This window comes from Coregonus lavaretus, assembly GCF_964263955.1.
Source record: "Coregonus lavaretus genome assembly, chromosome: 13".
Lineage (NCBI taxonomy): Eukaryota > Metazoa > Chordata > Actinopteri > Salmoniformes > Salmonidae > Coregonus > Coregonus lavaretus.
In genome coordinates, this window is record NC_140000.1 from 17,490,798 (window position 1) to 17,562,886 (window position 72,089).

The 72,089-nt window shown below is 42.4% G+C and overlaps 3 protein-coding genes across 3 annotated transcripts; all 3 read right to left on the bottom strand.

Annotated features, from left to right (window-relative positions):
- Window positions 1–16,679: 16,679 nt before the first annotated feature.
- Window positions 16,680–26,590, bottom strand: LOC311139432 (G-protein coupled receptor family C group 6 member A-like). Its single transcript, XM_084174309.1, has 8 exons — window positions 25,916–26,590; window positions 21,712–21,877; window positions 21,435–21,569; window positions 20,199–20,987; window positions 19,846–20,058; window positions 18,946–19,069; window positions 18,448–18,752; window positions 16,680–18,219 (listed from the first exon to the last, which is right to left on the bottom strand). The coding sequence occupies exons 1-8, from the start codon at window positions 26,110–26,112 to the stop codon at window positions 17,353–17,355; spliced, it is 2,796 nt and encodes a 931-aa protein (XP_084030435.1). The 5' UTR covers window positions 26,113–26,590; the 3' UTR covers window positions 16,680–17,352.
- A 371-nt stretch (window positions 26,591–26,961) lies between these two features.
- Window positions 26,962–31,451, bottom strand: LOC311139092 (beta-Ala-His dipeptidase-like). The gene is made up of 11 exons (XM_084173975.1): window positions 31,117–31,451; window positions 30,568–30,711; window positions 30,257–30,419; window positions 29,811–29,899; window positions 29,317–29,514; window positions 29,137–29,221; window positions 28,733–28,893; window positions 28,282–28,446; window positions 27,775–27,916; window positions 27,534–27,681; window positions 26,962–27,371 (listed from the first exon to the last, which is right to left on the bottom strand). Exons 1-11 carry the CDS (start codon window positions 31,255–31,257, stop codon window positions 27,305–27,307), a joined length of 1,503 nt encoding a protein of 500 aa, XP_084030101.1. The 5' UTR covers window positions 31,258–31,451; the 3' UTR covers window positions 26,962–27,304.
- A 726-nt stretch (window positions 31,452–32,177) lies between these two features.
- On the bottom strand, window positions 32,178–36,601 carry LOC311139190 (cytosolic non-specific dipeptidase-like; the record flags this gene model as incomplete). The annotated part of the gene is made up of 11 exons (XM_084174085.1): window positions 32,178–32,604; window positions 32,779–32,926; window positions 33,461–33,602; window positions 33,900–34,064; window positions 34,329–34,489; window positions 34,716–34,800; window positions 34,909–35,106; window positions 35,287–35,375; window positions 35,844–36,006; window positions 36,219–36,362; window positions 36,473–36,601. 11 exons carry the CDS (start codon window positions 36,599–36,601, stop codon window positions 32,532–32,534), a joined length of 1,497 nt encoding a protein of 498 aa, XP_084030211.1. The 3' UTR covers window positions 32,178–32,531.
- Window positions 36,602–72,089: the final 35,488 nt, after the last annotated feature.

Sequence of the window (72,089 nt, forward strand, 5' to 3'; positions counted from 1 at the left end):
GCTGAGTCAACTTCCTCTAACACACCATTTACAAACGTCAGCAAAGTCATAAACTGTTTAGATACTACATACAGTGGGGAAGAAAAGTATTTAGTCAGCCACCAATTGTGCAAGTTCTCCCACTTAAAAAGATGAGAGAGGCCTGTAATTTTCATCATAGGTACACGTCAACTATGACAGACAAAATGAGGAAAAACAATCCAGAAAATCACATTGTAGGATTTTTTATGAATTTATTTGCAAATTATGTTGGAAAATAAGTATTTGGTCAATAACAAAAGTTTCTCAATACTTTGTTATATACCCTTTGTTGGCAATGACACAGGTCAAACGTTTTCTGTAAGTCTTCACAAGGTTTTCACACACTGTTGCTGGTATTTTGGCCCATTCCTCCATGCAGATATCCTCTAGAGCAGTGATGTTTTGGGGCTGTCGCTGGGCAACACGAACTTTCAACTCCCTCCAAAGATTTTCTATGGGGTTGAGATCTGGAGACTGGCTAGGCCACTCCAGGACCTTGAAATGCTTCTTACGAAGCCACTCCTTCGTTGCCCGGGCGGTGTGTTTGGGATCATTGTCATGCAGAAAGACCCAGCCACGTTTCATCTTCAATGCCCTTGCTGATGGAAGGAGGTTTTCACTCAAAATCTCACGATACATGGCCCCATTCATTCTTTCCTTTACACGGATCAGTCGTCCTGGTCCCTTTGCAGAAAAACAGCCCCAAAGCATGATGTTTCCACCCCCATGCTTCACAGTAGGTATGGTGTTCTTTGGATGCAACTCAGCATTCTTTGTCCTCCAAACACGACGAGTTGAGTTTTTACCAAAAAGTTCTATTTTGGTTTCATCTGACCATATGACATTCTCCCAATCCTCTTCTGGATCATCCAAATGCACTCTAGCAAACTTCAGACGGGCCTGGACATGTACTGGCTTAAGCAGGGGGACACGTCTGGCACTGCAGGATTTGAGTCCCTGGCGGCGTAGTGTGTTACTGATGGTAGGCTTTGTTACTTTGGTCCCAGCTCTCTGCAGGTCATTCACTAGGTCCCCCCGTGTGGTTCTGGGATTTTTGCTCACCGTTCTTGTGATCATTTTGACCCCACGGGGTGAGATCTTGCGTGGAGCCCCAGATCGAGGGAGATTATCAGTGGTCTTGTATGTCTTCCATTTCCTAATAATTGCTCCCACAGTTGATTTCTTCAAACCAAGCTGCTTACCTATTGCAGATTCAGTCTTCCCAGCCTGGTGCAGGTCTACAATTTTGTTTCTGGTGTCCTTTGACAGCTCTTTGGTCTTGGCCATAGTGGAGTTTGGAGTGTGACTGTTTGAGGTTGTGGACAGGTGTCTTTTATACTGATAACAAGTTCAAACAGGTGCCATTAATACAGGTAACGAGTGGAGGACAGAGGAGCCTCTTAAAGAAGAAGTTACAGGTCTGTGAGAGCCAGAAATCTTGCTTGTTTGTAGGTGACCAAATACTTATTTTCCACCATAATTTGCAAATAAATTCATAAAAAATCCTACAATGTGATTTTCTGGAGAAAAAAAAATCTCAATTTGTCTGTCATAGTTGACGTGTACCTATGATGAAAATTACAGGCCTCTCTCATCTTTTTAAGTGGGAGAACTTGCACAATTGGTGGCTGACTAAATACTTTTTTCCCCCACTGTATTTCCCCCCTTCGAGACTAATTAAGTCTCAAAAACAAAAAGAATAGGATTATTACAAATCTTGTGTAACTTTATCAATAAACCAAAAACAAATGTTTCTATGGAGTGTAAATACATTTCTATGAAATATGAACAAATCTTTATGGAGTGTGAGAGCGAAAAACCTGTCTGGCAGCTTTCTTTCCAAATATCCATCAATCAATCAAGACAGTAAAATTCTCTCACTGCCCCTCTGCCCCAGGCGACCACCTAAGTACTCCAGAACAATTTATAAATCTTTATCAATGCATTTTAAACTATGATGCAATTGAATACACTTGAAAGCCTCAGAAAACAAAATACAATCAAAAATGTCCACATTCAGGCTGGTCGACCCATCGGACCCTCCTGTGGATTCTCTCTGTCCCTGCCTAGACCCAATATCCCTAAGCATCCACGAAATAAACAAAAACATCTGAGGTCCCCACATGTACCCAACAACATAATTCTTCAAAAATTAATACCGAAAGAATATGACACAAATTATGTATTACACATACAAATATGTCTATATATATATATCATTGCAGACACTGGAATGTAGTCCACTACACTGCAGCTCCTCAGCAGTGTCGACTTTCAATGCAACGTCGATGATGGAATCTGAACATTTCCACACCTTCCTTGATCCACTTCCTCCAGTCCATTCATATTGTCCATGTTTGAGTATTTGAATCCCCTCTACACATTCCCCCATATGCTTCTGGAAGAAAAGAAAACACCAACCAGTATCTTTTGCAAAACAACATATGCAAATTAAAACATCAATATCAACAATAATATAAAAATGATATATAAAATGAATCACATTCCATTTCCCCCCTTTGATTCATAACAAAATACTAAATATCACAATAATATGTAAAGATGTGAAAAATGATCGGATATTCAAAATGGATATATATCCATCAATACTCCATCCAGTCCCACTTGTTTATCTCCATCTAGATCAGTAACAGTTAACAATGGCATCTGAGTGTTGTCTCCAGGCATCACAACTCCAACCCATCTCAATATCATAGCCTTCGCAAAAGTCAATAACAAAGTACAAAAGCAAAACATCACACACAGCACTACAAGAGCGGCCACTAAAATCTGAACTATCACTTCTCCCACTGGGCCTAACTGATCTTGCAACCAAGCCTTCGCTGACCATCCAGCTCCTTCAGATCTACCAAACGCATCCCTTATATTCTTCAATGCATCTATAACACTAGTGATATTATCGGAACTATCGGGGATCAAAGTATAACAATCATCCCCCGTCAAGGTCATAGTCAAACATAAGCCACCTTGTTTGACTAAAATATAGTCAAGAGCCATGTCATGTTTCAACAGCGTCAGTCTGTGACTTCTTTGAGTATTTGACAGAAGGTTAAACCCTCATATCGTTTCATTTGCAAAACACTGCAAAGTATAGGTAATATTATCAATGTGATCTGCCAAAAATGTTACACCATACCATGGAAAAAGTCCAAGTCCCCACTTCTCTCCTAGACTTATCCTCCAATGGTAGGATTCCAGACTATGAAATTGCGCCATTTCCCTTTTCACCCTATTTCCAGACCTAGAATCAGATTTATCTGTGTCCGGTGCTTCCCCTCTTTGAATGGTAAAAACCTCATATGGAAGCTTCAACGTCAACATGTAACAACATCCTGTCCATCCATAGGGTAAGAATATATATGCTTTATCACCACAAACCCACCAAATATCTCGAAAATTCCCAATAGTCACATTGCCAGGCAAAAGCTGATCTTTCACCATCAAAGTCCTGCTCTTCTTACTAAATGGAACATAAAAAGTTACTTTATATTTCTCATTACTAACCTTACATTCATGCTTACCCAAAGTCATCATATAATCATCACAATCTGATATTCCCATAAACATACCCGGTCCATCATATGTTTTATTTGAACAAAAACAGCTTTTAGCCCTCACGGGTTTCACCTCCAATGCTTCAGGAATCGCGGTTAACTGATTTTCCTTCCGATCTAACAAATTCACATAGGGTAATTCATTTAACCCAGAACAATTAAACCTAGGCCTAAACAAATGCTTCGACAACGACATCATTATATCTGCTAATGATTGTTGCTGATACAACAGCCATGATAAAGCATAAGATTGACACGTAGTTTATAGACGTTGAGCCACCGTCTCTAAGATTGAACCCCATGTGCCTGGTGCTGGAATTCTCAACAGACATGGACCCTCAAGATTCCTCACTGATCTTACAGAATGAGTTAACTGCTGGAACCATAGATTCCTACCTGCCCATCCATCTTTAATTTGCAAAACAGAAGAATCAAATCCATATGCCTTCCATTTAATTTCTCTCTTCCCTAACGAGCGGTATTGATCAGATATATCTTCTGGTGTTCCATTAAAATTAAAGAACTCATCCTTTACCTCCGGGATAGTATTCTGCACTATTTCAGATGAATCTACATCATTCTCTACTACCATCTGCTCTCCTATTTCAACACTATCCTTACTACCATTCACAGCACTCTCCATCTGTATCATAAACTTCTGCGTCACTCTTACTAAATCCTTTAGTTTCAGAAAAGTTGTTGTTGGTGTCTGTGTCACATTTCCGAAATTTGTTATCGCCGTCGTAACATTAATCTCTTTCAAAGTTACTGTTAAAATAGTGGCTTTAGTTGATGTATTAACACTCTTAATTATTTCCAGTGGCAAAGTGACAGATATCCTCTGTGTATTATTTACTGTTGGAGTGGCTACTGTAATATACTGCTCCTGAACTCCTTTGGTGACTGTGGAAACTTCAGCAGACTTTAAATCTTCCATCATAAGCGTCACCTTACAAATTACATAGCCTTCTAACCAATCATTCTTAACCGGAATAAATTTTAACGCTGGCTCTAAATAAGTACACATATATTCTCCCTGATCTTCCCATGTAACATTACGCAAAATAAGTGAGCAATCACTCATAACCCTCTTCCACTTCATATCGTTGTACAAAATATACTTCCTTTGACTAGATGGCACAGCCTCTACTTCTGGTCCTGATAACAACACTTCTTCTCCATAATTATCTCTCCACGTGGGAGGAATGTCACCACCCCCACTCCGTCTCTCACATCTACAAGGAAGATGAGCTGTACCACCCATCCTAACCCTAATTACAGTCTTTTCTTCTAAAATTGGTGTTGGAGCGATTTTCTGAGGCGCCATTGTAATCAAATGTGATACATTTATAGCTTTAATATCTGTCAATGTTGAAAGAGTTGAATTGCTTCTCACTGTTGTTGTATTAGGCTGAAGTGTTGATGTCATTGTTGTTGATTCATCTATTTTCCCTACAGCTTGGAGCTCTTTACTTGTATTTCCATCTATCACCACTAGTCTCACTACATTAACTCTCAGTCCCAACTCTAATCCCACACTTTCAAACTGTGGATTATAAAAAATACATGTATGATCACCTTGATCCTCCTGCTGGGAATTGTACACATAGAGACTGCAATCACCCTCAATCTTCAGTCTTCTCTTATCATTCAGCAACGCATACTTTCTCAATGCAACTGCTCCTAACAGATCTAAACTCCTGCCATAGCTATCTTCCCACTGAACTCTACATTTCCCTTCACCACTGTTCTCTCTCTTGCACTGACATGGAAGCTGAGCTGACTTTCCTAGTGTTACTTCAACCCTAGTTTTCGTAACGTTTTGGTCTGACTTTTCTCCTAACTGGTCTAGGCCTACTTTGTCTAACTGAATCACCAGCTTCTCCTGTAACAGAGTTGCCCTTGGCGATCTCCGCTGTTTCACATTCCACTGAAATATTCCCTGTTGTTTCTGGGACGTATTGAAAATCAATGTCCCCAAATCTCCTTTCCTTTCCATCCATTGCAGAGTCATCTCTGGCATCATCAGAAGTGTAAACATTATCATCAACGTTGTCCACAACATGGACAATCTCTCCTTCTGGGTTTTTTCTCTGGATATTGTCATGCATCCCTCCTTCTGCCTGTTCTCCCCTATCTTCATCCTGCTCTCTTGAGCCTTCAACATCCTGTCTCTCTGCGCATGGCACCTCTTCTCCAGGCTCTTTAACACAATGTGATAAATGATACCACATTGGATAGCCTTTAACCTAGACAGCTGTTCCAGTACTATGAACAACTTCAAATGGTCCTTCACGACGTTCGTTATACCACTTCCTTCTAAATACCTTCACGAACACCTTGTCCCCAGGTTGCACTGTACTCCTTTTTTGCACATCAAGCTTCTCCTGCACCTCTTCTTTTCTTTGCCTGTCAGAAACATATGTGGACAATTTTTTATGAAAATTGGCCATATATGTAACATACGCTCTCATTTCATCTTCCAAAAGAGCCAAGCTTGGACCCTTTCCACTTGTTCGCAAACAAGGCGTAGGCATCCTTCTTCCTGTTACCAGTTCATGGGGTGTCATACGTAGATCACACAACTCACTTGAGCGACACACCATTAATGCTAAAGGAAGCGCCGCTATCCAGTTTAGACCCGTATGCTGACAAATTTTGACAATGCGATTTTTCAAGACACCGTTAATTTTTTCACAAATGCCTTGACTTTGTGGGTGATAAACTGCTCCAAGACGTTGCTTAATTCCCAATTTTTGCAACATCAATTTCACTGATTTATCCACAAATTCCTTCCCATTGTCTGAGGATATTCGATCGGGTAGTCCCCACCTGCTTATGACTTCTTTACACAAGATCTTGGCAACCGATTGAGCATATTTTAGCTTAGTTGGACATCTTATGCACCTCTTGGTGTAGGAATGTAACCAAGAATAACAGTCACACCCCTGCGAACATTATTTTTCAGACAGATTGTGCACCTGCCTATGACATAGTCAACCTGTTCAAGCAAATATGGTGCCCAAAAACCATACTCCTTTGTGATCTTTCTCCTAACCTCCCCCCTTGCAACATTAGCTAACCCATAGCTTCCTAAATCATCAGACCTAATAGGTCTAGAGGCGCTACTATCAACCCCTCATGGTTTCTCCAAAGACAACCAAGTTGTGTTACTCTGAGGATTTTTTATTGTCTTCAAAACACCTGCTTTCGAAAGTCCTTCAATTTGTGGTTCAATCCCTTGGATTGCTTCATCTTTCAATGGATACTGATTCTTCCAAGGAGGTCTGGCTCCTGGTCGAAGTTCAACTTTCACCTCAATTGGGCTGATTTCACAAGTCCAATATCGGTACTGTGTTGAGACCACAAACATTCTTGAACTTGTTGCAACATCTCCTCTTTCATAGGGTCTGAATCCATCTTCGCACTGCAAATAGATTCATGTGTCATCCGTACAGCTTATGGCTCTCCTTGTCCTTGAGCCGAAATCATTATTTTGAGAAATCGCTGATCTTCACTCCTCCAAATCCCCAAATTCTCTTTCATCGGTACGAAAACAGCTTTCTCTGCTTCTGTCATCATTTCTCCTATTTGCTTCTGCTCATAGCCTTCAGAAACCAACAAGGTCACATGTGGCACACTCTTCTCAATCTCAAATTCTTTATCAAGATAATCATCTGTGTTTATCTTCATAGCTGCTCCTTTTGGTCCTAAAATTACGCAACATGAGCTGAGTTGAACTTTCTTTGGTTGATGACTCAACCATTCCTCTGAGTTCGATTGGGCAGCATTCTTGAAATACTTGAGCGTACAATGAAATGGATATTCCCGAAGCCTCGTATCTGGCATATTTGCCACAATGAATTTCTCCCATATCTTAGCCTGCTTCAAAAAATCTTCACTGAGATTTCCAATCCAGAATACTGAAGAAGAATCCATCTCTGTCGTCATCAACAATTGGTAAACCTTTTCCTTTGACACTTCTACCAGACAGCCGTCTGGTGTACATTTTATTGTACAATTCAATCTACACAATGCATCTCTTCCCAACAATGCAATAGGTGTATGTTCTGATACTAGTATGGGTATTGTAATTTTCTGATTTTCATAGCAGAGATCAATTGGTTCCGTAAGAGGAATCAGCTGTTTCACTCCCTCAAATCCAATTGTCCTAATTAGTTGATAGGGAGATGTGTAGCATCTTCAGGCCGAACACAGATAAAAGCAGCTCCGCTATCCGCCATCACTTCCAATGGTCGGTTGTTTACTTTCACCTCAATTGTTGGATCTTTTTCCGGTCCTGATGCTACCAGCTGACACCCCCCTTTCGGATCTTCTTGGCACCCCTAGAATCCTTGCTCCGGGCCCCTATAAGGGTTCACCTGTCCTCCAGATGATCTTGACTGGCCAGTGTATCTTCCTCTGAAATTCCCTCTGGTGTTTCCTCCTGGCCCATTACACTCACAGCAAAGTCACCAACCTGTCCACAATCATAACACACTTCTGAAGATTGCTGAAAGTATGGCTTAAATCTTCCTCCTCTTCCTCTTCCTAAGCCTTCTCGTCCTCTTCCTCTCCAATTCTGTGTCTGTCCAGAAACTGGCTATGGATATGAAACAACTTGTACCACTAGTTGTGGCTGGTACAATTGCATTTGATCTGGTTCAGTTGAAGCTGTGGCAGTGATTGTTGATTTGGTGCACACTGATTCTGCATAACCAAAGCTTGTTTCTTCTCCTTCTTATTCTCCACCAGTTGTATTTGATTGAGTTTTTGAGAGTTTCTTGGTCCTGTTCTTTCTGGTTGTGTTCCTTTTTCCTATGTAGATCCACTCGATGGGCTATTGATCTGTATAGACACCTTTTGTCATGCTTCCAAGTCCAACCACCTCTGCCAGTTTGCTCCTTACTGGTGAGGGCAGTCCCATCTGCAGTTTAGCTCTCAAAATTGACTGCTCAACTTGACTCACATCTGGATCATTTCCGGTAATATTTCTCCACACTTGATGAACTCTTGACACATAGGCTCTCGGATTTTCTTGTTGTCCTAGTGGGTCAATCAGAATGTTGTCAGGATGCACATTTGTTGGAAACATATCTTTCAGTGCTCTCCACAGCCGATTTCTACTTGCAGCCAACAATTCAGGATCATTCACCGCAGTCTCCACATATCTATTAAGTCCAGCTCTCTGAAAAATATCTCCCATATCTGGAATCCCAAGGAGATTAGCCAAAAGTCTCTTAATGTCTCCTATGGCAGACTGTGTTCCCACCGTAATTTCTTCCAATTTTGAAATCCAAGGATATGCTCCATCTTGAAGAGTAGGGAGCTTCTCAAGTACATCTGACATATCTGTATTCTTCAAAGGCTTATACTCCAGGTTCTGTCCTCAAATTATCACTGGCATCATCTTCTTACTTGTGCTCCCTTCATTGTAGGATAAAATCCTCTTGAACATGAAGCACCTTTAATCTCCAAATCTTCATCGCTGTCTCCATCTTCACTTTCATCAGAGATCGAATCTCTTGTATCCTTCCTCTTCCAACTTCCATCACCCCTTCTTTCCTCTCAGGCCAACCTCCATCTGATCACAGGGTCATATCCACCCATGATCTCTTCTGAATCACTCTGATCATCATCATCATCATCTTCAAGTTCCATCCTCCTGAACCTCACTCCACCCTTAGTTTCCAGACATCTTGTTTTCTTCTTACTTTTGGAGTTTTGGATTCATCTTTATGCTCGTTTCTGCTTGTCCTCTCTCCATTATACAAGCACTTTCATCATGTTGATGACGTCTGGGTTAAGAGTCCCTTCCACTGGCCATGGTTGTTCAATGTCAGGCCAACATGTATTCCATTTTCCAGATAACCTTGCAATACCATTAACTAGAGGATTACTATTTTGTACTACATCAACAGGAGTAATTACTTTAATAGTTTTGATGTCCTTTTTCCCCATTGTAACAACTCTTTTATATTCCTTTATTGTGAATTATTTTATTATTATTATTATTTTAAAACAATTAATTTGTAAACCCAAAAATACTTTAGACTGTGTAGCTTATGTTTCCCTCCTTTTTTAAATTTAAATTAATTAAATAATTTATTTATTAATCAATTAATTAATTAATTAATCAATATATCTATTTATTTGTATTAATTTATTAATTTATTAATTTTTATTTTATTTTATTTTACCAAATTATTGATTAGTGACAATCTTACCACAGCCGATCAGGAAAAGTAAATGAAAGTAGTCAACTTCAGAGCAATCCAAAAAAAGAAAGACCTGTAATCCAGCAACACTACAGCACTCACAAAACAATTGCTTAATAAGCACCCAATTACCTTAATTTTACAGAATAATGTCAGTGCTGGATTTCCAACACAACTCTAATCAAACCAACCCATGCACAAAAAACTCCAATGTGCAATTCTTAATTACATCAATTGATCAGTCTGTTGCCAAGTCCCTGTCAAATTGTCACAACATGAAATATGCTAGGCACACACAATATCCTCTATGGGAAAGTAAGTTTTGTGAACAGAGCAGTACTGGCCTTGATTGGACTGGATCCGGAGCAGCACACACTGCCACGTGACGCACTCGTCAGCACCTCCTCTCTCTCTCTGTCTCCTCCTTCTCGTCTCTCACATCACAGGAGAACAAAGAACACAGACAATAATTTAGTATTTTATGCATACCTATGTTCATATTCGCGCTAAGAAATAAGCAAACAGCTTAACACAGGAATATTATAAATAGCTTATTTAATTATTTTAATTTTTAATCCGTTAACATATCTCTCATTTATAAATTCAATAGATCTCAATCAAATAGTTTAATAATTAAGCAACAGCCGATTTAACAAACAGGGTGGCAGGTAGCTTAGTGGGTAAGAGCGTTGTGCCAGTAACCGAAAGGTCGCTGGTTCTAATCCCCGGGCCGACTAGGTGAAAAATCTGTCGATGTGCCCTTAAGCAAGGCACTTAACCCTAAATGCTCCTGTAAGTCGCTCTGGATAAGAGCGTCTGCTAAATGACTAAAATGTAAATAATACTTTATTAGTGTGTAAGTCTCCCGCTCCTTCTCTGTCTGCATGTCACAGCAGCTCAGTGCAGGCAGGGGAGTGGCATATTTGCTCTACGTAACTCTAAACTCATAAAATCCCACACATGCGCAGTTCATTCACCAGTGCGATTTCAGAGTGAGAAGAGCTCCCAAGCTAAACAACAGAAAGCAGACAGACCAGCTGTCCCTCCGTTATTCCCCAACACAGACAAACAGTAACACTTAACAGAACTCACAAACCAACACAGAACATAGAACACAAATCCTACTTTGAAGTTTGTTAACTTCACTTATCCTAATCTGCAGACTTATAGTTATTTTCTTATCCATTACAAATAATCGTCCTCCCAGGGGCTCATCGTTTTTTAACAATTATTAAACGTTTTCTTTTTATAGAGACTCATAAGATTTTAACCTTAACTAACATATTTCCTTACAAAAAACTAAAACCCCTGTTATCTTATCCTTAGTCGACACACAGCAGAGACCTCCCCTTTGTTTTCACACATGCACAGGCTCTCTTTCACACACACTCACACAATTCAAGAGGAATGCATCCGTTCCTACGGTCCTCTAAAGCATGCTACCGTCGCTCCTTATTTGTCATCGTTCCTTCCTAAATTTCTGCTACCTCGAGTTGCAGATATTCAATGAGAGGTTACTTCGAACATATACCTCGTCAACTATATGTCGAGGGGTAACATGCAACTGAATGTATCTTCCACAAACTCCAGTTCCCAGAACTGACCTTAAAAATCAACCTAGTGAGTTTTCAGGATTTTCGGCCCATCCTAATGATCGCCTCTTTTGAGGGCTTCCGTAGATCAGCGACGTCCTAATTAGTATACATTTTCCTTATTTCCTGGCCTTATTCCTTCATGCTATTCCTTTTCCCTTTAATTTTATTCAAGCCAAATATCCCTGTGCCCAGTGTTATCAATTCCTATAGACACTCCCCCCTGTTTGCGTTGTTTTCAACGCAAACAAATTTAGAAATTTAGAATGGAACCTTATCACACAGCAAATAACAGCAAAGTGCACACGCAAGTTTTTAACGGTACATTCATTCAACGCACACACACACAAGCACACGAACTGACCAGCGCCCAAAGTTTGTGAGAAAGCTCACCGTATCTGCATGCCTCTTGAGCGGGAGTCAGCTCGGCGCCCATGAATGGAACGCTGAGAAAAGACGCAACACATCCCAACTTCCTCATCGCCATTAATGTAGTGTCGAGATAACGATGCTGAGATGCTGTGATGACAAGAAATCCGCTGACACTGTCCTCGATTATAATGGTTTATTACATCAAAGATTTCAGCGTCAATTTACAGATTTCTGCAGAAAATCCGGAGAACAACTGACCCAATCTCTAATATGTTGTTCCTCCCCGTCCTTTGTTCCAACCATGGTATTTATAATATGTAACATAATATGGCGTGATTTGAATAGACCAATCCCTGGCCTTCACATAACAGACTTCCTCTGTTTTAGGGGGCCCCTATAGTAATGCTTTCCAGATGCTTCCGCAAGCTGAGTCAACTTCCTCTAACACACCATTTGCAAACGTCAGCAAAGTCATAAACTGTTTAGATACTACAAGGGCGTTTGACATTTCAGCCATCTTTGAAGGCGTCGAGACTGACTGATCTACAAATCACGTTGCATCATAAATAACTACTCATTATTATTGTTATTAGTGTATCAGTTAGTCAGTCACAATTTACCCATGATACACGGTGTTGATGCTCTGAACATGGCCAAAGTCAACATCAGCCTGAAATGATTGATAAGTCTGGTGACAATAGCAGGGACAGGAGTTGATGTTTACTGGAGTTACTGATGAGGAGGAGACAACAGAGATGAGATGAATCTTCTAACTTCAGATGTGTGCACTTAACTCAAACTTTCTTGTTAATAATGCATTGAGTTACAAGCATGGATTTGGGCCTATCCGTTTGCATAGAAATGTGCTCTCTGTTCTACAAACTGCTCTTTTACCACAAAGACATAGCGACATAGAGCAGAGATGCTGTTCATCTAGTCTCGAAAACCCGACCCTAGGCAACAGCAGTGACTAGGGTCTAGTTTCAGTAACGGAATCTTTTGACATAGAGGACCTACGTCACTACCTTATCCGCTTGAATAAATTCCAAAATAGTAGCTAGCAAGATGGAGATCACAGAGGTTGTTTTTGACATGTGCATTTTGCAAGTTTGGACCAACTACTTTCACTAAAACCACTGCAAAGGTTTTGCCTGCAAGCTTTGGTTTCGAATCGCCGCGTTCTGGCATGTCTTCCTCGTGATTTGTTAAGAGAGTTCTCTGTCTGAATTTTTTTCACCTTATCGAAGTTGCCAAAAGAGTTTGTCATTGAAACCAGACCCTAGTCTCTGCTTTTGCCTAGGGTCAGGTTTCTGAGACTACTGTTTAGCAACATAGCAGTAGCCCAGAGTTCATTCATGATATATTCTACTACTGTAGAGCCCAGGATATTTGAGCTTTGAAGGACAGGGCTCCAGACTATGGAGGGAAGAGCTCAGTGTTCATACAGTTATTAAAAGCACATGTGTTTGGGCACTAGGAAAATGCCAGCAGAACTTTCACTCTCTCTTTCTTCCCATGTCACTGTGGCATTAGGCCTGCAGCCTAAATAAACAGCATAGAAGAAGAATGGCGCCGGCTCCAAAACAATTGTGCTATTGTGTGTGTTTTTTTGCGTTATTTGTAACTTATTTTGTACATAATGTGTCTGCCACCATCTCTGATGACCGAAAAGAGCTTCTGGATATCAGGACAGCGATTACTCACCTCGAGTCGGATGCGAAGGATTTACTTCAGACACCCGACAAGGCCCAAATTCCCGTCATTCGCATGAAGTAGAGATGGGGATATCGGGGACGTAGGTCGGGGATCCGATGGCGAGTGAGTAATCTGCCTCTACCGTCAGTCCTATTAGCCAAGGTATAATCATTGGACAACAAAATGGACGAGCTACGATCAAGAATATCCTACCAACGGGACATTAAAAACTGTAATATCTTATGTTTCACCGAGTCGTGGCTGAATGACGACATGGATAACATACAGCTGGCGGGGTTTTCGGTGCATCGGCAAGATAGAACAGCTGCCTCCGGTAAGACAAGGGGTGGCGGTCTGTGTATATTTGTAAACAGCTGGTGCACGAAATCTAATATTAACGAAGTCTCAAGGTTTTGCTCGCCTGAGGTAGAGTCTCTCATGATAAACTGTAGACAACACTATTTACCAAGAGAGTTTTCATCTATATTTTTCGTAGCTGTTTATTTCCCACCACAAACCGATGCTGCCACTAAGACTGCATTAAATGTGCTGTATAAGGCCATAAGCAATCAAGAAAACGCTCATCCAGAGGCGGCGCTCCTAGTAGCCGTGGACTTTAATGCAAGGAAACTTAAATCCATTTTACCTAATTTCTTAAATGTGCAACCAGAGGAAAGAAACCTCTAGACCACCTTTACTCCACACACAGTGATGCGAACAAAGCTCTCCCTCACCCTCCATTTGGCAAATGTGACCATAATTCTATCCTTCTGATTCCTGCTTACAAGCAAAATCTAAAGCAGGAAGCACCAGTGACTCGGTCAATAAAGAAGTGGTCAGATGATGCAGATGCTAAGCTACAGGACTGTTTTGTTAGCACAGACTGGAATATGTTCCGGGATTCTTCCGATGGCATTGATGAGTACACCACATCAGTCACTGGCATCATCAATAAGTGCATTGATGACGTTGTCCCCACAGTGACCGTACGTACATTCCCCAACCAGAAGCCATGGATTACAGGCAACATCCGCACTGAGCTAAAGGGTAGAGCTGCCACTTTCAAGGAGCGGAACTCTAACCCAGACACTTATAAGAAATCCCGCTATGCCATCCGACGAACCATCAAACAGGCAAAGATTGAATAATACTACACCGGCTCCGACGCTCGTCAGATGTGGCAGGGCTTGCATACTCTTACAGACTACAAAGGGAAGCACAGCCGCGAGCTGCCCAGTGACACGAGCCTGCCCCTGCACATTGACTCTGTACCGGTACCCCCTGTATGTAGCCTTGCTAATGTTATTTTACTGCTGCTCTTTAATTATTATTATTTTTTTAAAGTTTTTTTTTAGTTTTTTTTTTACTTATCTATTTTTTACTTAACACTTATTTTTCTTAACTGCATTGTTGGTTAAGAGCTTGTAAGTAAGCGTTTCACTGTAAGGTCTACACATTTACATTACATTTCCGTCATTTAGCAGACGCTCTTATCCAGCGCGACTTACAAACTGGTGCATTCACCTTATGATAGCCAGTGGGACAACCACTTTACACATTTTTATTATTGTTATTTGAATTTTTTATTTGTAGAGTATATTTTTTATGTTCATTGTATTATATATGTTGTTGTTTTTTTTGTGGGGTGGGGTGGGGGGGGGTAGAAGGATTACTTTTATACTATCCCAGGTATTCCTTAAAGTGGTAGGGTTTCAAGTGTCTCCGGAAGGTGGTCAGTGACTCCGCTGTCCTGGCGTCATGAGGGAACTTGTTCCACCATTGGGGTGCCAGAGCAGCGAACAGTTTTGACTGGGCTGAGCGGGAACTGTGCTTCCGCAGAGGTAGGGGGCCCAGCTGTTTTTTTTTTACTTATCTATTTTTTACTTAACACTTATTTTTCTTAACTGCATTGTTGGTTAAGAGCTTGTAAGTAAGCGTTTCACTGTAAGGTCTACAGATTTACATTACATTTCCGTCATTTAGCAGACGCTCTTATCCAGCGCGACTTACGAAATTGGTGCATTCACCTTATGATAGCCAGTGGGACAACCACTTTACACATTTTTATTAATTTTATTTGGAATTTTTATTTGTAGAGTATATTTTTAATGTTCATTGTATTATATGTGTGTTGTTTTTTTTTGGGGGGGGGGGGGGTAGAAGGATTACTTTTATACTATCCCAGGTATTCCTTAAAGAGGTAGGGTTTCAAGTGTCTCCGGAAGGTGGTCAGTGACTCCGCTGTCCTGGCGTCATGAGGGAACTTGTTCCACCATTGGGGTGCCAGAGCAGCGAACAGTTTTGACTGGGCTGAGCGGGAACTGTGCTTCCGCAGAGGTAGGGGGACCAGCAGGCCAGAGGTGGAAGAACACAATGCCCTCGTTTGGGTGTAGGGACTGATCAGAGCCTGAAGGTAAGGAGGTGCCGTTCCCCTCACAGCTCCGTAGGCAAGCACCATGGTCTTGTAGCAGATGCGAGCTTCAACTGGAAGCCAGTGGAGTGTGCGGAGGAGCGGGGTGACGTGAGAGAACTTGGGAAGGTTGAACACCAGACGGGCTGCAGCGTTCTGGATGAGTTGTAGGGGTTTAATGGCACAGGCAGGGAGCCCAGCCAACAGCGAGTTGCAGTAATCCAGACGGGAGATGACAAGTGCCTGGATTAGGACCTGTGCCACTTCCTGTGTAAGGTAGGGTCGTACTCTGCGAATGTTGTAGAGCATGAACCTACAGGATCGGGTCACCGCTTTGATGTTAGCGGAGAATGACAGGGTGTTGTCCAGGGTCACGCCAAGGTTCTTTGCACTCTGGGAGGAGGACACAACGGAGTTGTCAACCGTGATGGCAAGATCATGGAGCGGGCAGTCCTTCCCCGGGAGGAAGAGCAGCTCCGCCTTGCCGAGGTTCAGCTTGAGGTGGTGATCCGACATCCACACTGATATGTCTGCCAGACGTGCAGAGATGCAATTCGCCACCTGGTTATCAGAAGGGGGAAAGACTACAACTGTTGTAGTCTGCGCATGTGACAAATAAATTGTAATTTGATTTGATTTATGTGTGCTCATCAGGTGGGATCTGCAAACAGAGCAGACAGTGAGAAGAAGCAGATACGCTGTCAAGATGTCAACAGAGAGAGAAGTTACACCTGTTTAAATTGGTAAATATTTGAATGGGTGTGTATGTAGAGAATGGAAAAAGCAACTGAAAGTCAACTGCACATTCAAACTTTTAATATACTGTACATTAAGTAATGTGGATATATACAGTTCATAATATACATGAATAATGTGGAAATAGATTTCAAAGTATTTAGAAATATGTAAGAACTTCAAGAACGTCCACTGACAAACCAAGCATGCATTAAGAAACAGTGACACAAATTCCCATATAGTGTTCATCGTATACATGTTTTCAAAATGAAATGTAATATCTCATATGTATCCTGCTGCATCAGCTCCCATAATAGAGAGAAATGCTGGTTACTGTACACATTACACATAGAAACGGCCTATTCAGGGATCCAACACACAACATGACAGTTTGTCCATAGCAAATACCAACATCCCCCATGATGTTTAGTTAGAATGTTTCACACAGTATCGACACCATATGCAGTTCACAAATAATGCTTAACCAGTACAAATATTGATAGATGAACATAACACCATATGACTGAGTTTTTTCTTGTTTATGACACTGTCCATATCAGTGTCAAATAAAGTGTTACCCAAATTGCCTTGAATGTTCAAATCAACAACCCACTTGGGCAAAAAACATACCAGCAGACTAAGCAAAATGGAACAGTCAAACCAATGAGAGAACCATAGACACACTGTGTGATGTACCGTGAGAAGTTAAAGTTCCAGACTGTGGTCCACTCCACTCATAGGCTCATGCTTCTCCTCAGACGGTATGGTCGGGTCAGCTGACCTGTGACAAACACTCCATGGTCAAATATGGTGCAATAGGTTGCAGTGTCAATGCTCTGAATGTTTTGGCCAACGGACCAGAAATTCTGAGGTGCTGTGGGTTCTATTGGTGGAGGAGACATGCAGAAAGAAGGTGAACTGATGGAATAAGTGTGACTGGTACACTTCCCTTCTGTCTGAGAGACTGAAGTCTCAGAGACAGAGCTAGAGTCAGTAATGCTCTTAAAGGAGAAGTCCTGCACGTTCTTCATGAAGGCACTCTTGGTGTTGTGCTCCTTCTTGAAGAGGATGATGTAGCACTTGGGGAAGAAATGACAGCTGAGGACGCCGTAGTTGGAAATGAGGATGACCACCATCTCCACCGCTGGCAGGTACTTCCCTGAGGTGGTCACATAGACGGGCACGAACATTACCCAGGACATGAGGTAGAGGAGCATGCTGAAGGTGATGAACCTGGCCTCATTGTAATTCTGTGGCAGCTTGCGGCCTTTAAATGCACAGGCGAAACAGACGAGCACCAGGACAGCGATGTAGCCCAGCATTACGCCAAACGCCACGTAGGAGCCCTCGTCACACTCGGCCAGCACGGTGGTGGCGAAGACGGTGGCCTTCTCCCGGGGGCTCTGCAGGACCAGCCACAGGGTGCAGGTGAGAACCTGAAGGGCCACACAGAGACAAATGATGGCGTAGGGTTGGTAGAGGCGGCGGAGAATGTCCTTCAGGTCAGGGTTGAGCTGGAAGGCCAGCAGGATCTTCAGGGACTTGACCAGGATGCAGGAAACACACAGGGTGAAGCTGAGGCCAAACAGCACCTGACGCGTCTTGAAGATGAGAAGAGATGAGACAATGAGACAGAAATTGATTATCTCTTTGTATTTACATTTTCTTTGCATCTACAAACGAAATTCCTTACTGCAAAGTTACAAAAGGTTCAGAACAATACACACACAATAAACCATGAATTCACAAACTGACACTGGTACAATCAGATCAATGTCACAGACAGTACATTACAGAAGTGTTTCCCAAACTGTGTGTACCGTACATACCTTACACTGGAGGCTGCTGGGATGACCTACAAAGAACACAGCGCTAACAAAACTTCCCACTAGGGAGAGCAGGATGAGCTGGGAGAGAGGCCCCCCGGCAGCCTTCACCACGGGGGTCTGGTGGTGGTGTAGGAAGAGCGCCCCCACCAGGAGAACCAGGATGATGCCCAGGGCCGCCAGTGCCAGCAGCACCACCGCAAAGCCATCCTGCCAGGAGAAGAACTCCAGGGTCTTACTGGTACACCCAGAGCTCCCTTCCAAGGACCACTCTCTCTTTGTGTCACAAGACAGACACTGGTCCATGTCTGGAGAGGAGACAGAGGCACACAAAGGGTTGGAAGGGAGGATAGTGCTTGAACAACTGTTTAGCATTTAGAAATATATTTGTTGTTGCCTAGTACTAACAGTGTTGGATAAGGACAGTGTTGGAAGATTGTGTGAACTGATGATAGTTAGAGTACACTGGTGTGTATAGAGAGATAGTACAGGAGTACTCACCAGTGTTGTTGGAGTAGTGGTTCTCAGTGCAGTTGATGCATTCATAGCAGCAGGTGTGCTGACCCTCAGCAGTCTTCTTGAACTCCCCAGGCTTACAGCTTGCTGAGCACACAGACACCACATCCTGCATCAGGAAACAATGCACTAATTTAAATGGCTGACCCAAGAAGAACTGAAGTGACTGAAATCTATTAATTGTAGTTTTCAAGCAAGCCTTTACATGTATGGCCAGTTTCCTGGGCACAGTTAAACCTAGCTGTCGACTTAAAACCATGTGACAACATGTAAAGCAACACGTGATAACATGAAACTACACATGTGAAAACGTAATCACGTGAAGTGTTCCATAAACACATTTTCACATGATTTCACATGTAAAATCATGTGATGTTCCACGTGAAATCATGTAGTTCTTCTGTAAGGGAGGCGTATACAAACTATTCAACCACTGATTATATTCTTCTGAGTATTGTGTTTGTTACACAACAGTTTTTACTTTTGTTTTTAGAGCATCACTGATATCTAACATGAATGTGTGATACAGGTGCACCCAGTGTGTGCCAAGGTACTTGGTTTTCATATTCAAACAATGCCCATTGTTTAACTGATCAGGGGTTATTGAATTTCCATCTCTATTTGTTTTCCAGTTTTGCAGAGATGTCTCTAAAACAGGTATGTTTAGTTTTCTTTAGTCACTTTGCGGAAGAAAAAGTAGATTGTTTGACCTTCCGATCTGTTTGTGCTTGTGTCTCTCTATGTCAAGTGTGATAATCGGTTAACGTGGATGTGTACATGAACCTTTGTGTGGCAGCCTAGCAGACAGACTAAAATAGATTGAGACCTAACCTTAACCCTCACCCTAACCCTAACCCTAACCCTCAACCTAACCCTAACCCTTACCCTCAGGTCAGTGATATTTTTGGTGTGTCTGCTGGTGTAGCTGAAGCTGTTGTTGATTGGATGGTACTCAGCCACAACGTCATTGATGTTGATGACCCCTCTCACAGACCTCCACACGGTTACATCATAGCCCAGGTTGATGTCCCCTTTCTGGTCAAACGTATAGCTTTTCCCCTCCAGCTCAAACCGACTTCCCCTCAGGGCTTGAAGCACCTGAAACAAATGAAAATGCAAGTTCGTTCACATATCGTAGACCAAAGCCATATCCCAAATACATTAGATATATTAGATGACACACAGTATATAAGTTCAGTTTGATGTGCTGTAGACATGAGGAGTTGTGCAGTAGCTACCTTCCAGGGTTGGACAGTGCCTGCTGTCTTGCAGTCCTTTTTGCTGCAGATATCAGCCACTGCATGGGCGATGGCACTGACAGCCATCTCCACACTGAAGACTATGTCTGCATGGCTGTTGTTTAGCAGGATCTCTGCTGCGGATGTGGAGGAGGACACAACCCCGGGGTCTCCCGACCTGTTTGGCAGGGAGTAGAACTCCTTTAGGAAGGAGTTGTTTCCTATGACATCATTGCTGTCACTCAGATTCATCAGGTAGTGATGGAAAGGAGCCAGGTCCCCTCTTTTGAAGGTGAAACCCACCACATGGCCGATATCTGGGAGGTCCATCTTTCCCAGGACCTCTTTGGACGAGGACCAGCTGTCACTGGCCACCCACACCCTCTCCCCCAGCCCCGACCCCAGCCCCTGACCCCTCAGCTCCCGGTACAGGTACGTCATGTGAGTAGGCTTGGCGAATGACACCACCACCTTGACCTTGGGGTTGCTGCGGATGGTGTTGCTGGCATTTATGACGGCTGAGATGATGTCAGGGCTGGTCAGCGAATCAGGAAGGATCTCCTTGAAAGCCACACAGATCCCTGAGGCGGTTGCCTGGGAGACAAAGCTCTCCAGGGCTGAGCGGCCGTAGTCTCCATCTGTGGTGACCATGCCCACCCAGGTCCATTTGTGGTCGCTAAGCAACCGGACCATGGCACGCGTCTGGTACAGGTCGCTAGGCACGGTCCTCAGGAACGCGGGGAAACGGATCTTGTCACTCAGGATGATGGCGGTGGAGGCGTAACTGATCTGTGATGATTCAAATAGATAAGGTTATGTTGGATCAGAAGTAACCTAACCAGGTAAAACTCAGGACCTTACACGGTATGACGTGATTTATCTGTTCTAAAAATATTTAATATGGGCTATGATGGGACCAGAGTTTTTCTAATCAGGACCGATGGTTTTAAAAAACACCTTGAGCTTTGTGCCCTGCCCGCGCGACCTGCAATTTCCGTGAATCTGATTAGTCAAGACACGCAAAGAGTGTACAGCAGCACTCCGATGTGATGGACAGAAAAATGCTGCCTGGCCACACGGTTTCCGGTGGTCCTATGTTGAAGTGATTTTGTCATTTATCTGTATCATCATTGCTGTCTGTCATTTTTTTGACACAACTCGGTTATTCATTATTTTATCAACCCTTTTGTTACTGTCCATCAATCGTCACTCTGTGGGTGGGTTTTGACTGCTTACCTGAGGAATGAGCTCCAGGTTGAGTTGCTGGGCAACGGAGATGGAAATCTCAGAGGAAGAGGCCCCTATGACGGCCATGATGGGCGGGAGACAGGTAGAGGTGTTGGCCCCTCCCACACAGTCAGTGGTTGGCTCCTGTGTGAAGTAAAGAATGTACACCCTTTATATGAGATACTGGCTAATGGAAGATAAACTATACAAATCAAAAAGAGGTCACACAGTCGTCTATCCTTGCTGTGGATTGATTTGACCAACGTTTTGGCTAAAGAGCTTTTACCTGTGTGAAGTCAGCTGAGGCCCTCAGAGCGGTGGTGACATCAGAGCAGGAGTCGTGGATACGGTACCCCAGAGAGATCCCTAGTGTAGTCAGGACAGGGGATCTGTTGGCCGACTCTATAGCGTGGATCATAGCCAATGCCCGGGTGAACCCATCCGTGTTGAACCTGTGTTTGTGTGCATTTGAGTGTGTGTGTTTGTTCAAGGTACATAAGGCATGGTTTGATCATCACCTTTCAGAGTAAATCAACTCTCTCTCACGAACACTTAGTCATACATTAGAGAGAGAGCGAAAGAGAGAGAGAGCGAGAGAGAGAGTCTCATCCTGGAATATCCCAGGCCTGAGGTCACCGGCCTTTGGCCTAAAGAGCAGGATGTATGGGTGTACTCAGGGTGTATGCTAATTTGGTATAGAGCAGACCTAACTTACTCTATTAAATTAATCAAAACAGGAACATTTTACATTTGGCTAGAAATTCAAAAGGAAATTATCTCAACAGAGAAAAATGTCCTCCTGTGTGCTACCTATATCCCCCCACTAGAATCCCCATATTTTAATGAAGACAGCTTCTCCATCCTGGAGGGGGAAATCAATCATTTCCAGGCCCAGGGACATGTACTAGTCTGTGGCGACCTAAATGCCAGAACTGGACAAGAGCCTTACATCCTCAGCACACAGGGGGGACAAACACCTACCTAGACATGACAGCCTTTCCTCCCCCATATGCCCCCCTACGACAACATAACCAACAAAAACGGGTCACAACTCCTGCAGCTCTGTCGCACGCTGGGTATGTACATAGTCAATGGTAGGCTTTGAGGGGACTCAAACAAGTATTTGATACACTGATGATTTTGCAGGTTTCCTACTTACAAAGCATGTAGAGGTCTGTAATTTTTATCATAGGTACACTTCAACTGTGAGAGAAAAATCACATTGTATGGTTTTTAAGTAATTAATTTGCATTTTATTGCATGACATAAGTATTTTATACATCAGAAAAGCAGAACTTAATATTTGGTACAGAAACCTTTGTTTGCAATTACAGAGATCATACGTTTCCTGTAGGTCTTGACCAGGTTTGCACACACTGCAGCAGGGATTTTGGCCCACTCCTCCATACAGACCTTCTCCAGATCCTTCAGGTTTCGGGGCTGTCGCTGGGCAATACGGACTTTCAGCTCCCTCCAAAGATTTTCTATTGGGTTCAGGTCTGGAGACTGGCTAGGCCACTCCAGGACCTTGAGATGCTTCTTACGGAGCCACTCCTTAGTTGCCCTGGCTGTGTGTTTCGGGTCGTTGTCATGCTGGAAGACCCAGCCACGACCCATCTTCAATGCTCTTACTGAGGGAAGGAGGTTGTTGGCCAAGATCTCGCGATACATCCTCCCCTCAATACGGTGCAGTCATCCTGTCCCCTTTGCAGAAAAGCATCCCCAAAGAATGATGTTTCCACCTCCATGCTTCACGGTTGGGATGGTGTTCTTGGGGTTGTACTCATCCTTCTTCTTCCTCCAAACACGGCGAGTGGAGTTTAGACCAAAAAGCTATATTTTTGTCTCATCAGACCACATGACCTTCTCCCATTCCTCCCCTGATCATCCAGATGGTCATTGGCAAACTTCAGACAGGCCTGGCTTGAGCAGGGAGACCTTGCGTGTGCTGCAGGATTTTAATCCATGACGGCGTAGTGTGTTACTAATGGTGAGATCTTGCATGGAGCCCCAGACCGAGGGTGATTGACCGCCATCTTGAACTTCTTCCATTTTCTAATAATTGCGCCAACAGTTGTTGCCTTCTCACCAAGCTGCTTGCCTATTGTCCTGTAGCCCATCCCAGCCTTGTGCAGGTCTACAATTTTATCCCTGATGTCCTTACACAGCTCTCTGGTCTTGGCCATTGTGGAGAGGTTGGAGTCTGTTTGATTGAGTGTGTGGACAGGTGTCTTTTATACAGGTAATGAGTTCAAACAGGTGCAGTTAATACAGGTAATGAGTGGAGAACAGGAGGGCTTCTTAAAGAAAAACTAACAGGTCTGTGAGAGCCAGAATTATTACTGGTTGGTAGGTGATCAAATACTTATGTCATGCAATAAAATGCAAATTAATTACTTAAAAATCATACAATGTGATTTTCTGGATTTTTGTTTTAGATTCCGTCTCTCACAGTTGAAGTGTACCTTTAATAAAAATTACAGACCTTTACATGCTTTGTAAGTAGGAAAACCTGCTAAATCGGCAGTGTATCAAATACTTGTTCTCCCCACTGTATCAACAAATTGGTGAGGGCACTAGAACAGTCTGCAGCATCCGGCCTCACCCTACTAGAATCTGAAGTCAAATGTCTACTGTTTGCTGATGATCAGGTGCTTCTGTCACCAATCAAGGAGGGCCTACAGCAGCACCTAGATCTTCTCCACAGATTCGTTCAGACCTGGGCCCTGACAGTAAATCTCAGTAAGACAAAAATAATGGTGTTCCAAAAAGGTCCAGTTGCCAGGACCACAAATACAAATTCCATCTAGACACCGGTGCACTAGAGCACACAAAAAACTATAAATACCTTGGCCTAAACATCAGCGCCATAGGTAACTTCCACAAAGCTGTGAACGATCTGAGAGACAAGGCAAGAAGGGCCTTATATGCTATCAAAAGGAACATAACATTCGACATACCAATTAGGATCTGGCTAAAAATACTTCAATCAGTTATAGAACCCATTGCCGTTTATGGTTGTGAGGTCTGGGGTCCGCTCACCAACCAAGAATTCACAAAATGGGACAAACACCAAATTGAGACTCTGCATGCAGAATTCTGCAAAACATATCCTCAGTGTAGAACGAAAAACACCAAATAATGCATGCAGAGCAGAATTAGGCCGATACCCGCTAATTTTCCAAATCCAGAAAAGAGCCATGAAATTCTATAACCACTTAAAAGGAAGCGATTCCCAAACCTTCCATAACAAAGCCATCACCTACAGAGAGATGAACCTGGAGAAGAGTCCCCTAAGCAAGCTGGTCCTGGGGCTCTGTTCACAAACACAAACAGACCCCACAGAGCCCCAGGACAACAACACATTTAGACCCAACCAAATCAAGAGAAAACAGAAAGAGAATTACTTCACACATTGGAAAGAATTAACAAAACAACTGAGCAAACTAGAATGCTATTTGGCCCTAAACAGAGAGTACACAGTGGCAGAATACCTGACCACTGTGACTGACCTAAACTTAAGGAAATCTTTGACTATGTACAGACTCAGTGAGCATGGCCTTGCTATTGAGAAAGGCTGCCGTAGGCAGACCTGGCTCTCAAGAGAAGACAGGCTATGTGCACACTGCACGCAAAATGAGGTGGAAACTGAGCTCCACTTCCTAACCTCATGCCAAATGTATGACCATATTAGAGACACATATTTCCCTCAGATTACACAGATCCACAAAGAATTCGAAAACATACCCAATTTTGATAAAATCCCATTTCTACTGGGTGAAATACCACAGTGCGCCATCACAGCAGCAATATTTGTGACCTGTTGCCACAAGAAAAGGGCAACCAGTGAAGAACAAACACCATTGTAAATACAACCCATATTTATGTTTATTTATTTTCCCATTTGTACTTTAACTATTTGCACATTGTTACAACACTGTATATATACATAATATGACATTTGAAATGTCTTTGTTCTTTTGGAACTTCTGAGTGTAATGTTTTTTTTTTTTTTTTTTTTATTGTTTATTTCACTTTTGTTTACTATCTACTTCACTTGCTTTGGCAATGTTAACATATGTTTCCCATGCCAATAAAGCCCTTAGATTGAAATGGAAGAGAGAGAGAGAGAGAGAGAGAGAGAGAGAGAGAGAGAGAGAGAGAGAGAGAGAGAGAGAGAGAGAGAGAGAGAGAATTGGAGGAGGTGAGAGAGACAGAGAGAGAGAGAGAGAGAGAGATAATTGGAGGGGTGAGAGAGAAAGAGAGAGAGAGAGAGATAATTGGAGGGGTGAGAGAGAGAGAGAGAGAGAGAGAGAGAGAGACAGACAGACAGACAGACAGACAGACAGACAGACAGACAGACAGACAGACAGACAGACAGACAGACAGACAGACAGACAGACAGACAGACAGACAGACAGACAGACAGACAGACAGACTCTTTCAAAATCTCTTTACAACACCCAATCTTATCTTGGCACTTACCCTACCTGACACACTGTGATGCATGGGGTGCTGAGAGGTTCAGGGATTCCTCTACTCCCTCATGGATGGAAAACAGCCCTCCAATGATGATATCTCCTGGTGCTGTAGCTCCTGCTGCTTTGAAGTCTCTCACTTTGGCATTGCCTGTCTCCAAAAAGAACAGGATGACTAAAAGATGGAGAACATCACCCATGGGTTCCATCACGTCTCTCTGTTGGTACTGTCCAATTCTCAATTTCGGTGTCTCTCCTTTGCAGTTGCTCTCACACTCTCCCTCTCTCTCCCTGACTGTGTATGTCTGTCTCTCTCTCCCTCTCTCTCTCTCACTGCCTCTGTCTCTCTCTCTTCCTCTCTCTGTCTCTCTCTCTCTCTCTCACTGCCTCCGTCTCTCTCTCTCTCCCTTCCTCTCACTGCCTCCGTCTCTCTCTTTCTCTCTCTCCCTCTCCCTTCCTCTCCCTTCCTCTCACTGCCTCTGTCTCTCTCTCCCCTCCTCTCACTGCCTCCGTCTCTCTCTCTCTCTCTCTCTCTCTCTCTCTCTCTCTCTCTCTCTCTCTCTCTCTCTCTTCCTCTCTCCCTTCCTCTCACTGTCTCCCTGTCCTTGTCTCTCTTTCTCTCTCTCCTTCTCTCACTCTGTAAGCTCCTCTAGCAGACTGACTGAGTGACATGTCAGTATCTTCAGTAAACACACACCTGTTGCTTCCTCCTAATCTCAGCTAATGCATGCATAACCCTGCCCCCTCCCAGCCCAGCCCACTCTCTTTGAGAGACATCCACACTGACTGACACACTTGCCTCCAGCTAAAGGTGAAAGACACAAGTGTGCTGACACCTCTTTTCCTGAAACGTTCTCACAATACCCAAGGTTTTTTTCAACACGTGGGTCTTTTAACACTTGAGTAACACTTAAGTGTTTATTGAGTCACAATGTTTAAGCGTAACATTTCAGAGAGAAATTGATTGATTGACTGTCTCCTGTTAGCCACTCCTTCAACATCAACACATTGAATTCACAAGACATGCCACATTTGTCTTTTATTAGTTAATACACAGTAGAATACATTCATGAAATACAAATGGTAGAAATAGTTATTCTTGAGGGTGCTAAAATGTTGTTCTTATGGTAAGTAATAACCCTCATACGGGCTGTATAATAATACAACTTCAAAGGTCAAATAGGGGTGCTTATATTTGTCCTGTTTCACACATGTACAAGTGTGTAACCTATTCATTGTGTGGTGAAATGGAAATGTGTTTTTTTCATATCCCACTCCCCCTGAGACACCCTGGGAGAGTTGAGTCACGGCATGGGATCAGCCAGGCACTCAATTAGCTCAATACTGTCACCTACAGTATAATTATCATGGTCACAGTTTGGATGGAAATATATCCTGCATCTACTGTAGTAGTGAGAGCTCATAAAAATAAGCCGCAAACAGCTTCGTCCCTTCAATGTAGTTGTACCTGAGAGAGAAAAACAGGATTCAGTATTTTACTGAACAAGAGCTGAACTACATCTGTGTTGATGTTTGTCATGATTTATTTGCAGTGTACAAACTAAAAAACGAATTTAGGGGTGAAAACATGTCTGGAATCGTATCTCTTATTTTTCTCATCTCCTCTTACCTGCTGATCTTCTCATTCTGAGAGTGCTCTCCGTCGTCATGGCCACCTATGGGCAGCATCATCACACTCTTGCCTGTCTCCTCCTGGAAGTTCTGAGCGATAGGGATGGTGGAGCCCTCACGGATCAGCTCCGGGTCCACTCCAAACACTAACACAAGGGTAAACCACGTCTTAACTTAAACAATAAAGTTAGAAATGGTTTCAAATGAGAGCGGTTATGTAAATGGCCTCTACAACTGACCCTCTCTGACCGCTTTTTGTCCGGCAATGTATTGTGGGTCCTTCAGGTTAGCCACCCATGGTTTAGCCCCAACAGTTGCAGTCACCCTCAGCCTGTTATGGCTGTTTAGAGTGGAGAAGACCTGCTGAAGGTGCTCCTTCACCTGTGAAACATGGCATTGTAACAGGGGAGAGTTGGGCATGGAGGCTTGGAGAGGGTGGTTATGTAAGCATTCGTCTCAGGGTTTTAAATATACACATTGACTCTTGGAGTGACCAAGATCGAGTGGGCCACCGTTTCTATACTGTACACTTACTCAGAGACTAATATATTTACATTTTGGTCATTTAGAAGACGCTCTTATCCAGAGCAACTTATAGTCACTTACTACTCACTCACTGGTTACAGGGGTTACGAGGGTGTCCATGCTTGTATTTTGATCCTTAAAGTGTTTGTTGTGGGTATGCTCCTGTCCCAACAACCCTGGTACCCATGTAATTCAAACCATGACAGGTAGACACTCTGTACCTTCCTTTCCACATCTGGAGGGTCCATGTTGGGGACCTGTCGGATGGAGAACTTCCCTGTGACCTGTTTGGGGATGACAGTTTTGGTGCCTGGATCTGAGAAGGCCCCCTGGATCCCATGGATGGACAGGGATGGGTAGCGCCATCGAGCCATGAGGACATCCTCCTGCATATTAATGAACACTGTTTGTTTGTATCATGTTATATAGCTCAGATAGTGTGTATCCAAAAAAGAGTAATCACCCTCTGTCAAACAGCGACTTCTACAGTATCCACTGACCAAACACGTCTTCCTCCTCACGCCCAGATTAGTTTAGTATAGCCAACTCCAATGGTTGTTATGTTTGGCATGACAATGACCATAATTGGTAAGACAGCAGAAACAGACTGGGGCCAAACCTGAGTCACAGTTGAACCTGTCATTCCTAAAGGGTTGCACCAGTACCCAGTACCTTAGTGTCCTGTAGGAAGTGTTTGACCCCAGCCACCCTCTTCATCTCCTCCAGGTCAAAGCTGATATTGTCATAGAGCTTCCTCTCATCCTCAGTGAGGGGCGCGACATCATCAGTGACCCCAGGAACTAAGATCTTACCTGTGTGGTCCAACAGACTTCCTGTTTGGGAGGAATAAGAAATAATGAAGACATTTTTGGATGAAACATATTTTAACTAGAACTGAGTTTGGGTAAGCACCTTAGCTCATATACAACTTTATCTTAATTTCTTGCTTGGTGCAGGGACTTCTGACCTGAACTATAATGGAATGAAATGTTAATTTTTACTATCAGACAAGAGAGTAGAGCCTATATCTTCTTGAGGATTGGAAGAGCTGTCAGTCAAAAACCTCTGTATCTCACCCAGTAAGGCTATCAGATCTGACATGGGCTCCTGGATAGAACCCCCGTACACTCCAGAATGGAGGTCCAGTTTAGGGCCATCAACCTAAAACACATAACAGAGAAAGATACTGAACAAATGGTACCCTGGTAGAGTGTGTCATATTTTAATTTGACCAATCAAATGAGCTATATCATCACCTCCACAAAGAAATAGCTGCTCCCTCTGGTTCCGTAGGTCAGGGCTGGGGTTCTGGTCGCCCACACATTGTCAGAGATCACTATGAAGTCCACATCTGCAAAGAAGCTGTCGTTTCTCTTCCTGGTCAACTCCAACAGACCGTATGAGCCCACCTCCTCCAGACCCTCAATGATGAGTTTTATATTTACTGGTATCTCCTGAAATCAATAGATCCAGGCAATCCTACCAGTAAATCACTCTTCTCTTATTCATATACTGTTTGACTCCACTACAATCCACTACAATCACATAAATTGTTTTGTACTCAGACTCACATATTACCCCAAACACTCAGGTTATGATACATAGATTACAGAAACCCTTTAATAACCATTGCTATGTAAAGCAACGCTGAATGGGTTAGAGAATGTCTGAAAACTATCTAGAGACTGCTAGCGAAACATAAAGATTCAGATTCAGATTTCAGCTGTGTTGTTTCAGGGCAAATCCTAACCTTCTTTGTGGCCTGGTAGGACTCCACAGCATGAAGCCAGGCCAGGACCGGCCCTTTGTTGTCCGTGGCCCCTCGCCCATACAGGTTACCTAGGGAACCAAAACCTTGAGCCACCATCATCCTCATATTATCACACTTGTAATACCAGGGTACATGAGCTAGTTGAAGCTGGCCTATGAATGGCAGGCAGGCAATCTGGTTGTGATTATATCATCTAAGGTTTATTAAAAGATGCCATATGGGAGCAGCAAAACAGTGAGTGGACTTTCCTCTTTTTTTCTAAGTAATCAAACTTTAATTTGTTAAAAAGATCCCATTTTGGCCCAGCAAAACAGTGAGTGGACATTACGTTTTCTCAAAATTGACTTTATTTTTGTCCAGCTCCTGTTTTTGTTTTGGACCTACATCAAACCCCTCCATTCATGGCATGTAACATGCAGCAATACCTCTGATCTCTGTTAGATTGAAGGGGTCAGTGGTCCAGCCGTCCGCCATCTTGGCTGGCTGGACATCCACATGGCCATAGATACAGAGAGTAGATTTATTTGGGTCCCTCTCAAACTCAGCCAGTATCACTGGTGGAAGCTGCACAGTCTCCCCACTGGGCAGCTTGTGTGATAGACCGGAAAGGTACATGCTTTTTAAAAGGTATTTTAAGACAGATTATTACTCCCATTTGTATGACATTATCTGGAGAATAATACGTATGACTGGTGGTGAGTGTTTTCACACAAACTGAGTGTGTATTGTAGTCTACCTGATGAGTGCCTACATCTGCTAACTCCACTATGCCTCCCATCTCTTGGATCCTCACTGCTGTCATGTTCAGGATCCTTTCAACTTCTCCCCATTTTGTGTGATCTCCTGAGTTACTCTGGACAGCAACCCACTCCGTCAGCCTCTGAGTCAGGCAGCAACCAGGAGAGGGTCAGAATATAGCATAGATTGTATAATAATAACTGGACACAGCCATAGACTGTCTAGGTCAGGAATATTTGCAGAGAACACTGCAACAGCACCACTGACCCACATTCAGAATCATTTTGATGACTTAATCAGATACCACAGTATTTATCTTTAAAGTGTTAAACCACATTCCCATTTCTCCCCCCCCCCCACCCCCCTCTCGCTCTCTCTCTCACTCCCCCCATTCTCTATCTCTCTCATTACTTTGCTTCGGTTTCTCTCTATTCACCTCGCTACAGCACATAAACATGTATATTTGTGTCATTGTACAGTTCAGTAACAGCGAGTAGGTATGAGTCCCAACTCCAAGTAGAACGTCATAAAAGTGCCCGTCCCTCACCTGAACAAACTGATTTTGGTGGTCATCTATGTATTGAAACAGTGGTTTCAACATGCCTGCAGCTCCAGGGGAAGAGGAAGAGGTGGAAGAAGAGGAAGCCGATGTGTGGAGTAAGAGCAACGCAACAACAATGGGCTTCATCTGTGAAGGATAGTAAGACGCCACAGGAAGCTAGTAATAACTTACTCCGTACATTCTAGCAATATCTGCGTCAAGCTCATTCTACCTGCTTCTGCTTGTCTCTAACTACTGGTTTGGTGAGTGTAGATTTCGATGTTCCTCCTGAGAGTGTGGGGGCATTGAAATAGAATTCCCAAACAACACAGAGCAGTGACTTGAATAGGATTGTCTGTTCTAGTAATTCAATTTCTATGGTTGTAGGTAGTCTCTGGTATCTGATTGACTTGAATGGACTCTGCCAGGGCTCAAGGATCAAAGATCAGAGTGCAGTGTGACCCAACACACGATTTAGCACTGTCTCAACTGGGATTACTATTTAACTTTCTAACAGAACTAATACAGAGACTGGGAAGGATGATAACATAAGCTAAAGTTGGTGATGCCATAATAATGCATGCATACACACTCAGGTCATCACACAATCATACTGATGTTCAATATCACACACATTTTTCTGTTATGTTGAATGTAATTTCACCGTTCTTCATCTTCTTTATCACACCTTCTATGAACATGCAGCTTCTGGTTTTCCCTGACCAAGTCTTTAGTAGTGCACTTAATTAAGGAAGTCCATGAAAAACATGTACACATATTTTGCTAAAATAGTAAAGACTCACCGTAATGCTGAAGAAAATAGTGTTTCCGTGTGACAAACAAAAAGAGAGAACTGTAATATTTGCTGCTCTTTGTTTTTATGGCTGATTTTATATTTAGGGGTGGTATTGTGAAACACTTCATTATGTCTTGGTTTCAGGGGTGGTATTGTAAAACACTTCATTATGTCTTGGAGTGGTGGATATTGGTTAACACTTGAAAATGTTATTTCTAAAGAATCCCAGATAAAAAAAGATTTAGAAAACATAAAAGATTTAGAAAACATATAGTGTGTCAAACCAGTTTTATTTGCTGTTTCAAGTAGATATTTGTGTGTGAATGAGAGAGAGAAATTGAGAGAGAGAGACATTGAGAGAGAGAAAGGAGGAAAGTGAGGGAGGAAGAAAGATACAGAGAGAGAGCGAGAGAGCAAGAGAGAGAAGCGGAGTGTTGAGGCTATATCAGATGCCAAGAACTCACATGGTTTCTGGAATGTTTTGCTTAGAGGGAAAGAAACAAGAAAAGTTACAACATAACATCAGGAAAAAGGCTAAGAAAAGCCTGACTCCACTGACGGGAACTCATACAAGCTAAACATGATAGAACTGTCTTTTAATGGTGGTGAAAAAAAAGAGGTGCTCTCAGTTCTTCTTGAGATGGGCCACTTCATGGAGGTAGGCGATGAACAACTTGGTCCCCTCTATGTAGTTGTACCTGGGAAAGGAATGGGTGAGAGAAAACAATATGTCCTCAACCAATCCTTTAAAAGGAAATAAGACACTGTTGATACATCTGTGGGTGTGTGTTCGTGCATGCATGCGTAAAAATCAATAGATGTTCATCGTTAAAAAATGTATACATAAAGTATTAGGAGATTGAAGGGCTAACCTGCTCATCTTCTCATTCTGGGAGTGGAGGCCGTCGTCGAAGCCTCCGATGGGCATCATGATGATGCTCTTCCCGGTCACATCCTCAAAGGTCTTGGCGATGGGAATGGTTCCCCCTTCACGGATCAGGTCTGGCTCCACGTTAAACACTAGAGGAAAACAATGACAAGTCTGACTGCGTCATAATGCATTGTACCTGCAGTAGAGGAAAACCAAATGTAACCAGTGGGATTAGAAGCTAGGTCTCCTGCTCACCAAGTCAATGCCTTAACCTTTAGACCAAGAGTACATCTGCAAGGTCCAAGGGTGTTATTTGGGCATACAAGTCTCAGACAGGGCTACCTCTTCGCGATATTGTGATTCCAAATCCCTTCTGCTACACAAACATTACAATATCGCTGCACTGTCATGCCTTAACCACTGATAGGTCTACAGTACAACCACAGCACACTGGCTTCTTTTAGTGATAAGGATATCTATCTATGTCTGGTAACTTAACAACTCTAACGACTACAGATAGGCCTATCACTGTGAAGCTGCTGTTGTGCAATACATGTCCAGTCAGCTACTATACGGTAATCATTACCCCTATGACCACTGTTCATACAAACACACACACAGACAGCATAAGAAAGGTCCTCTGAACATGAAGGTTTGTCCAGAACAGAGTTGACTAAGTGTACCTCTCTTCACGGCTGCTTTCCCTGCCTCGTACAGGGGGTGCTTGGTGTCTGCTAACCAGGGCTTAGCCCCGATGATCATGGTCACCTTCAGCTTGTTGGGGCTCTTTCTCTTGGCAAACACAGAGTTCAGGTAGTCTGTGACCTGCAATAGAACAAATACGTAACAGGCATACATGCAGTCTTCACGTCTATTTCATTAACTGAAACCAAACTGAAATAGTGAATAACTGAATAGTAAATTAACTGAATGAGCAGAATGAGGGACATTATAATAGTGTAACAACCTGGATCAATGTTCCCTTTTCTTGGATGTATTGTATAAAGAGAGTCTGAAGGTTAGAACAATTCCAGAAATGTTTGTGTAACTGTGTGTAACTGCATGTAATTGTGTTGTCATGCAACTGTACAATGCAGTTGGTGAGAGGCGTGTACCACCCACCTGTTTCTTGACCACTGCTGGGTCCATGTTGGGGACCTGTCGGATGGAGAACTTGGCAATGACCTTAGCAGGGATGACCGTCTTGGTGCCAGGGCCAGAGAAGGCCCCCTCGATGCCATGGATAGTAACAGTAGGGTAGCGCCAACGATGGGCCAGCAGATCTACCTGAGAAATCAAATCAAATCTTATTTGTCACATGCGCCGAATAGTGCAGACTTTACCGAGAAATGTTTACTTACGAGCCCTTTCCTAACAATGCAGTTAAAAAGTACTAAAATGTACAAATCGATAAAAATAAAATAGTATCACAATAAAATATATTGTGTTACTATATACATACAGGCTATATACAAACAGAGAAACAGAGATAGGAGGAGTGAGAAACTGAAAAAAAAACATTCCAAAAAAATCCACTCCCCTGTGCATTACCTTGTTGCTGTACATGAGTTGGCTGACGCCGATCTTGGACTTATAGCTCTCAATGTCAAAGTCAATGTCCTGGTACATCTTCCACTCTTCGTCTGAGAGTGGGGCGACGGCCTCTCTGATGCCTGGGATGAGGATCTTTCCACTGGGGCTGATCAGTGTGTCTGTGGGGAAGAGATGGAGGATAGGAAAACAACATAGGTCAACACACAAGCAGTCCTTATGGACACACATTTGTAGGAATATCAAATTCTTTATTATTTGTGCCAACAGAGAGCTCACACAGACACACGGACGGCAGCTTTTCATGCAAACATGAGCCTGAGATAGCTATACATTTGGTGTTAAGATAGTATTACATTCTGTCATTCATAGAGGTTAAAAACTCACCCAATATGCCGATCAGATCTGTCATAGGCTCTATAACAGTGCCTCCATACACCCCTGAGTGTAGGTCCTGTTTGGGGCCCTCTACCTACCAAACATACAAAGTCACCATGGCTATTCATTAATGATCTTGAAAAAGTAAAGGAGTTTCCTTGGAAATTCCCACAGAATTGGCAATGCCCCCAGCCCATCCTACCTCAGCAAAGAAGTAGCAGTTCCCCCTGGTCCCGTAGGTGAGGGCGGGGCGTCGGCTCAGCCAACCACAGTCCGAGATGATGATGTAATCGACATCGGAGAAGAACGTGTCTCTCTGCGCCACGATCATGGCGTCCAGGCCATTGGACCCGGTCTCCTCCATCCCCTCGATGATGAACTTCACATTGACTGGCAGGTCCTGCATGGGGAGAGGGCAGGGGGTGGACAGGAGGAGGGGAAAAAATAAGAATTGTTATAACAAAGGGTGGCTCGCTAATAATGGTCAGTTAGACTGCAACTCAACTTGTTTCACCACATGTCTTATGTCTCTACATCTCCTATGAGTTCACTCTGATATCTTTTCTTACTGGAAACTCACAATGCTGAGGGCCTGGTAGACCTCCACTGTATGGATCCAGGCTAAGACAGGGGCCTTGTTGTCAGACGCCCCTCTGCCGTAGAGGTTTCCTTAGGGGTAGACTCAAAGTCATTATTTTCAGATACATGTCCATTCTTCACCTCACATTGACATTTAATATGCATGTATCAATTACACCAGTTACATTTCATTGGTTCAAAATACGCATGGTAAAAATCATCCCACACCCAAGTACTTGCTTCTTTCCTTCACATTAGCTATAATATCTAATGGCTGTTAGTTATAGATAGATGTTTATGTGTGTTGGGTATAGAATGGATCACTGTAAAGTACTGTAAAAAATCCTTATAATACATTTGATTGCTGTGATTGTGAACGCCTGGAATCCATAGACTACCATTGGAACCCATAGCCTACTGTTGGAACCCATAGTCTACCATTGGAACCCATAGTCTACCGTTGGAACCCATAGCCTACCGTTGGAACCCATGGCCTACCGTTGGAACCCATGGTCTACCGTTGGAACCCATAGACTACTGTTGGAAGCCATAACCTACCGTTGATGTCTGTCAGGTTGTAGGGTTCAGTGGCCCAGCCGTCCTCTAGTTTAGCAGGCTGGACATCCACATGTCCGTACACACAGACTGTCTGCTTACTTGGGTCACTGCCAAACTGGGCTGTCACAACCTTGGGTAAGGCCAATGTCTTGCCATCAGGCAGCTAAGCATGATGATAAAAGACATGGTAGATGCAGAAAATAACCTGAATACAGTTTGCAAGGCAGGGAGCATTTCTGTCAACACCCAACTTTTAGTATTGATTTCTGCAAACCAGTCTGATCTGATACTAAAGGACTCTAAAGACTAAGTTAAAAGCAAACTAAAAGATCCTATAACATACTCATTAAGTTGACCACATTCCAGAAAACTGACCTCTTGTACGCCGATGTCCACTAGTTCCACCTTCCCTCCCATGGATTGTAGTTTCTCAGCCGTCATATCCATCATGCGATGGCAGTCCGGCCTCCTCAAGACATCACTGGAGTCGCTCTCTACAGCAACCCAGTCCCTCAGAGTCTAACACACACACGCACAGACACACACACACACACAGCATTTATTTAAAATGAATATTGTATTATCAGATAATAAAACAGACAACATCGTGATCCTGTTAAGAAACTTGCCTGTACATATTCTTCCTGATGGCTGTCAACATACTGGCTTAGCTCATCATACTCAAATAAGTGATGAGGGTGAGGAGAGACACTTGATATAAAAACAAGGAGCATGGAAGGCAGTTGCCAGATCTTCATCTCTAGAAAGAATAGAAGGATTATTTCACTGAAAACTAAGCAATGATGAAAGCAATTTAATAAGGAGATATTAATAAACAAATTATTACATTCTTAAAAAGCTAATTGTTATATCTCATAATGTCTCACTACTCTTCTGCTTTTAAACTTTTAAACTATAACGACAAAGAAAATAAGTCTTACCGTAGCCTTGTAAGTTTGGACCTTCTTTAATGTTGCACTTGTCTTCAGAACCCACTGGACTGCAGTCTCCGGGGGCACACAGGGTTTTTATACCTCCGGTAACCGGCTCACCTCCTGATGGGATGGGTCACGAGGTCAAGCCTTTCCTGGAGAGAAGCCAAGAAAGCTGACAAATTACATTTTCTTGCTGACAGGCACAATTGTGGCACAATTGATCCAACTCTAAGAAAGAATGCATGCTGCGTCCCCTCGACATGAACAACATTAAGTCATGAACAAATTACAGTGAAGGACTTAATAGTCAGGTAATTTGTGGGGCCTTGCCTAACAGGGGAGTTGTAGAAGCACTACACTTGTTCACCTGCTACACTGGAAGCATAACTTCTGGCAGGGTTTAATAAACGGCTGGGTCTTTATCTGGCCACATTATACAAAATAAAATGGTTATAGAGTAAAACATGTAGGTCTACATTCTGCCTAGCTCTTGACCTAGGCCTTATTATATTCCAGAGTAATGGATTCAGTTTCCCAAACATCTAAAAGCCTTTTCTTTCTATAGCCTGAGCCTTGGCCTGTGCCTATGAAAATGGCACTCTTAGTGGTGGAGTGAGGATCAGAATGTAGTCTACAAACAAAAATAACAAACAGGACGATGAACGAAACAGCAACCAAAAACTGAAGTGGCCTAACTCAAATCATAATACAGTAGGCCTAATCTGGGGCCTCATTTATCAACCATGCACACATTTCTTACTTAAATTCTGGCGTACGTGGAGATTCTAGGATGTGCCAGAGGCTACGCATGTTTTCATTGATAAATCAGAGCACAGTCGAGGATCCTGAGAGGAGGAAGGGGAGGACCATCCTCTTAAGTGAATTTCATAAAAATAAAAAGAGTGAAACATTAAAAAATATATCATTTTTAGATAAAACTATAAAACTATATACAGTGCATTTGGAAAGTATTCAGACCCCTTCCCTTTTTCCACATTTTGTTACGTTACAGCCTTTTTCTAAAATGTATTAAATTTAAAAAATGCCCTCATCAATCAACACACAATACCACCTTTTGCAGCAATTACAGCTGCAAGTCTCTTGGGGTATGTCTCTATAAGCTTGGCACATCTAGCCACTGGGATTTTTGCACATTCTTCAAGGCAAAACTGCTCCAGCTCCTTCAAGTTGGATGGGTTACACTGGTGTACAGCAATCTTTAAGTCATACCACAGATTCTCAATTGGATTGAGGTCTGGGCTTTGACTAGGCCATTCCAAGACATTTAAATGTTTCCCCTTAAACCACTCGAGCGTTGCTTTAGCAGTATGCTTAGGGTCATTGTTCTGCTGGAAGGTGAACCTCTGTCCCAGTCTCAAATCTCTGGAAGACTGAAAGAATTTCCCTGTATTTAACGCCATCCATCATTCCATCAATTCTGACCAGTTTCCCAGTCCATGCCGATCCAAAACATCCCCACAACATGATGCTGCCACCACCATGCTTCACTGTGGAGATGGTGTTCTCGGGGTGATGAGAGGTGTTGGGTTTGCGCCAGACATAACGTTTTCCTTGATGGCCAAAAAGCTCAATTTTAGTCTCATCTGACCAGTGTACCTTCTTCCATATGTTTGGGGAGTCTCCCACATGCCTTTTGGTGAAAACCAAACATGTTTGCTTATTGTTTTCTTTAAGCAATGGCTTTTTCTGGCCACTCTTCCGTAAAGCCCAGCTCTGTGGAGTGTACGGCTTAAAGTGGTCCTATGGACAGATACTCCACTCTCCGCTGTGGAGCTTTGCAGCTCCTTCAGGGTTATCTTTGGTCTCTTTGTTGCCTCTCTAATTAATGCCCTCCTTGCCTGGTCCGTGAGTTTTGGTGGGCGGCCCTCTCTTGGCAGGTTTGTTGTGGTGCCCTATTCTTTCAATTTTTTAATAATGGATTTAATGGTGCTCCGTGGGATGTTCAACGTTTCGGATATTTCTTTATAACCCAACCCTGATCTGTACTTCTCCACAACGTTGTCCCAGACCTGTTTGGAGAGCTCCTTGGTCTTCATGGTGCCGCTTGCTTGGTGGTGCCCCTTGCTTAGTGGTGTTGCAGACTCTGGGTGTCACGACTTCCTCCGAAGCTGCCTCCTCTCCTTGTTCGGGCAGGCTTGGGCGGTCGTCGTCACCGGCCTTCTAGCCACTGCCGCTCCTCGTCTCATCATTCCATTTGTTTTGTCTTGTTTATTACACACACCTGGTTCATATCCACTCATCAGTACCTGTATAAGTGTTCCCTTTGCCCCCTTGTCTTTGTGTGTGATTGTTTATTGTGGAGGATAGTGAAGCTCGGTGGAGCTCCGTGTACTTGGTATCGCCGCGATATTTTCCCGTGTGCCTTTTTTTTGACGCATTACTGCGTAACTTTGTATTTGCAGAATAAAGCCTGTTATTCTGTGGTTTACCCTCCTGCGCTTGACTCCTTCAACATCACCTCATCACACTGGGGACTTTCAGAACATGTGTATATATACTGAGATCATGTGACAGATCATGTGACACTTAGATTGCACACAGGTGGACTTTATTTAACTAAATATGTGACTTATGAAGGTAATTGGTTGCACCAGATCTTATTTAGGGGCTTCATAGCAAAGGGGGGGATACATATGCACGCACCACTTTTCTGTTATTTAATTTTTAGAATTTTCTTTAAAACTTTTTTTATTTTTTTTCACTTCCAAATAAAAATCAATTTAAATTACAGGTTGTAATGCAACAAAATAGGAAAAACGCCAAGGGGGATGAATACTTTTGCAAGGCACTGTAGCTAGTGAATGCAGCTAGCTAGTTTAGCCTACTCAAACACCCGGCTCAAACAGAGAGGGATGCTATGTTAGCTTGCTGGCTATGGCTATCCAACACTGGAACTCTTCCAAGTCAAGGTAAGCTTTTGGTTTTATTAATTTATTGCCGTTGGGGCCTGCCGGTGTAACTGCTAAACTGCTTGCTGCCTACACTGTACTGCATGATTGTAGCGGGTTTACCAACACGTTAGTTCTAGTAGCTACGATTATGTAGGTAGGCTGTGTGTAGCGATTAGCGGTTATGATATGTAGGTTTGGCTTGTTTTTTTCCGCCTGGTCACAGACAGCTGATGTGTTGTGCACTGAAGTCCACAAGCAAAGGGAAAAGGTGAGAGGAGCAGAGCACGTAGATGCGAGAAGGAATTCTACAATGAGCAAAATGAGCATGCTGTTTGTATGTGACTGCTATGAAAGTGACCTGTGTTTGCGTGTGATCAGGTTGTGTATTCATTCCGCCGATTCTGTTGAAAAACTTTTCTTAAACGGAAGCAAATGGAACGAAACGAGGATAAACACACCTGAATTTGCCCAATAGAAACTCTTGTTTGCAACTGTTGGACTAATGATTACACCCTAGATCAGCTAGATGCAGGCAAGAGTGTGCAAGGCGGTATTGAATGTGTCACTCTCTGCCACCTTGAATACTCAAATTTGTCTCTCAACCTGGGAACCTACGTTGTAAACGTTCATTCATAGGCTATGTTGTAGCAAACTCATGATCTGAATAGGGAAAATTCAAGTATCATGTAGTAGCCTAAACCTATCGACGTTACATTGAGCTGGGTATGAATGACAGTCAACCAATATGCTGTAATAGAAATAAGGCCATGCTCATTAAAATAATGTATCTTCCTCCCTCATCTTAAATGTAACCGACTGCCACTGTAGAGCCATATTATATTTGTGCGTCATGATAGAGCGCTACAACCCTGCCTGTAAAACACCCTCCATTCACCTTTTATGGTAACAAAAACGCCTTAATTTGCGTATAATGTGAACATCTAGCAAACCAAAGGTTGTGAGTTCAAAAATCTATTGGTGGGCGTCTCATCAGAGACAACTTTAACATTTTTGCTAATTAGCAACTTTTCAACTACTTACTACTTTTTTAGCTACTTTGCAACTGCTTAGCATGTTAGCTAACCCTTTCCCTAACCCTAACCTTAACCCTTTCACCTAACTCCTAAATCGTGCGCACCTTTGATAAATGCCTGAACCTACGTCAACCTCACGATGTCTTCTCAGTCCTCAGGACAGAAATAAAGGCGCTTAAATGTCCTTCTAATGTGGCATGTAACTGGACCACACCAGTATTGGTCAATTAGAAACGTTGTCACCACCCAACACCCATGATAATTGCCGCTTCTGAGATGCAGCTGTTTCGGAAATTCAAATCCCCCTACCCAAGCATAGTATAGGAATAAAGAATTCACCTCTTAAATTCCAACAATATACACTACAGGTAAGTTTGCAAACATTTCTTGTTATTGTAGTGCTGGAATCTTTTTCATATATACCTCACCTGCGACCCGTAATAAGACTAAATATTTAATTTCATTGTAAAAGGTTAAGGAATCCTTTATACAAGGCAAAACCATAAGTTACAAGGCATCACTGGCATTAAGGCAGTCAAAATCTAGGCATGATCAGAGCGGGAGAGAGAGACAAAGAAACCATGGCTCATACAGTAGCACAAGTGGAGGAGGTGGGCCTTTCCTCTTTTGTTCTCTATTGCTCCTCTATTATTCCTCAAGCAAGGGGAAGGCTGATGACATCAAATGCCTTATAAATTGTTTATTACAGAACCTTAAAATATAGTGTTACCTCGCTTTTCAGCAGTAAAAGTTCAAAAATTGTTGGAGGACGTCTTTACGTTAACTTCCAATCAGATCATCAGGCTTACAGGATGTGATCACAACAGCATCTCTGCTTCCCAGAGGTGTCAAGATGGGGGCTTAGAGATAGCAACACAGAAAAGGAAGAATTCCTGAGAAGACAAAGGAATCCTTGCATACAGTATTGTTGAGAGTAATTTCGGGGGCTGGTTTACAAAATGTAAATAGCGGACTAATTACCAAAACATCTGCACTTCGTACATTTGTATTGGTGACATTTATTTGACAAAAGACAAGATAACAAGTGCTAATATTAACAGAGCAACAAACTGTCGGCGTCCAACTAGGCTGCACTCTCCTCTAACAGGGCCGAATACTAATTTAAGATTTCCGCGCATTAATCGGATTTTAGCACAAATCTCTCAATGAAGTCAATAATGTAACTTTTGCATAACTGTATTGCCTGTTGATGCAGAATAATCACCACCAATAATGGCCCACGCAATTGAGGGAATCCCTTGTGGTCACGCTGTGCACACAGTATGGACACCAAATAATAAACCAACTAATTGGAAAACCAAGTATAATCCCATTATCCTGCATGACAGTTGGACAATTAGTGCTTTTAAAAATAGAAACGTTGCTTCCTGCTCTTTTGTGTCTCTGTAGTCCTCCCAGTATGAGAGGTAGAGCCCAAAGCCAACTTTATAGATGTTTCACTGTAGCCTATCCCACTGGGATTCACACTACTCTACAGATGTCACAGACACTGTGTTTAGACACTGTGTTTACACAGCCACCCTGAGAACCCAATTCAGAATTTTTTTCCATATCCAATCCTTTTTTCTGACTGTCTACACTCAGTTTTATATGGCTGCGTTTACACAGGCAGCCCAATTCTGATATTTTTCCCACTAATTGGTCTTTTGACCAATCACATCAGATATTTTCATGTCAGATCTTTTTCAGAAAAAAATATCAGAATTGGGCTGCCTGTGTAAACACAGCATATGTGACCCATATCATATGTGCACATTCACACTGATGTAGCCTCTGAAGTAGCACACAGATGCAATGCTCAAGGAAGTCTCGAGGTTTTGCTCGCCTGACGTAGAGTATCTTATGATAAGCTGTAGACCACACTATTTACCAAGAGAGTTTTCATCTATATTTTTCATAGCTGTCTATTTAACACCACAAACCAATGCTGGCATTAAGATTGCACTGAATGAGCTGTATAAGGCCATACGTGAACAGGAAAACGCTCATCCAGAGGCAGCGCTCTTAGTGTCCGGGGACTTTAATGCAGGGAAACTTAAATCTGTTCTACCTAATTTCTATCAGCATGTTAAATGTGCAACCAGAGGGAAAAAAATCTCTAGACCACCTTTACTCCACACACAGAGACGCATACAAAGCTCTCCCTCGCCCTCCATTTGGCAAATCTGACCATTACTCTATCCTCCTGATTCCTGCTTATAAGCAAAAACTAAAGCAGGAAGCACCAGTGACTCGGTTAATAAAAAAGTGGTCAGATGACGCAGATGCTAAGCTACAGGACTGTTTTGCTAGCACAGACTGGAACATGTTCCGGGATTCTTCAGATAGCATTGAGGAGTACACCACATCAGTCACTGGCTTCATCAATAACTGCATCGATGACGTCATCCCCACAGTGACCGTACGTACCCCAACCAGAAGCCATGGATTACAGGCAACATCCGCACTGAGCTAAAGGGTAGAGCTGCCGCTTTCAAGGAGCGGGACTCTAATCCGGACGCTTATAAGAAATCCCGCTATGCCCTCCGATGAACCATCAAACAGGCAAAGAGTCAGTACAGGACTAAGACTGAATCGTACTACACCGACTCTGACGCTCGTCGGATGTGGCAGGGCTTGAAAACTATTACAGACTACAAAGGGAAGCACAGCCGCGAGCTGCCCAGTGACACAAGACTTCCAGACGAGCTAAACCACTTCTATGCTCGCTTCGAGGCAAGCAACACTGAAGCATGCATGAGAGCACCAGCTGTTCCAGATGACTATGTGATCACGCTCTCCGTAGCCAATGTGAGTAAGACTTTTAAGCAGGTCAACATTCACAAGGTCGCAGGGCCAGACGGATTACCAGGACGTGTACTCCAAGCATGTGCTGACCAACTGGCAAGTGTCTTCACTGACATTTTCAACATGTCCCTGACTGAGTCTGTAATACCAACATGTTTCAAGCAGACCACCATAGTCCCCGTGCCCAAGGACACTAATATAACCTGCCTAAATGACTACCGACCCGTAGCACTGACATCTGTAGCCATGAAGTGCTTTGAAAGGCTGGTCATGGCTCACATCAACACCATTATCCCAGAAACCCTAGACCCACTCCAATATGCACAGATGATGCAATCTCTATTGCACTCCACACTGCCCTTTCCCACCTGGACAAGAGGAACACCTACGTGAGAATGCTATTTATTGACTACAGCTCAGCATTCAACACCATAGTGCCCTCAAAGCTCATCACTAAGCTAAGGATCCTGGGACTAAACACCTCCCTCTGCAACTGGATCCTGGACTTCCTGACGGGCCGCCCCCAGGTGGTAACAGTAGGTAACAACACATCTGCCACACTGATCCTCAACACGGGGGTCCCTCAGGGGTGCGTGCTCAGTCCCCTCCTGTACTCCCTGTTCACCCATGACTGCATGGTCAGGCACGATTCCAACACCATCATCAAGTTTGCGGACGACACAACACTGACAACGATGAGACAGCCTATAGGGAGGAGGTCAGAGACCTGGCCGTGTGGTGCCAGGATAACAACCTCTCCCTCAACGTGACCAAGACAAAGGAGATGATTGTGTACTACAGGATAAAAAAGAGGACTGAGCACGCCCCCATTCTCATCGACGGGGCTGTAGAGGAACAGGTTGAGAGCTTCAAGTTCCTTGGTGTCCACATCACCAACGAACTATCATGGTCCAAACACACCAAGACAGTCGTGAAGAGGGCACGACAAAGCCTATTCCCCCTCAGGAGACTGAAAAGATTTGGCATGGGTCCTCAGATCCTCAAAAAATTATACAGCTGCACCATCAAGAGCATCCTGACTGGTTGCATCACCGTCTGGTATGGCAACTGCTCGGCCTCCGACCGCAAGGCACTACAGAGGGTAGTGCGTACGGCCCAGTACATCACTGGGGCCAAGCTTCCTGCCATCCAGGACCTCTATACCAGGCGGTGTCAGAGGAAGGCCCTCAAAATCCAGCCACCCTATTCATAGACTGTTCTCTCTGCTACCGCACGGCAAGCGGTACCGGAGTGCCAAGTCTAGGTCCAAAAGACTTCTCAACAGCTTCTACCCCCAAGCCATAAGACTCCTGAACAGCTAATCATGGCTACCCAAACTATTGCTGTTTAAACATTAGGGAAAGATCAGATAGGTATCAGTATGCCAAATAATTAAATAGGGTCTGGCTCCAGCATATACCTTCTCAGGACACAGATGCTGTGAGACATGCGAGCTGAGAACGGATGTTGAATAGTGCCAGAGAGCTAGCTTCTAGCTAGCTAGCTAGTGTAGCCAATTTATCAAGGTGACAGCTAAAGCTTGGTTTCGATTGATTGTAGTGATTTTCGCCAAAAAAGTACAAGTATGGTATTGACATTGTATGACAAAACTAAAATAATCCTGAACAATCAGCTCACTCTCCCAATTTCAACCACTATGATACTAACACTGACACCTAGCTAATGTTAGCCACAAATGTGTAACATAACGTACAAATTGTAGGGACAGCTACAAGTGCATACATATCATAGAAACGTAATATATCATTTGAAATGGAGGGATACAAGAAAACGTCTACCATGTTACGGCTCGAGTTCAGGTTGCGCACGAACATACCTTCTTAGATGCAAAAATACCATCTGAGACACATGCGCATGCACTTTGATATTCACAGACCAGGTAGCTTCAGCCCACAAAATCTGCAGCTGGATGCTTCCAAAAAAATTTGCTAAATATTTGAATTGGGCTGCCTGTGTAAACACAGCCAGACAGTTTAAAATAAGTTAAAGATGCAATCCAGCTATTTTTGACCTTCTCCTGTTGAAAAACAATACTCCAAGTATAAATACAGTCATGTACACAAGGGTAAAACAATATGTTTTGAGTAAAATCGTTTTTTTTGGGACACAACTGGAAACTTCAAGAGTTGGCCTTTCAAGGAGTTGGTCTGATGCGTTTACTCTGATGTCATCGGCATCCACCCTTGCTTGTGGGAACAATAGAAGAGCAATAGAGGACAAAAGAGGAAAGGCCAATCCGCCCCACTTGTGCCATGTCATGTCATACCTGGACCCCCTATTGAGATGTGCCTTTTGTTAAGTAAATCAGGTGATAAATGAGGTGAAAAGGAGCCTGAAGTGTGTCTTTAAATGAAAATGCATAACAATAGTACACTTGTGACAACACCAAAACAAGGTATACGCTAGTCTCTTTTAGCAGTCTTGTGTGTGTTTGTGATGTAGAGTGTTTCTAGGGAAACAGATTAAGCCCATTCCTTTGAGATTAAATACTAGGCAATAAAGCATGCACCCCATCACTACTTTATTTACAGAGCTGAAAATCAGATTAATTAAAAATAGCAAGATCAAGGACCCTTTAAACTGACATACAAGACATGTATGTATCCTAAAAGGTTGGAAAATAAGGGTTTACTTTTCTTTAAAAGTTTGCATTGTTAACCAGAAAACTGTTTGATTTGGCCTACTTTGCTCTGTATTGTTCTTTGTGTCTCTTAGTTCTCTCTCTCTTTCCCCTTTTCGATGGTTTCATTATCTCTGATTCCAGGTCAATGAAATACGTAGGCCTACCTAGCCAGAATGGATCCTACTTGAGGTTCAGTGGTAAGTTCAATTTTCTCCTTCAAGTCGAAACGATGCTATGCCAATTTGTTGGCACCGTTGTGACAAATGAAGGATATGGCTTGAAAGCGTACCTTATTTCGAAGATGGAAGATGTCGCTGTACTCCTATTTATCCCAGTTGCGAAATCAAGAATATTAAAATACTTATAGTTTATAAATAAGCTTCCCTTTTTTGTCAGCATGCTAGGCTAATGCAATAGGAATTTCCAGGTGTTCAAAAAGTTGAGTAGTCGTTGATAAAGTCAATCAAAAATCTATCCGGTTTACTACAAGTTGCAAAAGGGAGACACCACCCAGCACAGAAGCAGAGAAGATGTCTAACTGGCCACTTGGGTACAGGCCCTTTATCTCCTAATCAGACAGCACCAAAAGTTCTGTAAACACCAGCCCAAAGACTTGTAGGACATCAAACAAAAGGCAGTGACTTTGTCAGCTGCTACAGAATCACAGTGTCCACAGAATGTCATCAATACAATACAACAGTGAATAAACAGTGTGTCCTCGGTTCTTATACCTCCAGTCTGACATCAATCACTATCAACAGATATGAGACAAATCCATAACAATGTTCTGATGAAGGTCATTGATGAAGGATGAATAGTCAAGCTTTTGAATAGTCAAGCTTTTAAAAACATGTTTTTAATGGTGAGCAAGCGTTGCACCTTTTCCTTTTCAATGGTGATGTTAGGGCGTTTTCACACTAGGTCCCTTTCAGCCATTTTTTGTGAACTCAGTGCGGTTCTCCGAATTTTTTGTGCAGTGTGAACACTCCAAAGGAACTCAGACCTCTCAAAAGAGCCCCCGAAGCAAACCGAACTGAGACCATCTCGAGAGGTGTCCTGAGTTTCCGTTTGCTTGAATTCCGCGGTCCGGTTTCCTTTTTTAGGGCAATGGGAACACAAAGCTCCCCAGGTTCGCTTGTCATTATTCCCGTACCACACACTAGACACACTAGACTACTGCAACACTGTTTCCCCTGCCATAAACCCTCACATTGGTGCCACAAAAGAGAGAAGATTATGATGTGCAGGTTCGTGGAAAAAACGTGTGCAAAACACTATATATCCACCTCACTCTCAGAGAAATAAGTAGTCCTGCTAGGTTTTATACATACAAATGTGACAAATAATTACATTTGTAATAAAGAACAGTACAAATGATACATTTGTGACATCAATATTTAATGATAAAAAATTAAATAAATACAGTAATATGGGATCTGTGTGTAAAATATTTACATTTGACATTTTAGTCATTTAGCAGATGCTCTTATCCAGAGCAGCTTACAGTTAGTCCATTCATCTTAAGATTGCTAGGTGAGACAACCACATAAATGTCACATATCACATCAAACCATAAGACAGTGACTTTGTCAGCTGCTACAGAATCACACAGTGTCCACAGAATGTCATCAATACTGTACAATACAACAGTGAATAATCAGTGTGTCCTCGTCCTTGTACTAGGATCTCCAGCCTGGCGTCAATCACAGTATCAACAGATATGAGACAAATCCATAACAACATTCTGATGAAGGCCATTGTTGAAGGCTGAAACATCAAGCTTTTAATAGTTGCTTAAATAAAATAACAAGTTTTTAATGGTGAGTGAGCGTTGTGCCTTTTCCTTTTCAATGGTGATCTTACATTTCCCCAAACTAATGCTAAAGCAGCCCATTGGATTCCACAACACTTCCAGCAGCTACTCACCCCAATGCTATGCATCACATTTCATACAATCCAATGGGCTACTTTAGCATTAGCTAGCCTAGCATGCTGACGAAAAAGGAAGTTTAATAAAAAACTAACAGTATTAATAACCTCTTAAGGATCTGACCCATTTTTTCAATTTTCGCTTAAAATGACATACCGAAATCTAACTGCCTGTAACTCAGGACCTGAAGCAAGGATATGCATGTTCTTGATACCATTTGAAAGGAAACACTTTGAAGTTTGTGGAAATGTGAAATTAATATAGGAGAATATAACACATTAGATCTGGTAAAAGATAATACAAACAAAAAAAACATGCGTTTTCCTATTTTTATTTTATTTTTTATCATCTTTGAAATGCAAGAGAAAGACCACAATATAATATTGCAGTTTAGGCGCAATTTAGATTTTGGCCACTATATGTCAGCAGTGTGTGTGCCAAGTTTCAGATTGATCCAGTGAAGCATTGCAATACTGGACTATTTTGTATCAAGTCTGCCCAAATGTGCCAAATTGGTCAATTGATACATTTTCAAGTACATAACTATAGAGAACATACAAAAATGATATGGTAATACAAAATGTAAGTTTACACACTCCTAGGAATGTCATACATGATGGATCATTAGCTTATACACTAACTTTCACACATCTGGCCGGGCGGGGTGGGTGGGGAGCCAGAGACAGCAAGGGTTCAAACTGTAGAACCCAGTTCCTACATTTGAATGTAAAAATTGATTTTATCAAACAAAACTATGCTACATTTTATCTCTGGGACCCTCAGGATGACAAATCAGAGCAAGAAAGGATAACAAGCGAAATAATACATCTTCAAATATAACTAATTAGAACACAAGTACTCAATCAACATAGTAGAGATAAAAACATAGCAAACAGAAGACATAGAAGGCACAGTATGTGGGTATGTGTGGATGTATTGTGATGGAAGGTGTGGTGTGCATTTTTGTGTTTGGAAAAGTGTGGCATTAAGTGAGTGAGAAAGGAAATGGTTGCATATCCCAGAATTAACGTGTGTCTCTGAGCAGGGGTTGTGAAAGAGAGCTTTCAATTTTGTGCAGTTGAGGGATATACATTTTAAAATAAAGTATACATCTAATCTATTTTTTTATTGTCCTATCATGATGGAACGGTCCCCAACCCTCTATCCTAGACACCACCTGAGCGACCCATACACCAAAGAGAAGTCCCCATCTGTTTTATGGGCCTGCTGTAAGTTGCCTCTATGCAGCCAAAACAGAAAGATAAATGCGGTCAGAGACCTACTAGAGCAGCACCACCCCCTCAAGATTCTGAGCCTGCCTGGCAGGGTTGGTCCTACAAAGCCAGAGCCCCCTGATGGGAGAGCATAATATACAAGGAAATTCTCAAAGCTGCTAATGGGAACCTTGACGACTTTGTACCTAGCCGGTGGGGATTCCGGTGGGGTACCCCAACCCTGGTAGTGGCAGTGCTGGCAACACTGGCTGCAGTAACCCATGGGGAGGGGGTCACACTCGGACAATCAGAGAGGGGGCATATTATTGTGGTCCTGGATGCTTGGGAAAAATAGTTACAACAGGGGACCAGAGTGTTTGTGTCTCATGGGAAGAGTGTGGATCTGATCTCCATCACCTAGGACTTGACATAGGTTAATCAAATCTAAAATATTTGTCAATTTTTACTCAATCTTGCATGCTTTCTCAAACAGCTGTAACTGTATATGCATTCGTGAATCAGGTCCTTTCTTGAGTTGGGCTCTGGGATGTAACAACCGTTGAGCATCTGAGCTTATGGTTGATTGTGGAGGAAAGGGGTTGAGTGTGTGCGAGTGTGTGTGTGTGTGTGTATCCCACATCTGTTGCAAGGGGGTACGGATGTTAGTGAGAATATAGGAAGAACCACAATAATTGTTCGCTAAAATAATAATTGCTTGACAAAAATGTAATGTAATACAATGGCAATTGGGTTATAGGTAACAATCTTTCGCATGAACTGCCGACATTATTACGCATATTAATTGATAATGACAGAATTTAAGATATACAAGATATTTGAATAGATATATATTTTTAATAGCTATATATATATTGAGGTGAGAGCATTGGAAATGTTTTTGGCGGTTGACCTGCTTCTGTTTTATGGGTGGCACTGTGTGCTGTTTTCGAAGGATGGGTCCTGGCCTCTTGGGGGGCCAAGGGATCCGGGGGGACGGGGGTGGTATGCCGATCAATGGGATGGCAACCCAACTTGGGATGTGGAGGTGCTTTAGCGGGGGGAATAGTGGAGAACAATTGGAAGGTTACTTAGTAGCGTTGCAAATATCATGGTACAGCTAAACTCAGCAAAAAAAGAAACGTCCCTTTTTCAGGACCCTGTCTTTCAAAGATAATTCGTAAAAAATCCAAATAACTTCACAGATCTTCATTGTAAAGGGTTTGAACACTGTTTCCCATGCTTGTTCAATGAACCATAAACAATTAATGAACATGAACCTGTGGAACGGTCGTTAAGACACTAACAGCTTACAGACGGTAGGCAATTAAGGTCACAGTTATGAAAACTTAGGACACTAAAGAGGGCTTTCTACTGACTCTGAAAAACACCAAAAGAAAGATGCCCAGGGTCCCTGTTCATCTGTGTGAACGTGCCTTAGGCATGCTGCAAGGAGGCATGACGACTGCAGATGTGGCCAGGGCAATAAATTGCAATGTCCGTACTGTGAAACACCTAAGACAGCGCTACAGGGAGACAGGACGGACAGCTGATCGTCCTCGCAGTGCCAAACCACGTGTAACAACACCTGCACAGGATCGGTACATCCGAACATCACACCTGCGGGACAGGTACAGGATGGCAACAACAACTGCCCGAGTTACACCAGGAACACACAATCCCTCCATCAGTGCTCAGACTGTCCGCAATAGGCTGAGACAGGCTGGACTGAGGGCTTGTAGGCCTGTTGTAAGGCAGGTCCTCACCAGACATCACCGGCAACAACGTCGCCTATGGGCACAAACCCACCGTCGCTGGACCAGACAGGACTGGCAAAAAGTGCTCTTCACTGACGAGTCGCGGTTTTGTCTCACCAGGGGTGATGGTCGATTCACGTTTATCGTCCAAGGAATGAGCGTTACACCGAGGCCTGTACTCTGGAGCGGGATCGATTTGGAGGTGGAGGGTCCGTCATGGTCTGGACCGGTGTGTCTCAGCATCATTGGACTGAGCTTGTTGTCAGTGCAGGCAATCTCAATGCTGTGCATTACAGGGAATACATCCTCCTCCCTCATGTGGTACCCTTCTGCAGGCTCATCCTGACATGACCCTCCAGCATGACAATGCCACCAGCAATACTGCTCATTCTATGTGTGATTTCCTGCAAGACAGGAATGTCAGTGTTCTGCCATGGCCAGCGAAGAGCCCGGATCTCAATCAATCCCATTGAGCACGTCTGGGACCTGTTGGATCGGAGGGTGAGGGCTAGGGCCATTCCCCCCAGAAATATCTGGGAACTTGCACGTGCCTTGGTGGAAGAGTGGGGTAACATCTCACAGCAAGAACTGGCAAATCTGGGGCTGTCCATGAGGAGGAGATGCACTGCAGTACTTAATGCAGCTGGTGGCCACACCAGATACTCACTGTTACTTTTGATTTTGACCGCCCCTTTGTTCAGGGACACATTATTCAATTTCTGTTTGTCACGTGTCTGTGGAACTTGTTCAGTTTATGTCTCAGTTGTTGAATCTTGTTATTTACATACAGATATTTACACATGTTAAGTTTGCTGAAAATAAACTCAGTTGACAGTGAGAGGACGTTTCTTTTTTTGCTGAGTTTATATGGACACTCAATCACCATGGTATTTTTTATTGGTCAATTTACAATCATATATTACGATAAATTGATTTGAAACTTGTATCTCATTATGGTAAGTGGTGAAATAAGTATAGCCAGTTATAATTGTAATGGCTTAGCAGATAATAACAAAAGAATAATAATATTTACATGGCTCAAAGAGAAGGAATACAATATATATTATTTACAGGAAACTCATTCAACAATTCTAGATGAAGTTGTGTGGAAAAAGGACTGGGGGGGGGGGGGGGGGGGGGGGGGGTTGGAAATATACTTCTCCCATGGGCAAAGAAACTCAAAAGGGGTGATGATATAAATTAACAGTAATTTCGATCCAAATGTGCAAATTGTCCAAACAGATATGCAAGATGGATGATTTTAAATGTTGTTGGACCATAAACAGATATGGCTCATTAACCTTTATGGACCAAATAATGATGATCCACACTTCTTTGAAAATATATATAATGCTGTAATGACCCAGCTGAGTCATAAAGGACAAAGAGACGGACACCAGGTGTGCAGGGCAGAACACAGGTTTATTCCTAAACTGGGCTATTGTTCAGGCCACAGCCCACGACGCTAAATTCCGAACTTACACACATATACCATGTCAAGTTAAGGGTCACCCTCATAGGAGCAGACCAGGGTCCCGAACAGAAGAGAGAGAGATGAGACAGTTCCTATTTATGCATTTCAAAACCCCGCGGGATTACCCATCGTACCCCCCAACCTTTCCGTCTGTCCTGGCATATTTAACCCCTGCTAGCACCCATGAGAACAATAACACACCCACGAACACAGAACACAATACCGGGTCGTTACAATACATTATCAACCCTGCAAGCAATACAAGACTCTATTATTATGGTGGGAGATTATAATAGTGTTTTAAATAGCTCAATGGACCGTAAAGGAAATCACTCTACAAACTATCACCCTCATGCTCTTAAGGAAATCATGAATGTCAAGGATACATTAGAACTAGTAGATACTGTATATGGAGGCTTAAATATCCTGACCTAGTGAGATATACATGGCGGAGACTCAATCAAGCTAGTCGTCTTGACTTCTTTCTTATGTCATTCTCGTTGGCACCAAAAGTTTTAAAAGTGTTGATACGGGACAGAATGCGGTCGGACCATCATATAATTGGCATATACATTACTCTTACTGAATTTCCACGTGGGCGAGGATATTGGAAATGTAATCAAAGCCAATTAGTCCTCTTTTTTTTCCTGTAGTCCACAATCATCTCCTTTGTCTTGGTCACGTTGAGGGAGAGGTTGTTATCCTGGCACCACACGGCCAGGTCTCTGACCTCCTCCCTATAGGCTGTCTCATCGTTGTCGGTGATCAGGCCTACCACTGTTGTGTCGTCGGCAAACTTAATGATGGTGTTGGAGTCGTGCCTGGCCATGCAGTCATGGGTGAACAGGGAGTACAGGAGGGGACTGAGCACGCACCCCTGAGGGGCCCCCGTGTTGAGGATCAGTGTGGCAGATGTGTTGTTACCTACCCTTACCACCTGGGGGCGGCCCGTCAGGAAGTCCAGGATCCAGTTGCAGAGGGAGGTGTTTAGTCCCAGGATCCTTAACTTAGTGATGAGCTTTGAGGGCACTATGGTGTTGAATGCTGAGCTGTAGTCAATGAATAGCATTCTCACGTAGGTGTTCCTCTTGTCCAGGTGGGAAAGGGCAGTGTGGAGTGCAATAGAGATTGCATCATCTGTGGATCTGTTGGGGCGGTATGCAAATTGGAGTGGGTCTAGGATTTCTGGGATAATGGTGTTGATGTGAGCCATGACCAGCCTTTCAAAGCACTTCATGGCTACAGACGTCAGTGCTACGGGTCGGTAGTCATTTAGGCAGGTTATCTTAGTGTCCTTGGGCAAGGGGACTATGGTGGTCTGCTTGAAACATTTTGGTATTACAGACTCAGTCAGGGACATGTTGAAAATGTCAGTGAAGACACTTGCCAGTTGGTCAGCACATGTTTGGAGTACACGTCCTGGTAATCCGTCTGGCCCTGCGGCCTTGTGAATGTTGACCTGCTTAAAATTCTTACCCCTTAGTGTATGGGACATTGTTGTAAATCCCCTTATTGTATGGGACACTTTTAAATGTGCCTTTAGAGGCCATGCAATTAAGTACTCATCTCGAAAACAAAAGCAATTTAGGTCAAAAGAGTCCATACTATCAAAGGAAATAGAAGGTCTAACAGAACAGATAGATAGCAATAAAAACTGTAACATAGAGGCTCAGAATAAATTAGAGGAAAAACTAAAAGAAATTAAGAAATTATTCAAGAAGATCAAGTGTAATATATTATAAAAATAAAGCAAACTGGATGGAATATGGGGAAAAATGCACCAAATTATTTTTTAATCTTCAACATAGAAATGCTACCAAAAATAATTTACTGAAACTGGTTACAAATGACGGAGTCACCCATGATTCACCAAATTATATTTTGAAGGAGGAAGCAAAGTACTTTAAGCATATATTTTTGTTTCAGTCGCCTCCATCTCCTCTAACTGAAGCTAATTGTAGGGATTTTTTTTCTATTGATAATGTAAAATTAACAGCCATACAGAAAGACTCATGTGAAGGTGAAATTACAAAGGAGGAACTTCTGGATGCAATTAAAGACTTTAAGTCCGAAAAAACTCCAGGGTTGGATGGCATACCAGTTGAGGTATACCAAACCTTTTTTTGATATACTCAGAGGACCGTTATAAGCATGTTTTAACCACTCCTATGTAAATGGTAGATTATCAGACACTCAAGAAGAAGGTCTGATTTCATTATTACTGAAACAGGATACAAGTGGGAAATATAAAGAAATTGGAGGCCCCTTACACTTCAATTCTAGCAAAATGTATAGCGCATGAATTAAAAATGTATTGTCGGACATTATTCATTCTAATCAGACAGGTTTTTTACATGGACGATACATTGGAGATGATATAAGGCAAGTACTGGAAACAATAGAACACTATGAAAAATCTGGGAAACGAGGCCTGCAATTCATAGCAGACTTTGAAAAGGTCTGCTATGTTGTTATTCTGTCTCTCACTGTTCAAATAAACCTACCATTAAAATTATAGACTGATCATGTCTTTGTCAGTGGGCAAACGTACAAAATCAGCAGGGGATCAAATACTTTTTTCCCTCACTGTATATAGTATGTATAAGCTGGAAGTAGAGGCCTAAGCATTGTTGTTCACTAGTTTACTCCAATTAGGGAAGGGGTGGTGGGGTTGGAAAGTAATGAAGGGAAATATATTTTTTAAAAGGATAAGTATATATGTGTATGTATATGTATTTATATGTGCCTTGCAAAAGTATTCATCCCTTTTGGCATTTTTCCTATTTTGTTGCATTACAACCTGTAATTTAAATGGATTTTTATTTGGATTCCATGTAATGGACATACACAAAATAGTCCAACTTGGTGAAGTGAAATGAAAAAAAATAACTTGTTTCAAAAAATTCAGAAAAATATATAACGGAAAAGTGGTGCGTGCATTTGTATTCACCCCCTTTGCTATGAAGCCCCTAAATAAGATCGGATGCAACCAATTACCTTCAGAAGTCACATATTTAGTTAAATAAAGTCCACCTGTGTGCAATCTAATTGTCACATGATCTGTCACATGATCTCAGTATATATACACCTGTCCTGAAAGGCCCCAGAGTCTGCAACACCACTAAGCAAGGGGCACCACCAAGCAAGCGGCACCATGAAGACCAAGGAGCTCTCCAAACAGGTCAGGGACAAAGTTGTGGAGAAGTACAGATCAGGGTTGGGTTATAAAAAAATATCAGAAACTTTGAACATCCCACGGAGCACCATTAAATCCATTATTAAAAAATTGAAAGAATATGGCACCACAACAAACATGCCAAGAGAGGGCCGCCCACCAAAACTCACGGACCAGGCAAGGAGGGCATTAATCAGAGAGGCAACAAAGAGACCAAAGATAACCCTGAAGGAGCTGCAAAGCTCCACAGCGGAGATCGGAGTATCTGTCCATAGGACCACTTTAAGCCGTACACTCCACAGAGCTGGGCTTTACGGAAGAGTGGCCAGAAAAAAGTAATTGCTTAAAGAAGAAAATAAGCAAACACGTTTGGTGTTCGCCAAAAGGCATGTGGGAGACTCCCCAAACATATGGAAGAAGGTACTCTGGTCAGATGAGACTAAAATGAGCTTTTTGACTCTCAAGGAAAACGCTATGTCTGGCGCAAACCCAACACCTCTCATCACCCCGAGAACACCATCTCCACAGTGAAGCATGGTGGTGGCAGCATCATGCTGTTGGGATGTTTTTCATCAGCAGGGACTGGGAAACTGGTCAGAATTGAAGGAATGATGGATGCCACTAAATACAGGGAAATGCTTGAGGGAAACCTGTTTCAGTCTTCCAGAGATTTGAGACTGGGACGGAGGTTCACCTTCCAGCAGGACAATGACCCTAAGCATACTGCTAAAGCAAAACTCAAGTAGTTTAAGGGGAAACATTTAAATGTCTTGGAATGGCCTAGTCAAAGCCCAGACCTCAATCCAATTGAGAATCTGTGGTATGACTTAAAGATTGCTGTACACCAGTGGAACCCATCCAACTTGAAGGAGCTGGAGCAGTTTTGCCTTGAAGAATGGGCAAAAATCTCAGTGGCTAGATGTGCCAAGCTTATAGAGACATACCCCAAGAGACTTGCAGCTGAAATTGCTGCAAAAGGTGGCTCTACAAAGTATTGACTTTGGGGGGGATGAATAGTTATGCACGCTCAAGTTTTTTTCTTATTTCTTATTTGTTTCACAATAAATAATATTTTGCACCTTCAAAGTGGTAGGCATGTTGTGTAAATCAAATGATACAAACCTCCCAAAAATCAAGTTTAATTCTGGGTTGTAAGGCAACAAAATAGGAAAAAGGCCAAGGGGGGGGGGGGGTGAATACTTTTGCAAGCCACTGCATGTGTATATGTATGTGTATGTATGTATATGTATTTATATATATTTGCGAGAATAAAAACATATGGGGGATTGGAAGTGATGCAGACAATTACATTGATGAATTTACAATCTATCTGCAATATTAAAAGCTGATCTACCCCCCCCAAAAAAAATTCTGAGCAAGATTACTGAATATAGGTACATTATTTACCTTCAGAGGTGAATGTATCAAACCAGTTGCCGTTATACGTTTTTTGTTGTTGTCACGACTTCCTCCGAAGCTGCCTCCTCTCCTTGTTCGGGCAGGCTTTGGCATTCGTCGTCACCGTCCTTCTAGCCACTGCAGCTCCTCATCTCATCATTCCATTTGTTTTGTCTTGTTTATTACACACACCTGGTTCATATCCCCTCATCAGTATCGGTATATGTATTCCCTCTGCCCCCAATGTCTTTGTGTGTGATTGTTTATTGTGGAGGTGACTATAGCTCGGTGGAGCTATATTATATTTTGTATCGCCGGGATATTCACCCGTGTGACTTGTTTTCTCCAGTGCGCAGTATTACCGCACTGGAGTGTTTTACGCATTGCTGCGTACCACCGTATTGCAGAATAAACCATATATACTGTGATTTACCCTCCTGCGCCTGACTCCGTCCAAAATCACCCGCTACAGTTGCTGTGCACTCTCCTCAAACAATAGCATGGTATTTTTTCCTATCCCTCATTTGTCACCGTGTTGCAAACATATTGGCATAGCATCATTTCGACTTGAAGGAGAAGGTTGTACTATTTGGTTTTGTAGCAGGGAACCTTTCTCACTGGCTGTAGGCAACAATGTTCCTATACTTTTCAGGACCTGTGGGTAGGCTGTCACCACAAGGTGGCAAGCTCTAGTTACTCATAGTGGGTCTCCTGAAGAGAGCAAGGATGTAATGGAGGTTTCAATAATGACAGTACAGACCTATCTAAGGATGGTTTTGGCCATTTTTGTCCATGTTGGACCCATAAACAGCTATTCTGTTCATATGGATTAAATTGTGTATTTGATGAGTTGATTATCATTTAATTGTTGTACATATTTATCGAAGTTCCTTTCACTGCTTACGTTATTTAATTTAAATGTCACTCCTATGTCATTAAGTTCTGCTATAAGACGGTGTAACATGGAACAGGATCAGTCCTGCATTGTGGGTCAGTCTCTTTCAATTAGCCTAGTCATTGTGCAGATTGAAGCCAGAAGATAATCTTAACCAACTTCTATTGGCAGGGCGACAGTAATGTGGCAAATCACCATTACTAAACTTTTTGAAACAATCATCAGACATGCAGCTGGATTATGCAATATGTTTATCTCCTTTAAAGGCCCAGTGCAGTCAAAATTATATTTTTCCTGTGTTTTGTATCTTATTGCACAACAGCTGAAGAAACTAACACTGTAAAAGTGTGGGAAAAAATGTATCAGTGTTATTTCCTGATAGTTGCTAGTTGAAAATACGATCTACAGAGGATCTTCTAATTAGCAGGTTTACATGAGCAGGAATTTCGGCTTTCCATGGTGTCATCACCATATGGTAAATTGGTTAATAGACCAAACCTCTCTGCCAATAACAGCTAGTTTTCAGTTTTCCCCTCCCCACTCAGACCACTCCCAGACAGTCCTAGCAAAATTCGGTAACACTTTTGGTCACAGGTCCAGGAATGGCTGAAGAATTGCAACATTTACCTGGAGCTAACGCTGCAGATAGCAATACTGGGTGATTTGAAAATTCATAGCCAATCGATCAATAATATAATAATACTTTTAGCCAAAATGTTTATCTTTCATTTACAATCTGTAGAAACTATGAGAATAGAAAGGTTCAGAACTTTTGTGAAGCATCACAGTACTGAAAAATATATTGCAAATAGAAATCCAATATGGATGGTGTTAAGAGATAGATGGGAGGGGTTGAATGGAGCTGAAGGGTGGGACTAATAACAACAAGATGTAAATGTAAATATACTTTGTCTGTGAAATGTATATAGGTTCAGAACTTTTGTGAAACAGCACAGTCAAAAATATATGGCAAATAGAAATCAAACTGGATGGACATCATAAATAGATGGGAGAGGTTGAGGGTAGAGGATGGACTAAAAACAAAGAAAGTATAAGTATTGTCAAATAGATTGTGTCCGTAAAATGTTTATAGTATATTTACATTTTACATTTACATTTACATCATTTAGCAGACGCTCTTATCCAGAGCGACTTACATAAGCTGGAAGTAGTACATGCCCTTATATCATTCATCAGTCAAAAAGAGTGTGTTTTGTCCTGCTCCTGTAAGACATAGACCACTCTAATATTATGTTGTATCTCTATGCGGTATACTTCTTTGTCATGTCCCTTTAATGATTTTTGGCAGCCGCTAGCGATCTGAGTCAGCTAATCTATTTGTTAACCTCTACGGGATCGGTGTCCCGTATACAGGACAGTTGAGCTAACATGTGCTAATGTGATTAGCATGACTGTTGTAAGTAACAGCAAACTTTCCAGGACATAGACATGTCTTATATGGGCAGAAAGCTTAAATTCTTGTTAATCTAACTGCACTGTCCAATTTACAGTAGCTAGTACAGTGAAAAAAATACCATGCTATTGTTTGATGAGAGTGCACAACAACAAAGTAAGGGGGGGGGTAGAAGGATTACTTTATCCTATCCCAGGTATTCCTTAAAGAGGTGGGGTTTCAAATGTCTCCGGAAGGTGGTGAGTGACTCCGCTGTCCTGGCGTCGTGAGGGAGCTTGTTCCACCATTGGGGTGCCAGGGCAGCGAACAGTTTTGACTGGGCTGAGCGGGAACTATGGTTCCGCAGAGGTAGGGGAGCCAGCAGGCCAGAGGTGGATGAACGCAGTGCCCTCGTTTGGGTGTAGGGACTGATCAGAGCCTGAAGGTACGGAGGTGCCGTTCCCCTCACAGCTCCGTAGGCAAGCACCATGGTCTTGTAGCAGATGCGAGCTTCAACTGGAAGCCAGTGGAGTGTGCGGAGGAGCGGGGTGACGTGAGAGAACTTGGGAAAGTTGAACACCAGACGGGCTGCGGCATTCTGGATGAGTTGTAGGGGTTTAATGGCACAGGCAGGGAGCCCAGCCAACAGCAAGTTGCAGTAATCCAGACGAGAGATGACAAGTGCCTGGATTAGGACCTGTGCTGCTTCCTGTGTAAGGCAGGGTCGTACTCTCCGAATGTTGTAGAGCATGAACCTACAGGATCGGGTCACCGCCTTGATGTTAGCGGAGAACGACAGGGTGTTGTCCAGGGTCACGCCAAGGCTCTTCGCACTCTGGGAGGAGGACACAACGGAGTTGTCAACCGTGATGGCGAGATCATGGAACAGGCAGTCCTTCCCCGGGAGGAAGAGCAGCTCCGTCTTGCCAAGGTTCAGCTTGAGGTGGTGATTTTTTGAGAAGGGGTGCAACTCTCGCTCTCTTGAAGACGGAAGGGACATAGCCAGCGGTCAAGGATGAGTTGATCAGCGAGGTGAGGTAAGGGAGAAGGTCACCGGAGATGGTCTGGAGAAGAGAGGAGGGGATAGGGTCAAGCGGGCAGGTTGTTGGGCGGCCTGCCGTCACAAGTCGCAAGATTTTATCTGGAGAGAGAGGGGAGAAAGAAGTCAAAGCATAGGGTAGGGCAGTGTGAGCAGGACCAGCAGTGTCATTTGACTTAACAAACGAGGATCGGATGTCGTCAACCTTCTTTTCAAAATGGTTGACGAAGTCATCCACAGAGAGGGAGGAGGGGGGGGGGGGGAGGATTCAGCAGGGAGGAGAATGTGGCAAAGAGCTTCCTAGGGTTAGAGGCAGATGCTTGTAATTTAGAGTGGTAGAAAGTGGCCTTAGCAGCAGCAACAGATGAAGAAAATGTAGAGAGGAGGGAGTGAAAAGATGCCAGGTCCGCAGGGAGTCTAGTTTTCTTCCATTTCCGCTCAGCTGCCCGGAGCTCTGTTCTGTGAGCTCACAATGAGTCATCAAGCCACGGAGCTGGAGGGGAGGACTGAGCCGGCCGGGAGGATAGGGGACATAGAGAGTCAAAGGATGCAGAAAGGGAGGAGAGGTGGGTTGAGGAGGCAGAATCAGGAGATTGGAGGGAGAAGGATTGAGCAGAGGGAAGAGATGATAGGATGGAAGAGGAGAGAGTAGCGGGAGAGAGAGAGCGAAGGTTGCAACGGCGCATTACCATCTGTGTAGGGGCAGAGTGAGTAGTGTTGGAGGAGAGGGAGAGAGAAAAGGATACAAAGTAGTGGTCGGAGACTTGGAGGGGAGTTGCAGTGAGATTAGTAGAACAACAGCATCTAGTAAAGATGAGGTCAAGCGTATTGCCTGCCTTGTGAGTAGGGGAGGACGGTGAGAGGGTGAGGTCAAAAGAGGAGAGGAGTGGAAAGAAGGAGGCAGAGAGAAATTGTGAGGGGTGAGCCATCCTCAGGAAAGGAACTTATCAAGGCGTAAAGCTCATTGATGAACTCTCCAAGGGAACCTGGAGGGCGATAGATGACAAGGATATTAAGCTTAAATGGGCTAGTGACTGTGACAGCATGGAATTCAAATGAGGAGATAGACAGATGGGTCAGGGGAAGAATTGAGAATGTCCACTGTGCCACCACCCCGCAAGTGTTTTCAGTGGTAATCCATGTTTCCGTCAGCGCCAAGAAGTCGAGGGACTGGAGGGTAGCATAGGCTGAGATGAACTCTACCTTGTTGGCAGCAGAACGGCAGTTCCAGAGGCTGCCTGAGACCTGGAACTCCACGTGGGTCGTGCGTGCAGGGACCACCAGGTTAGAGAGGCAGCAGCCACGCGGTGTGAGGCGTTTGTGTAGCCTGTGCGGAGAGGAGAGAACAGGGATAGGCAGAGGCATAGTTGACAGGCTGCAGCAGATGGCTACAATAATGCAGAGGAGATCGGAATGAAATGAACTAAACATCTGGGAAAGGAGAGAGTGGGGCCTCCCTCACCACAACTCCCAAATATAACTCTCCCAACTTCCACCTCAGAAACTTTAATTGTTGTAAACTACAGCGGTTCAATGTTTTCTAGGAATAGACTAACTTAGTTTATTCAGCTAGCTAACTAGGTGCAGTATTATTCCGTGAAAAACGTCCGGGCACCTCGTCATAAGACGCCACAGCCAGCTAGCATGCCGGTCTCCAACAACACGGTTTAGCGCCAATACTCGGCGACAACAAACCACCAGTGTATCAACACGCAAGCAGATCGTTCGTGTCCGTGTCTAACGTTGTGGGTTAGTCCCGACAGCTTGAGCGAGTCCGTCGTCAACTTATTCAGCCAGTTAGTTAGCTAGAATAGTTAGCAAACTAGCTAGCCATTGCTTTCAGACAAAGAAGAACCCCTCCTTTCACGGCACGAACACACAGAGAGAGCCAAACTAACGTTAACTAGTCACCCATGTCCCGAATTCCTTGAACGACTCGGGCTGTCAATATGTAAAAAACAAAACACAAGTGTAGGTTATGACTTACCCCTAGCAGCTACTATTAGCTAGCCAAGTGCAAAGCTAGCCACTGAATTGACTCAGCCAGTTCACGTCTGTTCGCTCGGTCGTTCCAACTATTGTTTACTAGTAGCTATCCAGGTAGCAACAAGCTATCTAAATTTCAAGCACAGTAGCCACTTGCTACCTAACGTTAACGGTTCAGACAATGAGGTTAGAAAACAGCTGAATGGTAGGCAATTATTGTATGTAATTATTGTAGGCAGCCAGCTGGCGTAATTACAGGCACTCTCAGGCGTGAAACAACTATACCGTTGCTAATAGCTACTCGCCAGCTAGTCCAGGTGGTGAGTTAGCTAGCTAGCTAGCTTCGTGCTACACCCGGCACAGCCGAATACAATACTAACCTACAATAATTACATACAACAACCCACGATACCTACCTACAATACCTAACTACAATCTAAATACATAGTTTAAGCCTTACTCGACAAAGCCCAAGCTATGTATAAAGCCAAGCTTACCCGACGCCAAGCTTACCCGACGACCTCCTCCTCATGTTCATCTTTACTTGAGTGTTTCCTTTCAAATGGTATCAAGAACATGCATATGCTTGTTTCAGGTCCTAAGCTACAGGCAGTTAGATTTGGGTATGTCATTTTAGGCGAAAATTGAAAAAAAGGGTCTGATCCATAAGAGGTTAAACAGTGCTGCTGCAGTAGTGGAACATTAACAGATTAACCTAATCTATCTTTTGATGTTGGATTCAGCACTGTGATAGAATAATCATCTGATGAATGTTATATGTGTAACACTTAACAACACACCTGTTTTAGGAACAGTAGAATTTTGAGAATTTGACGCAGGGCACAAGGTTTGGATTAAAATGACGTTTTAATTCAAATAGACACAAATTCATCAACATATAAATTAATCAACACACAAATATAAAACACACAATAAAAATGGTGTCGGTCACAAATAGAAAAGTATCAGTGTGTGTGTTCATTTTGTAGGCCTCCTACCCGGGTAGTGTGGGTGTGCACGTTGGAGTGCTTTTCTTATCTGTACCCAATGAATTATCCAATGACGAGGCGCATCCTCAATGAGAAGGTTTGAAGAAGCAATACAAGCAGCGCAGCCTGCACTTGCCAGTCAGTCAAATGGGTTGTTTAGATAGCTCGCCATTCTTTGAGATTGTTGAATCAGCACTCTGGTCTCAAAATCAAGTAATACAAATAAAAAATATGTGCAGAGCAGCAAAGGATCTCAGTTAGAAAGTCATAGTTACCGGTAAAAGTTCTCAATTCTCAATGTAGACAAGACACTGACTCCATAAAAACTGCTAGCAACAGTACTGTAGCTAACATATAATTATCAAATAAATGCTAGAATATGGACATTAGTATAACATATTTACATAAAATAGTATCACAATATCATAAAACTATTCACAAAGAAACAAGTTCATAACAGGAATAATAGTATCTCTAACATATACGATACCATTTCCATTAAAATACCTTAGGTATCGGCATATATATATATATATATATATATATATATATATATATACATATATATATATATATATATATATATATATATATATATATATATATACAGTACCAGTCAAACGATTGGACACACCTACTCACTCCAGGGTTTTTCTTTTTTTGTACTATTTTCTACATTGTAGAATAATAGTGAAGACATCAAAACTATGAAATAACACATATGGAATCATGTAGTAACCAAAAAAGTGTTAAACAAATCAAAATATATTTTATATTTGAGATTCTTCAAAGTAGCCACCCTTTGCCTTGATGACAGCTTTGCACACTCTTGGCATTCTCTGAGTTGGACCGCAGAGTGAAGGAAAAGCAGCCAGCAAGTGCTCAGCATATGTGGGAACTCCTTCAAGAATGTTGGAAAAGCATTCCAGGTGAAGCTGGTTGAGAGAATGCCAAGAGTGTGCAAAGCTGTCATCAAGGCAAAGGGTGGCTACTTTGAAGAATCTCAAATATAAAATATATTTTGATTTGTTTAACACTTTTTGGGTTAGTACATGATTCCATATGTGTTATTTCATAGTTTTGATGTCCTCACTATTATTCTACAATGTAGAAAATAGTAAAAATAAAGAAAATCCCTGGAATTAGTAGGTGTGTCCAAACTTTTGACTGGTACTGTATACAAAGAACTATCAATAGAAAACAGGTCAAACTAAACGAAGTGCAGCTAGTTTGCTGTCTTTCCAGCTTCAGTTTGAAGTGATTGTGTTAGTTGTGTTGTTGGCTAGCTCCTCTGAACAACAGTGTCCTGACGAGAGAGCACATTTTCTATGCCAGGCGAACTCGTGCATCATTAGCTCATTGTTATGGATGTATCCAAATAAATGTCACTTGAAAACAGCTTAAACAAATGCAAATGCTGCTACTTTGCTGTTATTCTATCTGCACTTTTTGACGTGAGTGTAAATTAGCCGTAGTTGGCTAGCTAGCAAGCAAGGGATAAGAATGTTGTCAGCCAGTATGGCAACGGAGCATTTAGAACGAAAGACTGGGTCGCGTCCATAGATACAGAAAAAAAAGACTGAATGACTGGGTCGCTCTTTGGCAACCAAACTGATAGAACGAACGACCGGGCGACTTGGTTAGAAACCCTAGATTTGTGTCAGGACTATGTAGTATCTAAACAGTTTATGACTTTGCTGACGTTTGCAAATGGTGTGTTAGAAGAAGTTGACTCAGCTTGCGGAAGCATCTGGAAAGCATTACTATAGGGGCCCCCTAAAACAGTCTGTTATGTGAAGGCCAGGGATTGGTCTGTAGGAGAACCACCCATATTATGTTGCATATTATAAATACCATTGTTGAAACAAAGGACGGGGAGAATATAACATATTAGAGATTGGGTCAGTTGTACTCCAGATGTCTGCAGGAGTCTGTAAATTGACGCTGAAATCTTTGATGTAATAAACCATTATAATCAAGGACAGTGTCAGCGGATTTCTTGTCATCTGTCACGAATGCTGATGTGGATGCGGTGGTGGAGTCAAACGCAGGACACAGAGGAATAAGTCAAAACGACTTTACTATAACCTCGAAAGGTACACACAAAATAAACGGCCTCAAAATACACTAGAGGCGAAACAAATACGCAAGTGCGTAAAACCAACACGAAGTGCCAAGGAACCGAACCTATACATCCATAACAAGCGGACAATAACACACAAAATACAAACTTAACATAGGGGAACTTATAGGTGACACAATCAATACAGAATACGAAACAGGTGCACTAACTAGACATGACAAAACAAACATCGAAAACATCAAACGGTAGTAGCTAGTACTCCGGGGACGACGAACGCCGAAGCCTGCCCGAGCAAGGAGGAGCAGCCTCGGCGGCATCCGTGACATCATCACAGCATAATTAGCATCGTTATCTCGACACTACAACTATATCTTGTGGAAGGATGAAATAGTATGAATAAATTAATCAAAATAACGTTTTCAATGAGAATATGTAAATCATTATTTAAATATGTTGTTAAACCATTGTATAAAAGTGATAATGCCCTCGAAGCCGGTGTTTGGAGGATATATATAGCGCGGTTTCCCGTCTCTATCCTCCTAACACCGGCTTCTCTGGCATTAGCATTTAAATAAGAATGGGCCAAATAACAATGAGATTTAAAAAATAAATACAAGTTGATTATTATAATGATATTATTATTGTTATTACTACTATTATTAATAGTAGCATTATAAATAATGTTCTGTTATTTGTTTAACTGTTGTTACCATAATAACTAGTAATCATTACGCTTAATGCTGTTAACAATATTGTCAATGCTATAATATTATTTGTGCTATTAAGGCTATTCCCACAGGGGGTATGAAAAAAATATATATAATGTAAGTCGCTCTGGATAAGTATGGAGGACTAAAAGTGCCACAATTAAATAAATAAATACACCATTAAATAATTACTTAAATGTGTCATTAATTAATTAAAATTAGAATTAAATACATAAATGTGTTATTAAATGTGTCATTAATTAATTCAAATACCGATTCATTTTATGTAAAATACATATATAATAATTTCACTATTTACATTTACATTTCATGGTCCTGCGTTGGAGTGCTTCCTGAATTACTTAAAACTGTCAAACTGACCCATCAAAAGTTGGTAGGCGGAACCTAACGCCTGATTGGTTACCCTCTGCATCAAGCCAAGACAAATCAATTCCGGATAATGTCAGCAGGTCCTGCTTCTACATCCTCTGCTAAGTTTAAAATGTCTCTAACCAACTCCCTGGAAAGTTCACGGAGATCCTCCATTGTCTCTATCCAGGTTGGCTTACTCTACTTCAGACCAAAGCAATGGATCAGACTAGATTCGCGTTAGCCCCGCCCACTGACTTTGATGGGTCAGTTTGACAGTTTTAAGTAATTCATGAATCACTGCAATGCAGGATCATGAAATGTAAATGTAAATAGTGAAATAATTATATATGTATTTTACATAAAATGAATCGGTATTTGAATTAATTAATGATACATTTAATTACACATTTATGTATTTAATTCTAATTTTAATTAATTAATGACACATTTAAGTAATTATTTAATGGTGTATTTATTTATTTAATTGTGGCACTTTTAGTCCTCCATAGATAAGAGCGTCTGCTAAATGACGTAAAATGTAAATGTAAATGTAATGTAAATATTCATTATTTTATTTTTAAGTCTGCTAACATTTCCTATTAAAATGTTACGAATTTCGACCATTTGTATAATTTTTTTACCATCTTCAATGCGGGATTTCTATTTAGAAGGGAAATCGCCGAGGTCGCGGCTTTATTCTTGCCAGGTCTGGCTTATTCGTTCTAGTGTCTCAGTAGTGGGGATGCGTGCGTGTCGTCCGTGGCGTTTCCATTGTTTCATCTCTCTCCGGATCTATTGGTTGTTGTGGCGCCTCGCCTGATCAGGGAGACACGACCTTTGTCACGTAGCATAGCCGTGCGGTTCTGCAGCATCCCAAATGATGGTGAGGTTCACGTACACAGTTTACAGAGGGTAAGACTGACAAGTTAGGGGTGATAGACAAATGTTTTCTACTGCCTATCACTCAGACACGCACCACTATTGACATGAAAACACACAATAAGAGTTGGAATGATAACCTCTGCATGAACCAGTGTTAGACAGTTTTTTAAATCAATGGGTTTCATTGATTCAAATCGGGGTTGCGTTGTACAAAGTTTCTTAATTCCCACAGCACTACGTTGTCTTGCCCTAGTTGACAGCATAGTTTAGCTAACTAGCTGATTCATCTAGCATACATTAGCGATGATCAGCTGATATAGCCTCCTACCCACCCCAGGAGAGGTTCTAGCAAAGAAGTATCCCCATCAAAGGTCTGTGCACGGCCCTCAGCTGAACCTATTATTTCAGTTATCTTCTCCCGAGCTCTCAGCTCCTTTGCTACTGAAATGTGTCCCCTAATAGTTATTTTTGTAATCTACTGTAGGTTATAAAGATATTTATAATCCCCTTAACCCTCCAACAAAGTAAAACTCTTTATTACTACTTATTCTTTATCACTAATTTGATCAGCTATGATTACAGTCATGTTAGGTAATAACAACAGTAATCTATATGTTTCAACAATTCATATACAGTGGGGTCCAGAATTATTGGATCCCTTGATAAAGATGAGCAAAAAATACTGTATAAAACAAATTATACAAATACTGATTGTATGCTTTTATACTAACACAATTTCTCAGAGAAATAAGTAATAAAACAAGTAATGGATACAAATCTAAAAAAGATAGGGGACAAAATGGATGGATCCCTTGTTTTAAATGCTCCATTACCCTCCATTGCGAGGATGATGACACGTAGCCTTTTTCTAAAATGTTTTATGAGATTTGAGAACACAATTCCTCCATACATAATCTTTCCAGATCCTTGATATCCTTCGTCTGCGCTTATGGAATGCCCTTTACAATTCAAACCACAGGTTTTCAATGGGGTTCAAGTCCGGAGACTGAACTGGCCATTGCAAAATGTTGATTTTCTGGACAATTAACAATTTATTTGTGGATTTTGATTAGTGCTTGGGGTTATTGTCTTGCTGGAAGATTTGTAGTCTATTTTCTATCTTGTAACTTAAATTAGACTAATTCTCATTAACTCATTAATCCTCTTCGCATGCAGGAGCTTCCCACCTGCGCCTGGCGGTGAGTTGTTTCCACAATTCGTATAGATATACAATTAAAATGACCCCCAAACATTACCTTAAACATTAGTAAACATATTGTTGGGGGAAAGTAAACTGTGGTTGCTCTCACATTTCAAAATACTGTATGAGTAGTTCTAAATGGGAAAATGACGCATGCATCTGCATACTTAATTTCTTAGCCCCTTACCACTGTGTGAGCCATGTTGACCTACACACTTTGATTTTGAGAAGTGTAGAGTAGCATTTTACCACAGAGAGACTCTCTGCTGCATGCAACCTTACAGTATGTAGGTCAGTGGAAGAAGCCTCTCTGACATCTCATGTCATTCATTAACTCACTTGACTCTGAAGGTTTTAAGTAATATCACTACCATCAAGTATAAAACCCTATTTTATTCTGCATTACACCAGACAATGCACCATTGAGTCATAGAAAGACACTAAAGTTAGATCTTGCAGTGACATAATATTATTGCTAGATATAGACAGATCTTTAACAGAGGGAAGAGGGGAAGAGCGAGATAAAGGGGGAGAGAGATGTGGTATTGATGAATTGCAGCTAGTTATACAGTACACAAGAAATTGTCATGTCAGCAAGTTTACCGAGAGTTGCTTACTTTGTTTAAATAAAATCGATGTAAAAATCTATTTGAACAGTGTCTGTAGTGAAGTTGGATTCCTTCCTTGTTCTCACTGCCCCTCTCATCTATTAAATTCTATTTCTGGACAATTAACAATTTCTTTGTGGATTTTGATTAGTGCTTGGGGTTATTGTCTTGCTGGAAGATTATTGTGGGTGATGAATTTCCACATGAAAGTCCCCTGACTCATTCCACTGCGACAGAAACCCCACCTACTGAGCAGCCACTGAGGTCAGGTTAGATACAGCCTGGTTACAGTACCACAATCCTATAGGTGTCTCCACACCTTTCTTAGAATGACGGGTAAAAGTGAAGCAAATAGAAAAACATGTCATGATTCTGTTTGATAAGTGAAGATGTTGTTGCTGGTTAGTTTCCACTGGAAGCCTGTTGATGTATGACATTCTGAGTGAACCTGCCTTGCGGTTCCCATTTATTTGCAATGGATTGAGTTGGAGTGTCGAGTCTCACTACTCTCTCTCCCTGGACTTAAATTGGTGGACAGAGCTGTCTACCCTACCTGACAATTATTTTGTATAATGGCGGAAACAGCGTCCATAGTAATCTCATGCAATTTTACAACATAAATACATATTTTTCATGTATTTTAATTTGGTTGTATTGCATGTTTTAGTTATAATGCTAGAATCCTTATTTGCTACCTACATTTTGGGACTTATAAATTAATGAAATATATTCATTGATTCCTGAATAATATAGCTTAGCTTGCCTCATGAGCTTAGTTCAACGGTCATACCCCATCAGAACTAAAAAATAAGCTTGTTTTACTCCAGTGTTCGTAAACAGTGTAAATTTAAACAAACACTATATAGCCTCAAAACATGGTTAAAACTATAATTTTGATATAATGGATAGTCAGTCCCTGCATCCATAGTTCTGTCTATGAATTTGAGAGTGACATGAATAATGTGACTGGCATACAAGTGACAGAAAGTCACTGACCATGGGTTGGCTGTGGTTCAGATTCATGCCAACCACAGAGCGGTGCAAACTTAAAGGACAACGTGTTGAACTGAACGGCAGTGGGACACTGACTGCATTGGTGGGAATGTCACAAGCTGCTTGACCCACTAACTCCAAATCTTTGTTTTACTTTATAACAATGTTACAAGGCTCTTCACACACACTTTGACCCTTTACTTTGAAATTCCTGTGGAAAAATTTAAGTTAAGGTTCTTAACCCAGTCAAAAGACCACTCTGTGTATGAGGGCACTGATATTAACGTGTGTGCCCTGCATTTTAACTGAATTTTATTATTGTTTTTATATTAATACAGTTATGTAAAACCCTCATGCTGAGATGTTCCCTCTCAGCATGTCCCCTGCAGAGAAGGGGGCCCTTCCTCTTTTTCCCTTAATTCCTAAAGCACGATGCTGTCTTGCCTCTTCATGTATCAATGCTGCACTCTATACTGCGGGATGCTGAAACAAAAGAAAACTGTGTCTTTATGGCAGAACAACCCATAAAATACATAAAAAGGTCTGCAGATGTGCTTATATAAAATTTGATAGTTTTGCTAGGTGATGGTGATCTCATGCTGATGCTAAGACATTACGTGGTCCCGTGTGGCTCAGTTGGTAGTACCAAAAAATATGAAAACGTGTGCATTCACTACTGCGTCTCCCAAATGACTAAATTGTAAATGAAGAGGCTAACCAGGTCGAAAGGGCAGTAAGGCTGATCTATTCTGGTGGACACTGACGCAAGTCACTACAGTCCACTAAGAGAGAGGATTTTTAGAAGAGGAGTTAGCTAACAAAGAGTATAAAACATCTTTATATAGGGCGTCCCGAGTGGCGCAGCTGTCTTAGGCACTGCATCGCTACAGACCTGGGTTCGATCCCAAGATGTATCACAACCTGACGTGAACGGCAGTCCCATAGGGCACCACACAATTGGCCCAGCGTCATCCGGGTTAGGGGAGGGTTTGGCCGGGGGGGCTTTACTTGGCTCATTGCGCTCTAGTGACTCCTTGTGGCGGGCCGGGCACCTGCAGGCTGACTTTGGTTGTCAGTTGAACAGTGTTTCCTCCGACACATTGCTTCAGGGTTAAGCGGGCGGGTGTTAAGAAGTGCGGTTTGGCGGGTCATGTTTCGAAGGACGCATAACTCGACTTTCGCCTCCCGAGCCCGTTGGGGAGTTACAGCGATGAGACAAGAGCGAAATTGGTGAGAAAAAGGGGGTAAAATACACATAAAAATATATATATAATAATAATAATAACAAATATTACACACAAAAATATATATATAAGAGCAGATATATACTGAAGAAAAATATAACTAAAACATGCAACAATTTCAAAGATTTTTCATATGAGGAAATCAGTCAATTTAAATACATTCATTAAGCCCTAATCTATGGATTTCACATGGCTGGGAATACAGATATGTATCTGTTGGTCAGAGATACCTTAAAAATGGGCCTCAGGATTTCGTCCATCGATAAAATGCAATTGTGTTCGTTGTGCGTAGCTTATGCCTGTCCATACCATAACCCCACTGCCACCATGACATTAGCAAACCACTCTCCCACATGACGCAATAAACATAGTCTGCGGTTGTGAGGCCAGTTGGACGTACTGCCAAATTCTCTAAAACGTTGTTGGAGATGGCTTATGGTAGAGAAATGAACATTAAATTCTCTGGCAACAGCTCTGGTGGACATTCCTGCAGTCAGCATGCCAATTGCACGCTCCCTCAAAACTTGAGACATCTGTGGCATTGTGTGACAAAACTGCACATTTTAGAGTGGCCTT

Coding starts and splice junctions, on each gene's coding strand:
- LOC311139432 (XM_084174309.1), bottom strand. CDS start 26,112: ATGGAACCCATGGGTGATGTTCTCCATCTTTTAGTCATCCTGTTCTTT. Junction 18,753..18,945: donor CCACTACTCCAACAACACTG/GTGAGTACTCCT, acceptor TCTCCTCTCCAG/ACATGGACCAGTGTCTGTCT. Junction 18,220..18,447: donor CCAGCAGCCTCCAGTGTAAG/GTATGTACGGTA, acceptor CTCATCTTCAAG/ACGCGTCAGGTGCTGTTTGG.
- LOC311139092 (XM_084173975.1), bottom strand. CDS start 31,257: ATGAAGCCCATTGTTGTTGCGTTGCTCTTACTCCACACATCGGCTTCC. Junction 29,222..29,316: donor GCAGCTATTTCTTTGTGGAG/GTGATGATATAG, acceptor TATGTGTTTTAG/GTTGATGGCCCTAAACTGGA. Junction 27,372..27,533: donor CAGAATGAGAAGATCAGCAG/GTAAGAGGAGAT, acceptor TTTCTCTCTCAG/GTACAACTACATTGAAGGGA.